Source organism: Microcebus murinus, chromosome 8 (assembly GCF_040939455.1).
Source record: "Microcebus murinus isolate Inina chromosome 8, M.murinus_Inina_mat1.0, whole genome shotgun sequence".
Taxonomy (NCBI): domain Eukaryota; kingdom Metazoa; phylum Chordata; class Mammalia; order Primates; family Cheirogaleidae; genus Microcebus; species Microcebus murinus.
The window spans coordinates 80,002,410-80,067,242 of record NC_134111.1 but is presented as its reverse complement, the minus strand read 5'-3'; the positions used below and the strand labels follow the sequence as shown (position 1 = coordinate 80,067,242).

Here is a 64,833-nt window from a genome sequence, read left to right as displayed (position 1 = left end):
TCAATAAATGCCCATTTCCCCCCCTCCCCCCAAAAGTCTGAGTCTCCATCATGACCATCCCCCAGATGGTGCACATCTCACTCAAAGAAACAAATTTTTAACCAATTCACAAAGATATATACCATTTTGCTATTATAATGGTCTCCAGAATTCTACCTCCTAATATGAAAAATAAAAAGCAAAGTGATTCTGTAATATTATTCATCCAATCTTACAAAAAACAAAAAAATGCTGCTATAAGTAGGTGGGAAACAGAGCCTAACACTTGGTGGAAAGCTGGATTTGTCAAGAAGTGACACTGTCACCAAATGGTTATTGGACAAATTAAACTTTCTCTGTTTCAGTTTCTCATTTCTCATTTGTAAAAACAAGATGAATTAAAAGATCTCTTCCAATTTTAAATCCTCTGATCCTAGGAACTGAAGCCATAAAAAGATGTATGTGCACACACACACACACACAATTATACAGGCCACATAATAAAATAGTATTTTTGGTAAAGGAAGTATTTCCTTTTGCTATATACTGATTCACATAGCAAAGACAGATTGAATAAGAATAGGTCACCTACCCTCTTTATCTTGGGCAAATACAGAGATATTATTATTTGTTTTATAATCATAAGAATGCAATACAACTTAAGATTATTAGCAGTGCCTTAAAAAAAATTGCTATATGACCAGACTATTATCCAATGAAGAATCTCTTTCCTGTGGTGGACACTCTTACTCATTATATTGCTCTGATCTTAACTGTTAATGTTATTAAATAGTTTAATAGTCCCTTTGCTTAATTTTCAAAGTAAAGCTGTTTTTCCTTTCTATCTTAGCTTCAAGAAATTTATCTAAGTTTCCAAATAATAAAGGGCTGCATCACTTTTATACCCTTTCCATAATTTTAATACTAGATATTAAAGTTTAAACATCCCAGCAAGTGTCTAATGAGTGCTTCCATGACATTTAAAAGAAAAGAATACATTCTGCAACAGTCAGGGGAGTGTTGGAATTCCAAAGAGGCATTAAGGATGAATATAACAGTATTGATAAATTTGGGGAAGAAGACCTTTTCTGATAAGAAAAACAGTATGAGCAAAGGCTTGAACTATGGGCCTTTAGACAAATGAGTGAGTCAGTGGCTGGTATCAGACTTTGTACATAAAGCAAGGAAAAAAGACAAATAACTCCTGGGGATAAAGCAATGAACAAAATAAAATTTTTTAAAAATTGCCTTTATACAGCTTACATTTTAGTGTGGCAAGTGAGGGGACAGAAAGTGAACAAGCAAAATATGTAAGTCAGATGGTGGGAAGTGTGTAGAAAAATAAAATTGGGAAGGATGTTAAAGGTATTTTCAGTATTATAAATGATGACCATTGAACTCTTACTAATAAAGTAGCATTTAAATTTACCTACTCAGCACCTGTGTGGAACTAGACTGAATCAGGGACAGATTCTGGCAGCACTATTTCCGTATCTATCTACCTATAGCAAATTAACAAAAATCTTCATCAAACCGCAAATTAAAGCTCATTAAGGAAAGCAAGTCTGTATCACCACTTTTGATAACAATCATTAAGCAAAAGGGAAGAATGCTATGTATCTGCACCCTGTTTTTTCCTAAAATATTTTGCCCTTTAAGAAGTGCCCGAGTTCTTATAATCTTTAACATTCTAGTTCAAGTTTATGAGAAACCTTCCTTACAACTTAGTTAACTTTTTAATCTCCTAAATCTATGACAAATATAATCCCATTTAGGATAAGAAATATTCAGAGAAAAGAACTGTGAATTTTAACTCTGAAGAAGAAATAATGCATTCATAACTAATGGAACACATGCTATGACTTCTTAAAAATAGAAATGCCCTCAATTAGAAATGAGAAAAAATACCTCCCCTGCACATTTAGCAAATGGGCAACTCCTGAACTCTTAGCAATGCAAAATTCCAGGGATTTAAGGAAATCAGAAATCACATAAACAGAACTGCAAAATCTTCTAGGGCAACCATAGTAAAAGGCATATTTGGGCACATGATTTTAAAACTAAATGACTATTTTGTTGTCACAAATATATTACTAAAAATATCCAAAGTAGCATACCTAGAAACACCTACATGTGATATATAATAGTTTCTACATAGTTACTTTATGCATGTACTTTAGTTTTTAGGGTAACTATTTGAAAGCCTTGATAACACATTCTTACACCTTTAACACATCTTGATTGACTTTCTAAAGTGTTACAATTAATTTACTATAAAAAGAGGCAAAATGTTTAGGAGCTACAGAACAGATTTTAACTTTCCAAGGGTCAATAACTATGTTATAGAACCTGTTTTCCTCTTTTTATCCTGTACAATTCTTTTTGGTTAACTTTGAAAAACTTGCCATTTATCTTTATCTTATGTTCAATCTAGTAGAACTGAGATGTATAAAATCAATACTGGAAATGTAGCAATGCTCCAGGTTTCTTTCTTTCTTTCTTTCTTTTTTTTTTTTTTTTGAGAAAGACTCTCACTCTGATGCCTGGGCTAGAGTGCCATGGCATCAGCCTAGCTCACAGCAACCTCAAACTCCTGGGCTCAGGTGATCCTCCTGCCTCAGCCTCCTGAGTAGCTGGGACTACAGGCATGAGCCACCATGCCCAGCTCATTTTTTCTATATATTTTTAGTTGGCCAATTAATGTCTTTCTATTTTTAGTAGAGACTGGGGTCTCGCTCTTGCTCAGGCTGGTTTCAAACTCCTGACCATGAGGGATCCGCCTTCCTAGGCCTCCCAGAGTGCTAGAATTACAGGCTTGAGCCGCCACGCCCAGCCAATGCTCCAGGTTTCTGATGCTAATAGTCTATCAGTGCTAAATACAGCATACTTTGAACTGAAACCAGATAGGAAGAAAGTATATTCAAATTATATGTATGTATGTATGTATATATGTTCATACACCCCTCAATTTAATACATACCAACCTCAATCGTATAAACTTTAGATTAGACTGATCGCACCTTAATAAAATGAGGTTATAAACATTCTAAGGGAATAAGTCCAAATAGGCAATGTAAAAAACTAAAATAAATTGGCATGTTTATTAAGATGAATAAATTCTGACATAGTTTTCAGAAACTGGTTCCTCTGTGCTCATATTAAAGTCTTTCTTCCTTAAATAGAACAAATCCATATTTCAGCCTCTAGTCCAGGGATTAGAAGGCAAGAAAGTTGTATATGAAATTAACTCTTTGATTCAAATCTGATGAGATTTAAATTACATAAGACAAAAATAAAAAGCTTGAAAATGTGTTTATATACTTTTATAAATTCTTTGTATTAGGAAGTATCAAAATAACCTCACCACCACCACCAAGAAAGAGGGTGGTATACAGCAAAAGAGAATTTTCCCAATATTATTTAATAAATTCCCTGATTTATTTATTGGATTTAACTCAGAGAAACTATTTAAGTTCCATTTATTTCATTATTTATTGTAGTTTTGTGATTACCAGGATATTTGAATGCCATCTTTAATAAGTAAATTTAATTTTAAAACATGTAGCACACCCTATGAAAAATATACTATCTTTAAGGGACATATTTAACAGAATTGAATTAGAAAAATGCCATTTGATTTATAGAAACATAATGCATGATTTATGACAGCCATCTCAAAATATATGACTAAGTCTACATATAGTATCTTTCAATAAGAAAGCTTTAGTGCTTTCTCAAATCAAAGTTGTTTGTGTTTTTTTTTTTTTTTGAGACAGAGTCTCACTTTGTTGCCCAGGCTAGCGTGAGTGCCATGGCATCAGCCTAGCTCACAGCAACCTCAAACTCCTGGGCTCAAGCGATCCTTCTGCCTCAGACTCCCAAGTAGCTGGGACTACAGTCATGTGCCACCATGTCCGGCTAATTTTTTCTATATATATTAGTTGGCCAATTAATTTCTTTCTACTTATAGTAGAGACGGGGTCTCGCTCAGGCTGGTTTCGAACTTCTAACCTTGAGCAATCCGCCCGCCTCGGCCTCCCAGAGTGTTAGGATTACAGGCGTGAGCCATGTGCTATTTTTTAATTGGCAAAATTTATTGGCTTGTATTCCTTCAGATAAGACTATACTCACACCTCTGAAACAAGTCTTCATGTATCTGGTCACCAAGAGATAGTACTGCTTAGCAAAGCAGCAACATGACTATGCATTATTGTAGATGATAACATTTTTATCCCATCTCTTCCCATTCCCCTTTCTTTCCAAACACTCACCTAATACCGTGTTCATAGCTTTCTAAACTTTGAGCCTTTCAAAGAAGTAATCCTACAGAAACTGCTGCATATGAAGTGGTACTAAATGGATTTTTAAGCTTTTTTAAAGAAAAAAAGATTATATAGCTCCTACAGTTAATCTTATAAAAACAATTTTTATGTTAACTAAAGTGTGAAGCTGTCTTCAAATTTTAAGTTCTGCTTTATAAAGTAGCTCAATGCTGAAACAGCAAGGACCTAAAAGTTACTGGGCCCTGAAGTTAAATATTTATAGTCTACTATTCCATTTACTTAACAAAACCTAAGTGACTATGTGAAAATCACTACATTCAAATGGGAAATGAATGTCCAAGTGTTTCCTAAATAAACTTATGAAGTAACATTTGTTATTTTGATAGTTCTGTTTTGAACGAAATTTTGAAATGCCATTCTTGATGAATTATTTACGAATTAGACACGAAGAGTGAAAATTCAGTTTTCCTGAAGTGAGACAGCACATGTTGTGGTAGGAGTCATAAGATAGGAATTCTGGTTTTAGCTGACTTCACAGACGGAGGACTAGACATATTAAGAGATTTGCAAGGAATTTACAAGACTTCAGGACTATACTGCATAGCCTCCAATATTACAAAAAGTGAAGAGTTCTTTGTATATCTGCGATTTAGTATAATGGATTACATGGACTATTATAAAATATGTTAATCACTTTAATTATATTTTGCTTACTAGTCAAGCAGAAAAGGAAAAAGCCCAAGAACTCCAAGGTACCAAGGATATACTAGACTATATTTATTAATAAAAATTGGCCATGACTAAACTATAAAGCTAATAAATGACACACAGACAACAGCACAGACTTTATGGACAGGGTGTTTTTTTTTTTTTTAACAATTAGGATTAACTCTTGGTGTTGTTATACATTTTATGGGTTTGGACCAGGCGTCCTCAAACTATGGCCCATGGGCCACATGCAGGCTTGCCTAGCACATTTATCCGGCCGTCAGGGTGTTTTTGCTGCCGCTGCCTGTCCTGCTTAGCAGCCGACTAGTCCTGGGCCCACAGTGCACACTTTCCAATGGTCTGAGCGACAGTGAACTGGCCCCCTGTTTAAAAAGTTTGAGGACCCCTGGTTTGGACAAGTGTATACTGGCGTACATCCACCATTACAGTATCATACAAAGTATTTTCCTTTATGTACAGTTTTGATAAAAGACTTGCTTCAAGTTCAGGTACCTTCATCTTTAATCTTGAAAGAATCAATACCAAATCCAACTTTTCAGGCAGATGTACTATTTTTTTTTTACCAACCTGTCAGTGATTTAGGGTAAGGTCATTTTGATTACCACAAACTCATGCCATTTATCATGTCTCAGAGGTGAGAAGTACTATAATTAGCAAACATAAGAGTTAATGAAAACTCAAAATAGAAAACCTTCCTTTAAAAGCTATAGAAAATGAATCTAATTTAATCAGTTTTAAAAAAATAAGTCTGTAATTTTAATAAGTTTTAACTGACTAAAACATGTATGTCTACTTCCTTTAATCTGTACAACTGTAAAGAGGAATTGTTTTTAACACTTCCTTTCAAATCTGTGACCCTTGCTAACAGGGAATTGCTCATTAAACAAATGTTCTTTGCCTACTATATAGTAAGTGTTCTGCTGAAAACTAAAGACTATAGTATAATGCACACAAGAACCTTTCTCTCAATAGCATACAACCTAATAAGAGATGAAATATGTATTATACACAAAAGAGCTAGACAGGTATAAACTAATCCTCATCACCAGTTTATCTATAAATGTCCCCCAAACATTTTTAAAAAGTAATTTAAAATCATAAACTTCTATTTGGAAATAAGAATACAATACATTATGGGAAAAAAGGGAAGCATAAGGTGGCTACTTATGGTACTCGGATACAGATTAATAACATAATGAAATCAATATATTTTTTCACAATCTTGGCTAGAATATTTCCTCCAAGTGAGCTATTTTATGAGTCTAAATGAATATTGCTTAGGAACAAAAATTAGTACCAATTAATAAGGCAAGAATCTTGAAAAATTTCTTTACAAACAGATAATGTTACAACAGTGATAGTTATTATGAGGTTCTTATACAGCAAGTACATCACCTAAATTCTCCTGGGCTTAGCTTAGTCATTTTATTTAAAAAATGACAGAATTACTACTCCCTTCATAGGTAAATGTTTTTAATTGTGAATTTTGCAAATACAGTAAAGTGTATGAGTAATATACAGATATCATAATAGATTCTCTAATAAATGATATATTCCTGAAACATAGCACAGTCAGCCCTCTGTATCCAGGGGTTCTACATCTACGGATTCAACAACTATGGAGCAAAAATATATAGAAAAAAAATCCCACAAGTTCCAAAAAGCAAAACTTGAATTTGTTGTGTACTAACTACTACACTGAATCCACAAAAATGAAATCATGTGAAGGCATTATATTAAGTATTATAAGTAATCTAGAGATGATTTCAAGTATAGAGGAGGATGCGTGTAGGCTATATGCAAATACTATACCATTTTACGTAAGGAACTCGAGCCTTCGTGGATTTTGGTATCTATGGTGGGGCTGGCAGTCCTAGAAGCAAATTCCTGTGGATACCAAGGGATGACTATACTTCAACTAAAAATGTTTCAAAGTTGACATTTCTGGGTTTTTACCTTTGCTTCCTTTCATCAGTCCCTCCAAACTAAGGGATATAGACACAGAATAAAGGGAAGATCAGAGGGAGGTGGATTATATCTCTAAATACGCATTAGTAGCTTTGGTTATTTTTCATTAAATAAGGGTATTCTGTTGGCCTGGGCTTTCACAGAGATATTTAGAAAATGTTTATAATAACTGAACAAGAATTTACGATGTATTATACAAAATATGACATCAAAACATAAGCAACAACAAAAATATTACAGAGGAACTGGAAATCATCAAATTTAAAAACTTTTATATCACAAAGGACACCATCAAGAAAGTGAAAAGACAACTCACAGAATGTGAGAAAATTTTTGTGAGTCATATCTGATAAGGGACTTGTACAGAGAACAATAAACTATTACAACAATAAAAAGACAACCCAATTTTAAAATACATTTAAAATTTTTCCAAAGAAAATGGCCAAATAAGTCATCTAAACTCATGAAAAAATACTTGATATATTTAGTTATCAGGGAAATACAAATCAAAACCATACTGAGCTACCTCTTGGCACTCACTAGGATGGCTATAATGAAAAAGATAATAACAAGGCCAGGCGCAGTGGCCTGTAATCCTAGCACTCTGGGAGGCCGAGGCAGGCATATCGCTCAAGGTCAGGAGTTCAAAACCAGCCTGAGCAAGAGCGAGAGGAGACACCATCTCTACTAAAAATAGAAAGAAATTAATTGGCCAACTAAAAATACACAGAAAAAATTAGCCAGGCATGGTGGCGCTACTTGGGAGGCTGAGGCAGAAGGATGGCTTGAGCCCAGGAATTTGAGGCTGTTGTGAGCTAGGCTGATGCCATAGCACTCTAGCCCAGGCAACAGAGTGAGAGTCTTTCGAAAAGAAAGAAAAGAAAAGAAAAGAAAAGAAAAGAAAAGAAAAGAAAAGAAAAGAAAAGAAAAGAAAAGAAAAGAAAAGAAAAGAAAAGAAAAGAAAAGAGGGGAGGGGAGGGGAGGGGAGGGGAGGGGAGGGGAGGGGAGGGGAGGGGAGGGGAGGGGAGGGGAGGGGAGGGGAGGGGAGGGGAGGGGAGGGGAGGGGAGGGGAGGGGAGGGGAGAGGAGAGGAGAGGAGAGGAGAGGAGAGGAGAGGAGAGGAGAGGAGAGGAGAGGAGAGGAGAGGAGAGGAGAGGAGAGAAAAGAAAGAGAAAAAGATAATAACAAGTGCTAGTGAGGATATAAAAAGGTGCAGTAGCTCTGGAAAAGTCTGGCAGTTCCTCAAATGGTTAAACAGCATATAACCTAGCAATTCCATTTCTAGGTGTGTACCCCAGAGAAACATGTCCACAATAGTGATTATGGCAGCATTATTTATAATAGTCAAAAAGTCCAAATGTCCATAGCTATGAATAAAATGTTGTGTATCTATCAAATGGGCTATTTGGCAATAAAAAATAAAACTGCTACATACTACAACATGGATAAACTTTATATTGTATAATTCACTTGTATGCAATTTCCAGAATATGTGAATTTATAGAAACAGAAACATTAATGTTGACTAGGGCAGGGGCCATGGGGACATTAAAGAAGTGATAGCTAAGAGATGCAGGGATTTCTTTTTGGGATAATGAAAATGTCCTAAAACTGACTGTGGTGACACATGCATAAATCTTGCAGACAAACTCAAGAATTGTGCACACCAAATAGGGTGGATTGTATGGCATGTGAATTGTATTTCAGTAAAGGTGTTAAAAAAAAAAACTATGATGTTTAATTTGTAGCTGTAATATACATGCAGTCAAGGGACACTCAAAAGGGATATGTTCTGAGAAATGTATTGTTAGTCAATTTCATCACTGTGCTGCAAACATCAGAGTGCACTTACACAAACCTAGATGGTGCAGCCTACTACACACCTAAGCTATACAGTATAGCCTATTGTTTATATGGTATAGCCAATAGGCTTATAGCCTATTGCTTCTAGGCCACACACCTGTATAGCATGTTACTGTGCTAAATGCTGTAGGCAACTGTAACACAATAGTAAGTATTTGTGGATCTAAACATATCTAAACATAGAAAAGGTATAGTAAAAGTATCACATAAAAGATTTTAAAAGGTACACCTAAATAGGTCACTTGCCATGGATGGAACTTGCAGGATTCCAAGTAGCTCTGGGTGAATTGACAAGTTTGAGTAGTGAAAGTGAATGTGAAGGCCTAGGAAGGCCTTACTGTATACTACTGTAGACTTTATAAAGACTAAATTTAGGCTACACTAAATTTATTTAAAAAAATTCTTCAATAATAAATTAACCTTAGCTTACTGTAACTTTATAAGCTTTTAAATTTTTTAAACTTTTGACTCTTGTAAAAACAGTGAAAAACACAAGCATTGCACAGCTGCATACAAATATTCTGTAAGTTTTTCTATATTTAACAAATATATTTATTTTTTTACTTTTTTACACTTTTTGTTAAAAACTAAGACATAACCACACACATTAACCTAGGTCTACAAAGGGTCAGGATCATCAATATCACTGTCTTCTATCTCTACATCTCGTCCCACTACAAAGTCTTCCCGGGCAATAACATGTAAGGAACTGTCATCTCCTATGATAACAATGTCTTCTGGAATCCCTCCTGAAGGATCTGCCAAGGGCTCTTCTTGAGGAATATGTTTGTTTACACCGCATCACCACAAATGTTAGTGATGCCTGTGCTATGACTTCAGGATGGCTATGGTCACTAGGTGATAGAATTTTTCAGCTCCATTATAATCTCAAGTGACCACCATTGTATCTGTGGTCTGTCATTCATCCAAAGGTCATTATGTGGCATATGACTATATACCTGTATCTACCACAGAAGAGGACTGGTGAGTCATGAAATCTACATTTCAGCCCAATTCATCATTTCATTTCTCTCTTTGTATCTTTCTTCCTCCTATATGAAATTTAAAGCTCCTTGCCTCACACTCAGGGTTCCTCACAATGCAGAACTACAGTTAATCTAATACTTTCTTTTTGTAAGCATATCAAGTTCATTCTGCTTCCATGTCTTCATTTTTCTTGTCCATCCCACTGCCTAGAAAATACTGTTTTATCTCTACTGAGTTCTTCAATGTTCAATTTAAATTTTACTTTTCCCACAAAACTTTTCCTCACTAAGCCCCTTCTCTTCTGAACTCTAATAGCCCTTCAAGACACTAGTGAAAACTGATATTCTGTCATGTATATATCATTCTTTCTTATACCATTTCATCATCTTCACCATACCATAAGTTCCTTAAGGGTAGGAGTCATATACTCAGGCTTTATTGTTTATAGCAACCGGAACAATCTTCATTTAACATCTAGGTATTATTTTTATAAATACTTAACTGAATTTTCTTGTGATTATTTCACCAACTATATTAGAATTGACAGTCAATAAATGGTCACTAATAAATGACTAGGTTGATAAATGGCAGTAAATAAAACCAAGGTATTACTATTATTGGTCACAGCAAATAAAGCTGCTGATAAAAAATGATACTCCTTTAAGAGTACTAATAGTTCAGAATAAGAAATAATTTTCACTTCAGTGATGAAAGACACTGTGTCTCCTAATGCCAACCACTTACACAGAAATAACAACCCTCAAAAGTAATAGTTATTCAGTCTTGCCTAAATTACAAACATTTTTACTTACATCTATGCTATCATATAATTTTAACTAGAAACTTACATGTAGATAACCAGATCATTAGAAACACATTTGAAATTGATTAAAAGAAATTTGTCTTCATTTCATAGAAGATTCAGTAATCTTTGGGAGAGATACTTTCTATTATCATTGGTATAAGTCAACTTTGAGACCTACCCTCCACTCCTACACCAAGGTCATTAACTTAGCTATTTTAACTTCCCATTTAACTCTCTTCTCCAACCTAATGTTATTTTTTCCTTCTCTCTTTTCAGAAAATACTTACCATCAGTCCCTCAGACCTCTTCCTTTCCAAATTTTGTTCCTTTTTAGATTAGAATCCAATAGCAAAAAGAAAACTGATAGGAGCGTTTATCTTTGTTCACGTAGCCCGTCTCATTTATAGTAAACTCTTTGATTACATTACTTCAACCCTAAGAAAAAGCACCTTAGGCATTCATAAGTTTATCAAAAACTTACTTTTTTAAAAAAAGTTGAAATTTCTATACCCTAGCCTCAAGAATATATAGTTTTAGATAATTTTTTTATCACTAGAGATGTATATGTATATAATACATGTATAAAATCGTAAGTATTCATTACTAGATATACTATCTTCTTATCTATTGGAATAAACACCAGAATATGAAATATTAAATAATCTCTTATTTTTTCTTTTTGGTAGTCTAGAAGACAAGTAAGCAAAAAAATCTGGGCATAATATAATACAGAGGGAGAACCCTTAATCTGAAAATCCAAAATACTCCAAAATTGAGCACTGATGAGGCCCCAAATGGAAAACTCCACCCCTGACTACATGTGATGGGTCACAGTCAAAACTTTGTTTCATGCATAAAATTATGTATTGTATAGAATTATCTTTAGGCTATTTGTGTAAGACATACATGAAGCATAAATGAATTTCATGTTTAGACTTGGGTTCCATCCCAAGATATCTCATTTGCAAATATTCTAAAACCTGAAAAAAATCCCAAACCCAAAATCCTTCTGGTCCCAAGCAATTCCAATAAGGGATACACAACCTGTAAAACATGTTCTTACAAGGCTTTGTCTGGCAGAGCTAAAAAATGAGAATAATACAGAACAATAAAAAACAGGAGGCGAGATAATAGTGTGCATATATTAAGGGGAGACATGCATTGTTAATAAGAAGAAAAATTAATGGCTATTTATTATCTAAGTTTCATCTCAAAGACCTACACATACAGGTTTGATAGTGTGAAATAAGTTTAAAACCACACTTTGTTCTTACAACTTGAGTAAGCTGACCAGAGTTAGGCCTTATACAATGGCTAAACTAGGATCTATATTAAATTGGCAGAGGAATAACAAACAACCATTTTCACATTATCAGTTTGTTGCTTTAATTCAATGATCTTCACCTTTACCCCAAGAAGCAATTCACGGATGATTCCACAACATTGTTAGAAATCATTTAATTCTCTGGTAGTCTTATAGACTTATAGAACATATAATCTTATATGTTCCAGAAGGAAAATTTTCTGCCTTTACAGATTTCAATTATCTACCCAACCGCACCCCACTCCCAAATCTGTCATAAGTGCTTTGTAAACATTTTAATCATTTAGCAGGTAAAAACAGCATATATTAATATTATATTTTATATCAAATAATAGTAGGACCTCAAAGTAACAGTAAAATAATATTCTTACATTTAAAACATTAGCATATAGGATCACAACACACAGCTGTCAACTTGCACATACAAAGAATGAAATATATCATGATCACTTTAATGATTTTTTTAAAAGATGTCTTGTGTTCCTTTTATATTATTAGTTATCACTTTCCGAGTTTAACAACTTAAACATATAGCCTGTGTAGTTTAAAGATAATTATAATAACAGCATGTATATTTAGAATGTACTATAGTTCAATGCTGCTTTGAAGAGCCAAGAAAAACAGAAAGAAAGGTACTGAAACTTGTTCTGTCCTGTAGTTGAAATACATGTTATTTGCTCCAATTGCTTGAGCAAGGGCTTCTACAGTAGAGGAAAAAAAAATCACCTGAAGCAGAAAGGCCTCAGCAGATAATCATACAGGTAAAGGTCACCATTTTTTTAAAAATTTAGGTACAAAATATAAAACTCACTGATCAAGAAATATTAGAAAATCATCAAGGTAAGTTAATGAGCATATAAAAATAAATAAATGCAGGAAGAAATCTAGTATACTAGTAAGTCTTACTGGGTAATAATGTCTCATGAGTTTCCTGCTTTTAAAAAAAGAGAGAGAAAAAAAAGTTTTGTCTATATAAAATGTTCCTTTTTAATTAAGAGAGAAAAATCACAAAAACTTTTTTGTCCAAAATAATAATTGAAGGAAGCAATCTATTCAGGACTGTAAGAACTTCAACAAAAGAAAGAGTTAAATTCAGACTAAATTCATTTTGTGAGTTAACTCTTACACAGCTTCCCTGTTTCCTCATATACATCTTGATCATTTTATTAAAACTTTTAAAAATGAGCTAAAGAGGAAATGAGGCACTTCAAATAACAATTTCCTGTTACCTGTTATAAGCTATTTGGTGTTTTTCATTTAAAGAAATAAAAACATAATAGCAGATACCATTAGTTTAAAAGACTATGTAAGACCAAAAATGAAATCAGCTCACTAACTGCTTAACAGACATGTCTATTATTATAATGAAATGCCTCAAAATTTATAAAAAGAATGAAGAAACTCTTCATGTACTAATAACAAACTGATGAGCCTCCATATTAAGTGGAGGGAGAAGTATGATATAGGATAGTGTGTGTATAGTATACTATCATTTGTATAAGGGGGGAGAGTACATACATATTTGCTTGTGTATGGATAAAGTACCTCTGAAAAGACAAAAAATTGGTAATACTTGGTGACAGAGTGAGAGAATGCAGGGCATTTTGCTATATTATTTTGTTTCAAATAATGGACATTCTGAATGAATTATTAAAAAAGCAAAATTGAAAATATCAAATATATACTCCTTTTTATTTCACCAAAGGTGATCTCTTTCTTTTGATTGCTTTCTATGACATATATTCTACATTATTAATCACTGTGTCCCCAACAGTTTCTTGGGGGCAGAGATAAGACAATTTAATTCACCTTTGGATTTGCTGTAGCTTCTAACCCGGTGTATTAAATATAGTAAGAATAATAATGTTAATTTAAAAAATAATAGGCAACACTTGTTAGGCACTTATAAAATGACCAGCATCTAATATGTATTAATTTATTTAATCCCCACAATTCTGAGGTAGCTATTGCACATTTATTAGCAAGGAAAGTGAGGTATGGAGAAGTTAAGAAACTTGCCCAAGGTCTCACAGGTAGGAAGTTAAAATAAAGCTTAAGATGAATTGCTACCCTTAGTTGAATCCCTGAGGTACTTTATATTTATCTTACAACCCCTTGAAGTAGGTGGTATTATTCTAATTTTACAGATAAGTAAGAAACTTCCCTTAGGTCACAAAATTCCTTGAGGGTAGACACAAGATAGTGGTGGCAATGCAAGGATACAAACCCAGGCCTGTGATTCCAAACCCCATTCTCTTTCAAATACAGTCTCTGTCACAGTAAGTCCTAAATAAATATTTGAATTACTATAAACTTCTGTTTCACGTGATACTGCAGTAGAAATTAGTTCACTCAAGTTAAAAAAAAAATTCCTGCATTTTTCCATTCCCTAACATCTACTACATCCTTAAATTCTAATTTGAGCTCTAACTAGTCAATAAAGAAGCCATCACTGAAAGTAACAGGGTACATCAAGAAACATATTTGCATAACTATGTCACAGGCTGGTTATAAACAAGTTTATGTAACTATATCTGATAAGTTATTTATGGAATAAATGAAATAAATTTCAATGATACACTGTTTACACATTAAGTTACAAATAATTTTCTCTATGTGAAAAAAAAAGAGAATTTGAAAAATGAGGTGGACACATACTTAGTTTTACTATAACGATTTTGTACCCAAACAAACAAAACCAAATGTCTGAGAATGAGAATCAAAATTTCTACTAATTAGATCTAATCAAGAATATGAGTTTCAGAAAGGAGAAAAAAAGGTGCCCTTTTTATGGATTAGGTTTCTAAGTTTCTTCAGGTTCTATGTGAAGAAAATTCATTCAAAACAGGTAACACTAAAGCTTTAAATTCCAAAAGAAGTGTTCTTTTAACATTCTTCAGGCAAATTCTGTCAAAGAACTATTACCTTTCTAAATGCAAGTGTTCATCTAAAAAGAAAACATTCAAGCAGATCCTGCTGTAATCTTTACTGATTCCTGGGAGGGTGCCGATGTACAATTTAGTACCATGTTCCAAGTGAATGTTCCAGTATTAATAATATAAAAGCCTGAAAAGTTTCCCTTGGAATCGCTAAGAATCACAAATTATGAATCTATATATAAAATAAAAATTTTAAAAATCTTTTGGATAAGACTGAAGAACATATCAGAAAACAATTTTCTTTTTTAAATAGAAAATCTCATAAAGAGTTCTTCCTCAGTGTTTAGAAATAAAATTATTTTCCCAATCCTTGCAGAAAAATTTCCTTTATTGCATCTGTTCAATTAAGTTTCTTGGCAATAATTGTTAATGTGGTATTTTAAAGACTAGCAATACGGTAAAGTATGTTTTGGGAAAGTGACTTGGATACAGAAAACAGTGCTTCTATTACCAATCAATATTTATTCCTAACCAGAAGCCTTGAATTCATCAATCACGATTCAGTCATACACTGAGTGGTATTTATTTTTAAAACAACCTGTTCATCTTCTGCACCACCTAACGTAACCGTTTTGGGTTTTACTTTTATATCAGGAAATGAGCAGTAAATGTAAAAGATTTCAGTAGGCAACGACTAAAAGGATCTCATGCTAAACCTTCAGAAGGCAGAGCAAGCTGAGGCTAGAATGAAATTCTTGAGAAAGTATTACAAACTTAAATAGGTCACACTGCAGGTCCTCTAAAAATTGTCTTATAATCTTTAATATGTCAATGACTTTTCTGCTGTCCCCTTTTGACAACACGCGAAGAAAAAATAAGGCTTGTAGTTTAAATTGTTGTCAATCTCAAGACTGAGTTTACCTACTGCATGCGAGACAAATAATGGATACTTTTAAAGCCTATTTTTAGAATTAATATTAAATCAATCTTTCACTGAAGTTTAGACAAAAATATGTGGGAAACACAGTGGGAGGGGCGGAGGGGTGAGGGGAGATACAAGTGACCCAAACGCGGTTGGCAAGGTTGCCCCCCTCTCCCCCGCAAAATGATGTAAAACAAAAGTACGTCGGCTAATATTCGTGTCAACGACGTGTTTCAGAATGATAGACCTCAAGTATTATTACCTTTGTGAAAAGGGTTAAAAACCGAAACTGTTTTAAAACACCAGCTTCCCTTTTACAAGATCCCAACAGTTTTCTTAAAAAGTTATTACAAATATGTTTTTTTTAGCACCCCCTTCCTCTCAAAAAGAATGCATTTCCATGACTACTGGCTTAAAAAAAAGAAAAAAGCAGAGGGGTGAGGGAAAGAGTCAATAATTCCCTAAAAAAGCACGAGTTCTCATCATCTCAACTAAGCAGCATAGGGCAGAAAACAGCATTTCCCCAACCATGAAGGAGCGGGAGGAAAGGGCACGAATAAAATACAGCACGAGAGGAAGCCTTGGGTTTCGAACTTTATTGCACAAAGAGAGTGGAGAGAAGAGTAGGTCAGACGTTGCAGCTCTTCCCCTCGCGAAGCGGGCACGGCGGACTCGGAGACTACCGGGAAGGCAGCAGGCACCTTCACCTCCTCTGCCCTCAACTGTCGCCTTCTTCCTCCTCCACCCCCCACCGGCACCCAGGCGGCGGCTGCCCCGGCGGACGGCCGGGCTCGGCCGGGCCGGGAGCAGGCGGGCGGCGGGGGCCGGGCGAGCGGGCGGGCGAGCGGCGCGGGGGGCAGCGCTGGGCCGAGCGGGCGGCCTCCCCCGGGGCGGCTCCCGGCTCCCGGCTCCGCGCCCGGCCCGGCGGCGGCGGCGGGAACGCGGGCGCCAGCTCGCCGCGGCCGGCCGCCCGCACACACCCCCGGCCGCCGGCTCCCACCCCGCCCGCCCGCCGCCCCCCGCCATGAGCGCCGCCGCTGGCTGCAGGCAGAGTCGCTGCCGCCCCGGCCGCCGCTGGCTCCAGTCCGCCGCCATTATTCTTTGTTCGCTGCGAGCGGCGGCGATGTTGTGGGGCTCGGGCGGAGGCTCCATCTTTACCGCGGCCCCTCCTGCTAGGGGAAGGCCCCGAGCGCGGGTGTCCGGCGCCTCCCCGTCCCCCCTCCGTCCCCCCGGCTCTCTCCGGCTCCTGCCTCCTCCTCCTGCTCCTCTTACCGGTGGTACAAGCTCCTCCGTCACTGCTTTCGTTCGCGGCCCGGATCTCGCTGGAGTTTTATTCTCTCCCCCACGTAACACACCGCGTCAAACTACACCTCCGCCGCGTCACTCACCAACACTCCGCTTCTCCCAGCCGCCCGGGCCACAGGCAGCAGCAGCCGCCGCCGACTGAGGAGCCGCAGCCAGGGAGCCAGCCAGCGCCGCCCAGTGCCGAGTGCGCAGCGGCCGCACACGGAAACAGCCGAGCTCCGCCCGGAGCAGCTCGAGCGGCCCCGCCCCGCGCTGGGGGCGGAACGTGCCGAAGGCCTTCGGGTACCTCCGGGCGAGGCGGAGGCATTCTGCCAGGAGAGTGAAGGTGAAGGTGGGCTGGGAGCCGGGCCGGGAGGAGGGGTGTAAGCCCCTTCGCTGCGTTCGGGTGGGTACAACCAGACAGCGGAAATTTGAAGGAGGAAGCGGGGTTTGTGTGTGGCCCCGCGGGGAATTCCCGAGGGGTGTCGGTGACTTGACGGAAACCCCCGCGCTGGCCTGCCCCTGTGGCGGTAAGCGGCGGGCTCTAGGGCGACTTCGGCGGGTCCCGGCTCAGCGGCAGAGCGCCACCGGCGCGGGAACTTTCAAACGCTGTGGGCATGTGGGAGGCGCGCCGCCCAGGCTGGACTGCGGGAGTCGTGCGGGCTGGGGAGGGAGGGCCGCTGCGCCTCTGCGAACGCGCCGGGCCGGGGCTGGCACGCGAGGCTGCGCCGCTGCTCCAGCGAGACCCCGGGGCGTAGTGCGCCGCGGGTGGGGACGGCTTTCCCGCCCCGCGAATCGGCGGAGAAACCTGGCGGCCGCCGCCGGCGAAGCAGCTTTTTTCGGGGGGCGGAGACTCTGCAACTTGTGGCACCTGTGGGGCCCAGCCCAGCAGCGCGGGCAGCCAGGCTGTGGGTCCCATCGACGGCCCTCGGAGGCCTCCGAGCCACGACCTGCCCTGACCGAGGTTGCTCTTCAGCACTCGAAATATGTCCCCATCCCACCTGCGCGCCTTTCTTCAGCAACATCCTGTGCCGCTTTCTTTTCTCAGCCTGTTTTCTGCAGCAGTGGTTTGCACCCGCTGCACACTTTTCTTCACCACCCACCCCCACCCTATACCAAACCGTGTGACTTCCGTGGCCTGGAAGCGACTGAAACTGCGCTCTCAAGAGGCCGCACCCCTGACTCTCCATTCACCTTTTTATTGAACTCCGTAGCCCTCTCGGAGACCTGGGCTTTCAAGTCTCGTAATTCTTTCTGTTCCTTAAAGCAGACATGTCTTTAGGAAGCAGACAGACAGGGTTCAAATCTGGACTCCTGTTTACTGACTTCGTTATGAAGAGTTGCCCTTCCTAGTACTATAGATCTCATCCCCTGCTGCTTTTTCCAGGACTTTGGATGTAGGAATATCCCCCTTCTGTTATTTTCGGCCTTTCCTTTTCTACCGGCTCTTTCCTATAAGCACTTAAACTTGCTCAAGTCTGTCAATTATTTACAAAGTATCCTCTTCCTAAATCCCTCTCCAACAACTCCAACTGTGTCTTACCCCATCCAGGGGTGGGGAACCTGCGACCTCAAGGCCACATGTGGCCCTCCAGATCCCCAAGTTTGGCCCCTTGACCAAATTTAAACTTTATTAAAAGGATTTGTTCTGTAAAATTTGGATTCAGTCAAAAGGCCACATGGATTTCCTCTCCAGTCTAAGTGGCTCCGATTTTCATGGACTTACAGCTTCATGTCTGTAAAACCAGTGGATGATTTTCAGTCCTCATTTTGTAAGACCTCATCCTAGTGTTTGACACTATCGACCACACTTTCTTCCAAATATACTCTTCCCTCTGCTCTTATGTCATAGTTTTCTTCCCTGCCTCTGTTTGCTCTAGAACAACCAGCTCCTCCTTCTTTATCCAGCTCTTATATTTGGAATCCTACTGAGTTGAATCCTGGCCCTCTTTTTGAGTCCCACCATATACACTTTTCTATGTGGTGTCTTGTCCTTTTCTAGTAGCTTCAAATACCCTCTGTCAGACTCTCCAATCCATAACTCAAGCGTACATCTTGCTCTTGAACTCTAGATTCATATTTTCAACTGCCATTGCTACACTTTCATGTGGATGACTGGGGCATTTCAAACTCAACCTATATGTCATAATCCTTTCAAAACTCTCATTCCCTATCCCCTGGTTCAGTTAAGGGTATCCTATCCATTTATTCAGTTTAAACCAGAAACCTAGCATACCTCCAACATACATCAGAATCACCTCGACCTCTCTGCTTCCTGAAAAATTGGATTTGTTCCCATGGCCATTTTTCCATTCCCATTCCAGTCTAAACTACCTTCACCTCTTGCTTGAATCCTACAATAACCACCATTGAGGTCCTCCAAGACTGCTCTTGCCTCATCCCAATACATTTGCTGCATTATCACCAGAGTAATTTTTTTTTTTTTTTTGAGACAGAGTCTCGCTTGTTGCCCAGGCTATAGTGAGTGCCGTGGCATCAGCGTAGCTCACAGCAGCCTCAAACTCCTGGGCTCAAGTAATCCTTCTGCCTCAACCTCCCGAGTAGCTGGGACTACAGGCATGAGCCACTATGCCTGGCTAATTTTTATATCTATATATATATATTAGTTGGCCAATTAATTTCTTTCTATTTATAGTAGAGACGGGGTCTCGCTCTTGCTCAGGCTGGTTTTGAACTCCTGACCTCGAGCAATCCGCCTGCCTTGGCCTCCCAGAGTGCTAGGATTATAGGCGTGAGCCACGGCCACCAGAGTAATTTTTTAAAAATACAAATCTGATCAAATCACTGACCTGCTTAAATTCCTTCAGTGGCTTCCCTTTGCTTACTGAACACTATTTAAGCTCCATTATCTAGGCTTGTCTTTCTCCTCCTCTCCAACTGTCCCCCCTAGCTCTCTGCACTCTAGCCATACATAGTAGTCTTTTGGAGGCTCAAGGCATTTACACATGCCATCCCACCACTAGAGTTCTTTTCTCTCACCCCCTCCTACCTAACTGTAATGTATCATTTTCTTTTTCAATTCATCATTCTAGTCATTATTTGTTTAGTGTCCATGTAATGTCTGTGTAGGTAGGGACCACATCTATCTTGTTTGCTACCAGCTTTTCCTCTTCCCTCCCATCTCTAGCAACCACACAATGTCTAGAATATAGTGGTGCTTGTTAAGTATTGAATAAGTAAGGAATTTTGGTGTGATCCTAGGTAAAGTTTCTTAACGTTTTTGGATGCAAATCCTGGCTCTCTTAGCAAGTTCAGACTGCCATAATGCCATAGACTGAATGGCTTATAAGCAATGGAAATTTATTTCTCACAATTCTGGAGGAACTGGAACTCTGAAACTGGGCTGGAACTCTGAAATTAGACTGCCAGCATGGTCAGGTTCTGGTGGGGGCCTCTTCAGGATTGCAGGTGGCTATTTTCTCTTTGTGTGTCTCACAATGCAGAAAGAGGGCAAGCGCTCTCTGGGGTTCTTTTTATAAGGCATTAGTCCCATTCACGAGGGCTCTACCATCATGTTCTAATTATCTCCCAAAGGCCCCATCTTCTAATACCAACACATTGGGAGTTAGGATTTCATCATATGAATTTGCAAAGGACAAGGCGAGCACACAAACATTCCGTTGCACTGGCTCAACCATTTGCTAGCTATTGACTTTGGACTAATTGTTCACTCCTGTACCTCAGTTTTCCCATCTGTAAAATAAAGACTGGTAGGACCTACATTATAGTGTTATTGTGGTGATTACATGACATAATACATGTAAAGTATACTTGGAACAATGTTTGGCATGTAATATGTTAATAAAAATGTTGCCTATTACTAGCTTTTACTTGGATAACTCAACATTTTCAAAATTGAGTTCATCTTCAATGGTGAACTCAAGGTAGGAAGTTCTTCTTCCTACCTGACCCTATACAAGATACCAAAATTTTGGAATTATCTATTCATGGCCTATATTTATCACCCACCAATATGGTGATTTTTTTATTTTAAAATTTTCTCATATTCATTCTTCCTTTATTCACACCAACCTTCATTTAGGCTCTATCTCATCACATCTCATTTACTTTGCTAACTTCTTAGGTGCTTTCTAACTGCAGGCCAGCTTCCTCTGTATACTTGTACCCTACTGTCAGACCAGTGGGCCTCAAACAGTTATTAAATCATGTATCCTCCTTGACTTATGCTCTAGCAGCCTCTGTTCCCACCTAACTTTGTTCAATCATCCATTCACTGAAGTACAAATTATGTTACAAAACATGCTGGGTATACTCCAGATTTCAAATCCAGTCTTTTAATTTCATATATTCTGTTCTAGCATCTCCATAAACCATAGACATGAACTGGGAAGGTTAAACTTTCAGCATCCAATTTTTGTCTTCGGTACTTTGAAGTCACTTCCATTTTTGTTGTTGTTAATATTATTTTTTAGAGACAGGGTCTGGCTGGCTATGTTACCCAGGCTGGAATGCAGTGACTATCCACAGGTGTGATCATAGCACACTGCAACCTTGAACTTCTGGGCTCAAGTGATCCTCCTGCCTTAGTCTCCTGAGTAGCTGGAACTATAGACAACTTCCATTTTTGACTCAGTTTCCCAATTAGAATATACGGTCAATATCAGGGAGATGAAAGTAGAAGAGAGCACGTGGATCTTGAAAGAGGTCCAGAGTAGGGGGAAGATCCTATGAGATGATTATAAAAGGCTTCAAGGAAAAAGTAGTATTTGAGAGCTTTTTTCTAGCCACAGCTTCCTTTTCCTGTTATTTTTCTTTTTTGCTTCTGCTGTCGAACCTAATTTTCACCCTCACTATGAACTCAAGTTCCATGAACCTTGCCTATCCTTGTACTTCATCACCTCTTGTCACTTGATATGCTTTCCTTCCTGACCCCAAGGCCATTGCGACCTACTTCATTTATTCTAAAAATATCTGTTGAGCACCTATGCTTTCCTCTAGAAACTGGGGAATAGCAGTGAACAAAACAGATTCTCTCTGCTCTCAAAGGTACTAAAATCTTCAACCTCTCTACTTTCTAACATTTCTCTTTTTGCTCACTGTTTAGTGTTCTCATCCAGGCTCACGATACTATGTCTGTGCTGATAACTCTCAAAAGTATATCTTCTCCCCAAATCACTCTCCCAAACCCAGACTTATTTAAACAGCTACTTGCTCACATTTCCACTTGAATGTTGTCTTAGCCTGTGTCTCCAAGAAAGCAGAAACTGAGGCAAAAGCTGTGCTATTATATTACTAGGGAGAACAATCCCAGGGAAATGATGGTAGGGAAAAGCAATGAATCAGGGGAGGAGGTCAAGATTCAGTCAAAGGGATGCTAACACTACCCTCCGCCCCACTACTCTGTTTTGTGTGGGCACCAGACAGACCTCCCGATAGGATGTATGGCCTGAGCAGGAGGCAAAATGCTGCCGGATGGTTACTGCCTGAGTTGGTTGGCCAGTGGTGATGGGGGCGGAATAAGGGGCCCAAGGGCCCCTAGGCAAGCGAGGCCAGGAGGATCTGAGGTGCTACAGATGTCTTCTAGACATCCCAAACTCAATGTGTCCAAAATGGAACTGACTGTCCCCCTTGCATCTGCACCTCCAGCCTTTCCCATCTTAATTACTGAGGTTAAAAATCTTGGCACAATTCTCAGTGCCTTCCTTTCTCCCCATGTATTCCATCAGGAAATTTTATTGACTATACCTTCAAAATATATCCCCAAACTAACTACTTACCACCATTGGAAGTGACCGGGTCTGTAATAGATCTAACTCTTGCCAGGATTGCTGCGATAGCTTAAGAACTTTCCCTACTTCCCTTGCCTCGTGCCAGCCACACTTGTGCCTTGGCACCTTGGGGCTGTTCCAGTGCTTAAAGTGCTCTTTTCCCAAATATCCAGAGCGCTAACTCCTGCACCTCTTTCAAATTTTTGCTGAAATGTTACCTCACTGAAAACTGTGACCACACCACTTAAAATTGCAACTCTTTTATACCCCACGTTCAATCTGTCATCAAATACTGTTGTCCTCACCTCATCTCCACTGATAGCAACTTTGTCCAAGCCACTATTCACCTTTGACTAGAATTTTATATCAGCTACCCTTAACCTTCATTCTGTTCTCAACACAGCAGCCAGAGTAATACTTTTAAACACATAAAGCAGTTCATACCGTGAATTTTGACTCTGTGCAAAACTTTCCCGAAGCTCCCCGTCTCAGAATAAAAGCCAAGATTCTTACAGTTAGTTCTACAAGATCTCACACCTCTCCAGTCGCACTTCCTGCTGTTCCCCTACCATTCTCTGTTCAGCCACACTGGCCTCCTTGCTGTTCCTCAAGCCCTGGGCGCACTCTCTCCTAAGGATCTTTGCACTCATCATCGTTCCCTCTGCTCAGGGTGCTCCTCCCAGTCATGCTCATGTCTTCCTCACCTCCTTGGTTCTTTGCTTAAATGCCCCCATTTCTGCGAGGCCTTCCCCTATGACCCTGATAAACATTGTTCACCTTACACTTCTCTGCTCTTTTGCTCTATATTTCCCTTGACTACTCAATTTTTCTCTATAGCACATATCACTTTCTGGTACATTATATATTAACTCATTTATTGTGGTTATTGTCTACCCCCTGCAGGGGAGAGACTTTTGTCTCTTTTTTTTTTACTGCTGTATCCTTAACATCTAGAAGAGTGCGTGGTACACAGTTGGTACTCAAATATTTGGATGAATGCAATCTGAATTTTGGATTTAATCTCCTGAGCATTTGGTTAGCATGAACAGGTCTTCCTCAGAGTGATCACCTCTGGATGCATCTATAAATATTGAGCTTCTGTATTGCAGCTTGCATCATGGTGGGGCTTGATTCTATGTGGCTACACTCTCTGCCGTTTCTATCTTGGTTCCATATGATCTGAAAGAGACGAAGACCTCTTTGAAGCTTTCTGGTCTTCCTACATCCCAGGGTCAGAACTGAAGGACTGATCAGCAAGATTCTGGGAACTTTTAATTACTATTTTGAGGACTAAATGGTAAGATACTAGCACTCCTGCATCTGTCTATCTTCTGGCTGAAAGCAACGCCATGTAAACAAAGTCAAATGGCCTCTTATCCTCTTAGAAATTGCAAAAAGACCACTGGCTGACAATTAAAACCAAGAACAGCAACAAGCAAAAGATTTATTGAGTACTTACTTTGTGCCAGGCACTGTTCTAAACACGTTTTAATGTGTTACCTAATTTAATCTTCATAACAACCCATTGAGGAAAATATTAATAGTAGAAACATTTTATAGATAAGCAAACTGAAGCCAGAGAAGAAATGTGTCTGAGGTCTTAGAGCCAGTAAGTGGCAGAGTCAGAATGTGAACCCAGACAGTCTGGCATTAAGGCCTGCACTCTTAACCACTGCGTTCCACAGCCTGTTTGTAGAATGAAAAGGAGGAAGGGATTTTGCTTTGAAAAAAAAAAAAAAAGCAATTATGACTCCATCAGTGTAATTCTATCATTCTGAAAGCACCTTAGTAACCCAAGCACTTTCTTCTGGCATCAACCCTGATGCCATTTTCATGCATGACACAAGATTCAGGCTGACTGGTTTCCAAGGTGCCAAGGTTACTCTTCCTAGGCAAAGGAGTGGGCTCCTTGAAACACTGCCAAACCCGTCCTCTCCATCTTTGCTTCACTAGCTTCTGCTCCTTAGCTGAGCTCTGAAGGATATATCATAAACTCTAAGAGCTCTATGTAGCTGCCTCCCCTCTCCCCCAACACCAACGCCCTGGTCTTGTTTAGGTGCCTGAACTCTGTATCCTTATTTCCATCAAAGCACCTATCACACTTGTCATTGTTTGTTTCTGTGTTTCTATGCCAGACTGTAACCTCTGATGGCAGAGATTGTCTCTGGCTTATTCATTTCTGTATCTTTAATGCCTAGCATTAGTGTTTGGTGTTTGACACATTAAAGGAGTTTGATAAAATTTTGAATGAGTAAAAGTGATATTTCTATGGAATATCTGCAATCATATCCATGCATTTAAGTGAGTTTTCTTGTGACCAGGCTAGTTCATTTTTTTTTTTAGAAAATGGAAAAGATGATTTTCTTTTAGTCTGCCTTCTAGCTGTTGGGTTTTCATGTTGTGATATTGCTGATACCATAATGCTAGTTTTCAGTTAGTGCCTCTTTCTGCTTCAGATTCAACCGACATTCAACTACTATGTAATAGATGTCTCACTGGGGTCTTTCACTTACATGTGCTAATTTAAATTGAGATAACCTCTCTGGGCTTCAAATTCTGCAGCTGTATAACCAAGGTACCTCATTGACTTGCACAAGATCGAACTGTACGTTTGAGAATTGGGGTCTGAATTTAGGACTTCTAAGTTTAGCTTTCTTTTTTTTCAAATATGATGTTTCCTTCCTGTTCTTATCTCTGATCCTTGTCTACTAGTCCATGGGTAGCACTCATATTACTAAGTGACATGCATATTCATAATCTTGCTATATGCCCCTCCATTAAAAAAATTTTCCTCCTCCCCTTTTTTTCTATTTTCTACTTTTATTCATTTCCTTCCCATTTCTACAGTGCCTGTTTCTTTCCTAAAGAACAGTGACAGGGTTTATGAAAACATTTCTGGGGGCTGTTCTAATTTCCTATCTGGATTGAAGGCTTTATTGTGATTTGGTTATTTCTAATATTATTTCTATTCTATTATTATATCTATATCAGAAATAGATGTGAGAAGAGTCCCAGAGATTGAAGTACATACTATTTGGGATCCTGATCAAACAAGGTGATTGAACTCATGCTTTTTGCTCTGCTCTTTCCTGATACCCCACAGTAATGGAATAAGAAAAGTATTAATATGAACCCTCATGTTAGAACAATTCCTTCTCCTCCCTAATATGGCCAGAATATGTCAAATATGGCAGAAGGGACTTTGCAAATGTGATTAAGTTAAGGAGTTTGAGATGGAGAAATTATGCTGGATTATTTGGGTGGCCCCAGTGTAATCACAAAAATCCTTGTAAGGAAAGAAGGAAGCAGGAGAGTTAGACTGGGATGGAGGGGATTGAATTTGCTCCACTGCTGGCTTTGAAGATGGAGCATGAGGCCCTGAGCCCAGGGATGCAGACAGCCTTTAGGAGCTAGAAAAGTCAAAGAAACAGATTTTTCCTCTAGAGTTTCCAGAAGAAATATAGCCCTACTGACGCCTTGATTTTAGCTTGCTGAGACTAATTTTGAACTTCGGCCCTTTAGAAGTATAAGCAATAAATTTATGTTGTTTTAAGCCATTAAGTTTGTGATAATTCATTACACAGGCAAGAAGAAATGAATACAACACTCCAAGGACAAAAAGAGCAAGAAAGGAGATAACAGCAGTTAAGAGAATTCATCACATGTTTGGAAGATGGGAAGTGGATGGAGGAAAGGTGACTGACTTGGCAGAGTAGAGGAAGCTGATACCTAAGTGCCTGTAGAAACAATTGGAGGCTACACCTCTTCATTCTTTTACGGAGGTTAGGAAAAGAGTACACAGGGAGGCCTACAGAATATTTAGCTAAATATTTAAAAGATATAGATCCAGCTAAAAAAAAACCACTGACTAAAGTATATTCTATCCTCCTGTCTTGAGAAATGCAGAGGAAGGACCTCCACCTGGGAGTATTCCAATGAAGACATCTACTCATGTATAAAGGCAACTCAATGGGATAAAAATATTTGAGAATTATTGTGCTAGAACAATCAGCAAATGACCAACACTACATTTTCTGACCATTCTTCCTCCTCTGCAATTACGTTCATGAGAATTTATGTAGAAACAGAAGCGTATCAAGGTCAGCACCTGGTCTTTCCCTAATTAAGTGGTTTGCAACACTCCCCCCTTCCTCCATATTGCCCCCTCAATAAAGCACTTGGAAAGAACCCAAAGAAAACTGGTATTTTTCCAAGAAGCCATGGGAAAACAGCATTAGTAACCCTGAGAAGGTGGAGACATTTAACTTTGCAAAGATAATAAGCTTACTTTTTTTATAGTCCTCTCCTAATTCTGTATTTTTTACTGTACTACTCTCATGGTAGTCTTAATAGTCAAATATCTGAAGCATTAATAGTAATAATGCAAAAAGATAAGAATTCTCTTGCCCTTTTACTGGCTCATTAGGTCTTGCTTCTGTCTCTTCAGGCTGTATGCCATACTATCCAATTGCTTACTAAAAGAAAGCAGAGAAAACGTCCATACTTAATGTCTTTTGGGGCTTAAAAACTGGTGCTTGATTGGGATAAAGTAAAATACAATTTATCATAGGATGTATTTCAGAAATACAAGAGAACAGTTCTTGTTATGAATAGTGACACTTCTTTCAATATATGAGTACAGATAATAAAACGGTCAGTAATTCTGCCAATCTTAAAGCTAACGTTCACGTGCATCTTGATAAAACTCTTCTGTTGTCTGTGTTAGTGTGGTTCCATCATGAACATTGTCTTGGAATTACTGGAAAAGAGAACACGGCAGACATATGCCCTAACAGGAATTGTTACTACCTAAACTCAGGTACAAGTTCAAACCACACCTAGGCAGCATCATCCCATCTCTGCATAGTAAAAGGCAATCACAGCATAGCTTATAAGGTAGGAGTTACTGTCTTTCCTAAAACTAACCTTATCAAAGAATCTGACTTGTGTGTTCAGATACTTAATGAGTGGTTCTCAAGTTTTCTGTCTTTTTCACACACAACATATTTCCATGATTAACATCCAAAGATGGAGTGAAAGAGGGGCTCTTTTTCCAAAAGCTCCTTCCACCAAGACTTTTATTCCTTCCCTGGCTTCTTTCCTTCTGCAAGGATTTAGAAACATTTCTTATCTCAGTGTGTACATATGATGGAGAAGGGGAGAAGAAATCTTTGTTTGTCTGTTGTTGTTTTCTTTTTTGCAACTTTAAATTTATTTCCTTTGACAATAAGGCTATAAAGCATTACATCTCTTTTCAGGATTTCCTCCCTGACTTTATTAAGGTATAATTGACAAATAAAAATCGTATATATTTACAGCATGCAATGTGTTGTTTTGACATATGTATACATTGTGAAATGATTAAATCAACCTAATTAATGTATTCATCACTTCACACACTTATTTTTTTTGTGGTGAGAACATTTAAGATCTACTCTTAGCAATTTTCAATTATACAATACATTAATAACTGTTGTCACTGTGCTGTACAATAGATCTCTAGAACTAAAAATAAATCTTTTCATCTCTACACCCCCCAGGCAGCAAATAAAAAGTTCAATGTCATGATTGCTAGTGTACTTTTTCTGTGCAGACCTTTATTAGGAAGGAATCTCATCCTATTAGCTAAATTCTTATAGTCTACTCTTTGACATACTTTTTTTTTTTTTAGAAAGATCTTGTCAAAAATGAGAATGATTCAGTATATATATTTGTTTATATTAGATTAACTATAGTCTCATTTCTTCCAGGAATATCTTCTTGCCAACAGAACTTAGAGGAAGACACCCATGCCTATGCCTTCCCTGCACAAGCAGATTTTGTGTCATTAGGGTTTTGCATTTGTAGATCAGAAAAAAAAACAAAACACCTTTATTGCATCTAATCCATGGGTTGGAGCTGATACATTTATAGTTCTAAGATCCTTTAAGATAAGAGGCTTCTTAGTACATATATTCTCAAACTATGAATGAGGGTTATAAACAGTGAAATGGAATTGAATTTGCTAGTAGTTGGTGTGCTTGCAGCCAAGGCTCTTGACAATATAGTTTCTTAATCGCAGTTCTGTCTCCCTAACTAGACTGTGATCTTCTTCCAGGATGGACTGCATCCTTTTTGTCCCTCTCTTCCCTCAGTACAATTACCCTGTGTAGATTCATGGACTGAATCTGCAAATGTTATTGCCTAATATGTTACTGTGTCATACTCTGTAAATGTTACTAATATCTATTCTGTCTCATGGTGATAAATAGTTTTTGTAGCTGTGGTTTTGAGCTGAACCAATAGAATACTTTTGTAATTATGTGTCAGAATTTCTTGTACCTTTTCCAGGAAGCTGGAACTGAATCATTTTCAGGACTATTATATAACCTAGTCTATTATCTTTAGTCCAAGATTAAACAAATACTCTTGTGGCCTACGTGATATAAGATGTGAAAGGATTATAACTGAAACACTCCTTAAGCGGCTTGCTGTAGCCAAGGAATGCTTACTGGAATTATCCATAAAATATATGATGTAGCCAAAGGAGTTTTAAAAACACCGCCTCTTTCTTTCCCTTAGGGCTTGTCCTGTCAGAGCTTGCTGCACACACAAAGGCAGGGCACTTGCCATGTGTTATAAATTATATTACTCATTCATAGATTTGTCTAACCCAGGGGTCCTCAAACTTTTTAAACAGGGGGCCAGTTCACTGTCCCTCAGACCATTGGAGGGCCGGACTATAGTTAAAAAAAAACTATGAACAAATTCCTATGCACACTGCACACATCTTATTTTGAAGTAAAAAATCAAACGGGCAAAAACACCTGCATGTGGCCCGTGGGCCGTAGTTTGAGGACGCCTGGACCCATTAGACTGAAAGTATCTCAAGGCCAAGGACAAAGTTTTACTTTATCCATTTAGCCCTCATACCTCCTTCCATGCCTGTTTATTGACTTTAACAGAGGGAACCAGAGTCAGCACTCAAAACATGAGACACAGGAGACTAGAATTAGAGGCCTACATGGGGCAGAGATACCAGCCACACTTGGGGTAGCATATAGAGTAGGCATGGAAGGCCCATGCCAAAGATTTTGTTCTTAAAATACTTAAAGGTGAGGAATTACTAAATAAGAGGCAGCTGACTTTTTTTCCAAGAAACAAATTACTATGTATGAAAATTGTATGGAACATATAGAAGACATAAGTTTTCTTCACTATTTTGAGCTTTCTCTAAAAAAGGGGAAAATAATGGTAAGTACTTCACAGGCTTGTGAGAGTGAAATGAAAAGATCCACATATACCGCTTAGCACTGTTCCTGGCACATTGTAAGGGGTTAGTAAGTATTGAATATTATTGAATACTATCATATTTCATTGAGTCCAATTAAAATGTCATTTTTTGCACCTACTAAGGAAAATTAATTGCCAATTAATCTATGATACTAATTTTTATCACCAAAATTATTTTATCTTTATTGAAAAAATTTTAGACTTAGACATATTTTAAAAATCATATTTCATTCTTGTGCCATATATAAAAAGGCAAATGTAAACAAATAATTTCAAGTATTTCTAGGACTTTTCATGGTCAGAGTCTAATTCTTTAAAATGATTTTTTGACTCAGAGACATTGTTTTTTAAATTTTTTCTTCAATTAAATTTTTTTTTTTAAGACAGGGTCTTTCTCTCTCTCTCTATTGCCCAGGCTGGAATGCAGTGGCACCATCATAGCTCACTGCAGCCTCAAACTTCTGGGCTCAAGCTATGCTCCTGTCTCAGCCTCCCGAGAAGCTGGGACTACCAATGCATGCCACCACGCTTAGCTATTTTATTTTTTTTAATTTTTTGTAGAGACAGAGTGTTGCTATGTTGCTCAGGCTGGTTTCAAACTCCTGGCCTCAGGCAATCCTTCTGCCTGTGCCTCTCAAAGTGCTGGGATTATAGGCATGAGCCACTAGGCCTGGCTGATTTCTATGATTTTCTCATAATGTTGTTGTCTGTGATATCAAGAGTATTGAAAATTAGAAATGCATCATTTATAAAATGTGCCCCTCTGCTGAATCCCAGATTTTCTTCCAAATTACTATTCCCACTCTCCTTATGTATGCTCTGTCTTATCCTTAGTATCAATGGAAGGGTTTCAGACAACAACCAGATTTATATTCTGTCCTGAATCCCTGCTCTTCACATCTCAACCTATTTCTTTATGATCTTACCTCCTTAGTTCATGAAAACTCAATTGTAGTAGTTGCTAAGATCAGAATCCCTGGAGTTATCCTTGGCTCCTCTTTGTCTCTTATACCCCACATCTAGTCCACCAAAGTTCTAAATCCAGAGTCTGCCCTCCTCTACTGCTGCTATTCTCGCCTGAGCCATCGTCATCTTTCACCTATAATTACCTCTTAACAGGTTTTTCGGCTTCTGTCTTGGCCCCACTACAATTCTATTCTGAACATAGTGGCCAGAGCAAATCTTACATAACTAAGTCAGATCATGGCTCTTCCCTACTAAAAACCCAGCTCCCCATGTTGCTTAGTAAAAGTCAAAGCCTTCATAATAGTGACAGGCCTGCAAGATCTATGCTCCCTGCTTTACATCTCTCCCCCTCTTATTTGCTGCTGGTAAACTTTCCTGTAAACTCGCTGGCCTCCTGGCTGTTTCCCAGTCTCTCCACGCATGCTCCCACTGGAGGGTCTTTGCTTTGGCACTTCCCTTTGCCTGGAATCCTCCAGGATCCATAGAGTTTACTCCCTCACCTCCTTCAAGATTTTGCTGAAATCTCATTTTCTCACTGAAGCCCACCTTGGCCATCCTATTTAATACTGCAACCTGAACATCATCTGTGCCTCAATCCACTCCATCCTCCTTAACCCACTCCACATTTCCTTTTTCCATAGCACTCATCAGTGTAACATACTATAAAATTTACGTATGTATTATAGTTTATTATTTGGTATCTGTCTTTCCTCAGAAGAGTATGCTTCTTTGATTTGTTCACTAGTCATTCCTAAGTGCCTAGAACAGTGCTGCATAGGCATTCCTTCAGTACTTGCTGAATTGTACTGAATTGTGGTAAATCCTATGACCAAGGTCAGCGCAAATTGCCATGGAAGTGTAGAGAAATGGCCCACACAGCAGATTAAGAAAGAATGTGAAGGAGCTGATGTTCAGCTGAACTCCTAAGGATAAGTAGAGTGAGGCAGGTGAAGGAACCAAGGGAAGCAATGAAATCATGAATATAAAGTATTCCCTTGGTGTTTTATTCAGTTAAGGCTGCTATAATAAAATACCAAAGATCGAGTAGGTTAAGCAACAAACATTTATTTCTCATAGTTCTGGGTGCTAGGAAGTCCAAAGTGAAGGCACCTGCAGATCTAGTTTTCAGATGGACATCTTCTCGTCCTTTTGTATCTTTACATGGTGGAGAGAGATCTAGAGAACTCTCTGGGGTCTCTTTGAAGGGTGCTAATATCATTCATGAGAACTCCACCCTCAAAGACCTAACCTCCCAAAGGCCCCACCTTGTACCATCACATTGGGGGTGAGGATTTCAACATTTGAATTTGGGGGGACACATTCAGTCCATTGCACTTGGGTACTGTTTCAGGTGGATAGTTGGATTGGCTACTACCTATTGATTACAGTTGAAAGTATGGAAGTCAAACCTTATGGCTAATATACCTTGCAGAATATTTTTTCAACAAAACTTCTTTCTTTATTAAATTTTTTTAGACGGGGTCTTGCTATGTTGTCTAGGCTGGTCTTAAACTTCTGGGCTCAAGTGATCCTCCTGCTTCAGTCTCCCAAGTAGCTGGAACTACAGGCACACACCGCCTCACCTGGCTGTAACAAAGCTTATTTCTGTCTGGATGTACTCCATTATCATGGTGAACACTCATTACATTTCATGGTTTTACATTGGCCAAGAATTTGACCAGCCAAAGTGCCAAATTGTTGTTTTGTTCAACAGAGTAGCCAGTAATGAAAAAGCTAAGACTCTACTAGACAAGATAGTAGTCTTGCCTTGTCTACTAGACAAGAAATTCATAGTGGATATCTTTAGAAAGGAATGCAATGACCTAGAGATTTTTCTCATGTGAGGTGTTCTGTTAGCATAGAGCAGGGATTGTGTCCAGAGATAGAGCCTTAACTAAAGACAAGACACAAACCCACTCTTGAATTAGCTTTGTAACTTATGATGTATGATTTGTGTGTTCTTAACAATATGTGCCATCTGGTGACTTCATATTTAAGTAATTATTCTCAATAATTAGATGGCAAGCTCAGTTGTTTCTAGCTATTGGAGGATTATATGTGCTGTCAGCCTGTAAATAGAACACATTTTAGAATTGTGCATTCTTGAAAATGTTTGCTTGTGCCATCTAAATTTCAGTGGGCTGGCGCAGAGCCCCTCTACACTTTCAATTTTGACTCTGCTTGCAGAATAATCTAAACTCAGTCCCTCACTGTTGCGTAGTAATCAGTGTACATTTTTAAATGATTGAATCAAATAAATTTTAATCCAGAGGAAATATATAGTGTAAACATCAAGAATTTGGGGTAACAGAACTTAATGTAATTTTTTGTATCTGTAAAATAGGGCTCATCTTCTTACCTATTTCAGCCTTTATGAGAATTAATATATGTAATATGAATTAATGTATGTAATAGTCTTAGGCACATTTCTTTTAAATATAGACTTTATTTAGACTCACAGAAAAAGTGAGCACATAGTACAGACAGTTCCTATTTCCCTCTCCTGATCCACGACCCCATGCACACTTTCCCCTATTATTAACATCTTACTTTAGTATGGCACATTGGTTATAGTTAATGAACCCATATTGACACATTATTAACTACAGTCCCCAGTTCATTGAGAGTTCCTTAGGTATCTAATGTCCTTGTCTGTTCCAGGATACCGTATTACATTTAGTTGTCATGTCTCCTTAGGCTGTGATAGTTTTTCAAACTTTCCTGTTTCTGATAACCTTGGTAGTTTGAGGAGCACTGGTCAGATAGTATTGTAGGATGTCCCTATATTGGAATTTGTCTTTGGCACATTTTAAGGCTTCTGAAAGTGTTGGTTACTGTTGCTTCATATTCAGATTAAAATGTGGAACAGTGGTAAGATGTAGACAGAGAATAGTTTTGTTGAACATTCATTATTTGAAAGAAAGACATTTTGAAGCTTGGTCAGTCTATCAGTGCTGAAAAGCTGTCTGAACAAAATTTGGTTTTGTTCGATTCAGTAAAATAAGTATTCACCAAGTCCCTACTATGACGGTAGTGTATATCGGATGCTGGGAATTCAATGATAAATAAAACAAAACGGCCCTCATGGAGCTCCCAGTCAAATAGGTAGACAGTTAATAACTCAAGAAATAAGAAATCTAAAACATAATTTGTGATAGTAAAGAAAATAAGATATTCTTATATTAAGAATATCTTAGTAGATGAGAGGAAAGGAAATGAATTTTATTAAGATCATGTATTATTTAGGATATAATCTTAACTGTGAGACAGAAAGCAAAATCACGGGGGCTTAAACAAGATAGAGATTTCTATGTTCAGGAAATTAGGGAGTCAGTCGAAAACTAATACGGCAACTACATAGTGTCAGGGTCCCCGGCCCCTTCCATCTTGTTGCTCTGCTGTGTGTGGATTCATTACTCAGAATCATCTTTGGTCTAAGATGGTTTCTGGGGCTCTAGACATCACAGCTAAATTCCAACCAGTATGAAGGTGAAAGGGACAGAGAAGAGAACTCCCCTTTTCCTATTTCTACTTGCTTTTTGCTGGCCAGAACTCAGTCAAGTGGTCTTGCCCAGTTGCTCTACCTAGTCTTTATCCAGGTGGCCATGTAACCAGCTAAACATCAGAGGTTTCATTGCTATAGAACAGTGGTTCTCAAATGATGGCATGCATCACAATCATCTGTAAGACTTGTTGAAATACAGATTAATGGGCTTCACCCTCAGAGTTTCTCATTCAGTAGGAGGCCAAGAATTTGCATTTCTAGCAAGTTCCCAAGTGTTGCTGATAATGCTAGTCCAGGACCACATTTTGAGACTCACTGCTATAAAAGAAGGGAGCGCAGATATTGGTGGAGCAGTCTCTGATTTGGACCATCATTTGGACTTTGATCATTTATATTTTTGTACTGAGACAGATTATGCTTTCTTAGATCAAGTATCTCATTTTTGATATATCCAGTGTGGGTAGCTTTACACTATTTAGTCATTTTTGGATAAATAGTTTAGTTATCTTACTGCCATGTAATAAATTACATTAAAACAGTAGCTTAAAGGAGTCATATGTTTACGATGCTGTGGATCTGCAATTTGAGCAGGACTCAGCGAAGAAGGCTTGCCTCTGCTCTACATGTTTTGACTGGCCTTGGTTGGGGCAGGAGGATCCAATATAGCCTCCCTCACATGTCTGGGGCTGGCTGTCAGCTAGGGCACCTCGGAGTTCCTCTAAAAAGACTCTCTCTCTAGCAGTATAGCCTGGACTTCCTCACATGGAGACTTGGGGCTCCTAGGAGGCGAAATAGAAGTTCTAAGGCTTCTTCAGGTCCAAGTCTAGCAATCATATTAAGTCCCTTCTGCCACATTCTGTTGGTCAAAGTGAGTCATGATGCCAGCCTAGATTCAAGGGGAGAGGAAGGAGATTTTATCTACTGATGAGAGGAGTGGCAAAGTCACATGGAGGAAGAACCTGCCATTGGGAGGGATTATCATAACTGTCTCTGCAATAGTCCACCACAGTCAGGAATGAGAATGCCAATAATACAGTAGGAATCCCATATAATTGTCATATAGAGAAAGGCCTGTCATTTATTGGATTTGATCCTTATTAGGACTAGAGTGTGATTTAGATAAAACACTTCTGAAATTTTTTGGTGACATAAGTTGGAAATAAATTCATAAATATCTTTCTTTCTGCTGGCCTTCTTTAGATACATGACTATTTTGATGGAAAGTTGGCGATCTCAAGTTTTGAAAGTCAGCATTTGGCCGGGCGCGGTGGCTCACGCCTGTAATCCTAGCACTCTGGGAGGCCGAGGTGAGCGAATTGCTCGAGGTCAGGAGTTTGAAACCAGCCTGAGTAGGAGTGAGACCCCATCTCTACTATAAATAGAAAGAAATTAATTGGCCAACTAATATATATAGAAAAAATTAGCCGGGCATGGTGGCGCATGCCTGTAGTCCCAGCTACTCGGGAGACTGAGGCAGCAGGATCGCTTGAGCCCAGGAGTTTGAGGTTGCTGTGAGCTAGGCTGAGGCCACAGCACTCGCTCTAGCCTGGGCAACAGAGTGAGACTCTGTCTCAAAAAAAAAAAAAAAAAAGAAAAGAAAAGAAAAAGAAAGTCAGCATTTAAAAATGACGTTTGCCCACCCATACAATGTGAATTGCCACTATAAAAGAGGTCAAAATTTTAGTATATTTTTATGTGTTATCATTTAGGGTGTCAGGGATAGACTCCTTTTCCCCTCGTCCACCCTATAAAATTTGTACAAGTGCCTGAAATTTTACCAGGAATGATTCATTATTTGTTTCAAGCTTTGCTCACTTTCACTGAATTCTAACATAGCAAATACTTCTGGGAAGGGAAAGACAGGAAGTAAGTTGCATCTAAGTATGAATAACTTAGAAGAACACTCTTCTTTGGGCTAATTCTCAGGGGTCAGAGCAACTTTAGAGGAAAGTGGTGCTAAAAGGCAAGGAGTAGGTGGGTCAGGGCTGGGAGGTTGAATAATGGTAGGATGGGAGCCTGGAGCCCAAATTTCTCTACCTCACACAGACTGCTGCTTAGGAGGCATGAATTAGGCTTATGTGATGTTAAAACAACCAACTCTGCGCCCACTTTTTATTTTGGTTAGAACGTTTTGTACCTATTATATAATATTCATGTTCTCTTTGTGTTTTTTCCCTTAACACTTCTCCACAAAGAGTATTTCTTTACCCTTAAAATTTTATCTCCAGTAATGTGCTTTGGGACTTTTTTTCCTATGATAACTTTTAACTTTTGTGATTTTCCTTTAGGATTAAATTTCTTCCAGCCCTTCCTTCTCACCCTATTTTCCAAGGTCTAAAAGACAGTCCTGGAGTTCTAGGGACCTCTGAAGCTGCCAGTCCACTGTGGGAAAATTCCAGCTTGGGCAGAGACTGTGTTGTTTGTCCACCAGGTGTTGAATAGACCGCAAAGTGGAGCTGCCTCCCAGCCTGTGTTTTCCTGGTTTGAATACCAAGCTTATTTACTTCATTGACTTTCTTAAGGGTACCCAGGCCCTCCTTTTAATTTATGCCTTTACCCAGTAAAAACTAAATCCAACTCAGAAACCCCAAATAGTTACATTCTAGGAAGTTGCTTTTGTTTGAGGAGCTAATATAGTACAGGACTGTGATTTTATTATTCCCACAGAAAGCAAAAGTCTGTTCTGTGGATCAGATGAAAAGCTCTGTGACTAACAGGATTCTTTCTTCCTTTCTTTCTTTTTTTGGGTTACATTTCTCTCATTAGCTGCCAGGTCGTTTCACGACAGTTCTCCCAGCTAAAGTGATTTATCACATAGAGTGAAGGAGAAGTGGGAACTGACTGGTTTCCTTTTACCCCCTGACAGCGGGGCTTCTCCTCCTGCTGTCAGGGCAGGCCAACAGCCCGTTGCTTTGGTGTGAGCTGAGGAAAGGAAACTTGACTCACAACTATTGCGGTTCTGGAGAAGTCCCCAGCATGCAGGGCAGTGAGCCAGTGGATGCAGTCTGCCTCCTGGTACTCCCTCTTAAAGCCAAGGGCTCTTGGATGATGAGACTTAGTTTTGCAGCCAAACTTGAGGTGGAGGTCCCTCTACAGTAGTCATGGTGATCTACTCAATATGGATTTTCAGTGAACCAGAGCCTGCCATGAAGTAAACTGAAACTAGGGCTGACCAGGCAGTTTGCCTCATTTAAGCCTCTGCCTGTGCTTTCTCCTCCACCCCCTGGCTGGTTGGCAGGATTCCCTGGGGAAACCGTAGGCTGTTGAAGCCTTCTCAGTGTTGGAGTGTCCCATCTTGCCCTCCTTAGTCACTCTTTTCTCCCTAGCCATTTCATATAGGCAAATATGTTTTTGAAAAGATGTGGCAGTTTGACAAATCCGATTACTAGCTTACTGTTATAGCAATAGCTGATGAACCAGGTGATAAAGCCATCTCTAATCTTGACATCTTTCAGAGGGCTCCCCGAAAAATAGGTGAGCCATAGACAATGAACGAATCCTAAGAAAAGTGCTAATTTGGTATCAGGATGGACCAACAAGATGTCAATAAGTGGAGAACAAATGTAAATATAATTCCTGGTCTTCTCATGGAGAAACCTCTGCTTATCAGTTTCCAGCCTCTATGCATGGGCTCCATCCACGCGCCTAGAATCACCCCAGTTTCTGAGCTGGTTGTGAGAAATAGGAAGTGTCTCAGTATACTAGAAGAATATAATAAGGAAAAGAGAAACCATGCTCAGTGTTTGAAACAGAGAGAATATGAAGGGAACTAGTAATACAGGAGATAGAAGAGGAACCAAACAATGGATTGTGAGAGAACCCACAGCAGAGCAACAGCAGGAAGCTACTGCTACTTCTAAACTGGAGGCAACAGGGAGGAGGTACTCTTTTACCAAAGAGCAGCCACTAGGGATATCTGGGGGGACTGTCTAGTGGGAGCTGGAGCCATAAAGAGATGCTGAGATACTGCCTGAGGCAGAGAGGGAGGAGGAGCTGTACCCTGGGAAACACAGCTTGCAAAGGTCAGTCTCCTGGGAGCCAGAGCAGAGCAGCAGAGTGTGAGGACTGGCCCAGGTGGGGAGCCCCATGTTGTGTGTGTGTCTGTGTGTGTGTGTGTAAGTTCGGAACCAGGTCTTGCTGGGGGTGGACCTTGTGTCTGTAGTTCTAGGGATGACTCCTGGGTGCTGTGAAGTCTTTCAGGACAGCACCTCCTGTCATCATGTGGTCTGGTAGAGTGCAGTGGTTGAGATGACTGTGTAGTTCTTGATAGAAATGTGAGTCCCATGGAGGTAAGCATTTATTCAAAACTTGTTGAACTATAATATTTAGATCATACCTCAATAAAATATGTGTTGAAATAAACACACAAACAGAGAATTAGGCTTGGAGTCCTATTGTCTGTGTTTGCTGCTTCTTAGCTATGATGGACTAAATTGTGTTTCCCTCCAGTTCATATGCTAAGGTCCCAATCCCCAGTGTGAATGTAGACTGTGTGTGGAGATAGAGCCTTTAAGGAGGTAATTATGGTTAATTGAGGTCAGGGGTGGGCCCTAATCTGATAGGACTGGTGTCTGTAGAAGAAGAGAAAGAGACACCAGAGATCTCTCTCCATGAACATATAAGGAAGAGGCCATGTTCAGACAACGCAGCAAGACAATGGCCATGTGCAAGCCAGGAAGAGAGCTCTCACCAGAAACTAACCTTGTCAGCACCTTGATCTAAGATTTTGAACCTCCAAAACTGTGAGAAGATACATTTCTGTTGTTTAGGCCACCTAGTCTGCGGTATTCTGTTATGGCAGCTGGAGCTGACTAATACATGAGCTACATGACTTTGAGCACATCACACATCTTCTGTCTGCTTTAGTTACTTTATCTGAAAAATGGAGATGACCAAAGTCCCCCCCCACTTGGGTTTTTGGGAAAATTAAGTGAAATATGAATTTAAAGCACTTGGTATGTAGTCATTCAGTATGCGCATGTAGTTCTTACTATTCATAACCCTGAATTTTGGCCTCTGTATCCCTGATTGAGGGGTTCCCTTATAACTGGAGCTGCTTCCCAGGTCCCCAGCCTCATGCAGGATCTTGCTAGTCTGTCCTTTTGGATTCTGCTCCTGGTACTGCTCAGCCATTATTCAGGTTCCTGCTGGCATCATTCAGAACTATCACCTGCTTTCTCTTTAGATATCTGAATTCCACTTGCCAAGCCATCTCCACCAGGAGCATGTCATGTCCTTATGATTATGTGTTTTGGTCCATTTACCAAGTGGCCCATGGCTGAGCCAGCATCTGTATCCATTCTCCATAGCCCCATCATCTCTGGTCCCAGCTCCATTCCATCAGCTTGTGTGTGTGGTGGATCTAGCATGCTTCCTACCTCCTTTAACATTTGGGCTTTTTACACACAGATTCATTGACCTGTGGCAGCTCTATATTTTTGCATCTAGAAATGCACTGGGCTGGAAAGTGGTATGTGGATGAGCTGGCTTTGAAGCTGTATTTGCAGAGCAAGGATGCTGTTTTAAGTTTTGTTTTTATACTTAAGTTGTAGGCTTATTTTGGTTGGATTTTGGGTGAAATTATCTGTGTATGTGGGGGCCATGGTCACAGGCCAATGTGACATAACTTCTTGGCATCTGTCCTTCACTCAGTATACTGTTACTGGAATCTGTGGTTGTCTATGTGAGGTTTGTGGCGTGGTTTGCAAGCAGTGGTTGTCAAGTTTGTAATGACTCCCTGTGTGTATTAGTTTTCCATTGCTATATACCTCAGACTTAAGAGCATAAACAACATACATTTATCATCTCAGAGTTTCTGCAGTTTGTAGTCTTTTAAAATTACAAAATGATACAAACTGGTTCTAACACGCTTAAACACTGATAAATTTATAAAGTACCAGTTATGCCTGGGTCCTGTCCATGGCCATACCACCCTGAACGTAGCTGATTTTATCTGGTCCTGGAAGCTAAGTTAGTGTTGGACCTGGTTAGTACTGGGATGAGAGATGCCCTGGGAATACTGGGTGCTATAGGCTTAAAAATGTCCTCCTAACCCCCCCTCTATTCTGACTCTCCCTAGAAATAAGTGCTGGTGACTGGTAAGTATATGCAGTCAGGCTTTTTCTATGCTTAGATGAACGCACATGCACTCACTTTTCCCCCCAGTTTTTAAAACAAGAATGGCTCATACTTAAATTAGGCAGGACTCTTACTTACAAGGGATAGAAGCTGTATGTGAAATGTCAGGTAAAAAGAGGAATTCAGAAGAATTTAAATCACAGGACACTCTTTTCTTTTGTCTCTGCTTCTCTCAGATCAGCTTTCTCCACAAGCTGGAACTATGGTCTCCAGAAGCTGCCTGGCTCACACAGGCTTCCTCACACAGAGGGATTATCCCTCTTCCTTCTCTTCCAAATAAAATACTCCCAAGAATCCCTTTGATTGGCCTTGTGTATCACTTAAAGTACTTTTGGCTGCAAGTAACATAAAACCAACCAAGAGTGACTTAAACAATAGGGGTTTATTCTTTTCCCAGAACAAGATGTCCCGAGGTAGGTAGTTGTTGCATGGCCCAGTGATGGCAGTGTTCTAGATTGGCTTTTCTGCAGTTCTCTAGGTCTTGCCCCCGTGCCTGCAATATGGATAAGGCAGCTCTAAACACTGTACCCTCACTTGACATTGTTTTTCTTAAGCTGGCTTCCCTCAAAGGTGAAGCCTGAGACAAAGGCTTGTACGCACTGACTTGGGGAGGCGATTGCAGGATGCAGGAGCCAGGATCCGGGGAGTGAAGCTAGGGAAAGGACATCTAGTAGAAGGGTGCCTTACCAAATTGGACAGTGCTGTGGGTAACTGGTGCTAGATACCAGTAACAATGTGCTGAGTGAAGGACTGATGCTCAGAAGTTGTATCCAATCAGCCTGTGACCATGGTCTCACATACACAGATAATTTCCCCCAAAATCCAACCCAAAGAAACCTATAATCTAAGTTTGATTGGAACTTATGAAACTTATCTCAGAAATGTCAGCCTGGAGGACCAAGGAGGGAAGCATTTTTCTATCAACACTCCCCCCAACTCCCAAATAAACAATAAAGAATAAACATAGTTTCCAGTCAGTGTATATAAATATACAGTATACACAGTTCATAGCTGCAGAGTAGTTAGTTATACAAATGAAACACACTGTGTCTATTATGTTAATGGACAGTTAGGTCACAGCCCTGATTTGTATCAAGTTACCATACACATTGAAAGGGGCCTGGCTTTGGTGAGGGGTTTGATTCTAAGACTGAAGACTCCTCTTTTATCTCATTTCAAGACTTTGACACATTAAAAATATAGCAATATTTCGTCTTGTCAAAACACAATTATCCCACACTAACCTATTCAGAGCAAAAATAGGAAAGAGGTAAAAAAAAAAATAGCTGCTAAGTAGTCAAAATGATGACAGACAGCCATGACTTCCAGATCCAATGGGCAGTCCTGTGCAATGTCACTCTGGTTTTGTCTTAAATCTCAGACACTTCTCTTGTAGGAGAGATCTTTATTAGGATCTTATTTAACCTCATTTTACTTGCAGTTCTAGCTGGATTGGTATCCTAGTTACTATTTCCACAGCAAATGAGAAGGGGAAGGAAGCTACTAAAGGAAGTCACATTGACAACACCAAAATCAAAAAGTGACCACTTGACAGCAACAGAAGAGGCAAGAAACCCCGAAAACAAAGCAACAACAAAAACATTTAAAAATGGCATAAACATGCAAAAGAAGATTGGTGTTCTATCTACTCTACAGAACAGTAAAAGAACTGAAGTTCACAGCCAGAAAGAATTGTTAAAATTACATTTAGAGTATTCTTTAAAAGGCAAGGAAATGAATAATTTATTTTATGCTATTATATCTTTTCATCCAGTACTGACTCAGTGTGGGTATTCTTTTTGTGTGATATATTTTAGAGAGATTTCCCAATAAGTAGGTTTAGAAAGATGAAAAAAAAAAGTTGATTCTGAAAGTTGTTGGGAACTGCACTCTCCAAACAACCATTTTCCATGGAGTTTTAGCCAAGAAATTTCCTCCAGCAGGACAGATGGGGAGCCATAGGGAATGGCTTCTTTGCCTCTCTGCACAAGGGGGCGATGACTGCCAGCCTTCTCCTCTAATGCAGGCCCACTGGGCTCAGTCTCAGTCTCAGGAGTGCACTTTTACAATCACCATCAGTCCTTGCATATGGACTGATATGGGAGGCAAATGTTGAGTCATCCACTCTCCTAGAAATTTTTGGAAACGTTAGAGGTTAGCTGGAATGGAAAGGGCAAGAAAAATAATCCTTTTCTAGGAAGAAAGGAATTTGGGGACTTTTTTTCAAAAGTTCTGATAATAACATGTGTGCTTCATTTCTTGTTTAGTTCGTTTTACTATAAGTAACCAGTAATATCCCAGTGGTGGCATCACCTAACCAGAATATTACTTTGTGTGTGTGAGTCTGTGTGTGTGTGTGTGTGTGTGTGTGTGCGTGTGCTTGTGTGCATGTGTTTGAATTTAGCTAATAGCATGGAATGGAGATTTTTTCACTTTGTTCCAGAATCTTGTAGTCCCATGCACCAATCTGTATGTATCTCTAGTCTTGTTACTGTTATTAATTCTACTACTCCATTGTGTCCATTCATTGTCATTTCTTTCTCTATCTGTCCTTCTTAGTTTCTGTCTTCCATGCTGTGTAAGGCACAATAATGATCACCAAAAGATGTCCATGCCGTAATCCTCAGAATTTACAGATGTGTTATGTTACATGGCAAGTGGAATTAAGGATACAGATGGAAATATAGTTGCTTATCAGCTAGCCTTAAAATAAGGAGATTATTCTGGGTCTTATATGCATAAGATGGAGGCAAAAGAGCTAGAAAGAGAGAAATAGCATTGTGAGAAAGAACTGCCAACTGACTTTGAAGATGGAAAGGGGGGGTTCCTAAGCCAGGAATGCAGTAGCCTCTAGAAGCTGGGAAAGGCAAGAAAACTGATTTTCCTCTAGAGCCTCTAGAAAGGAATGCAGCTCTGAGGACACCTTGAGTTTAGCCCAGTGAGACTCACTTCAAACTAATCTCCAGAACTATAAGATAATAAATTTGTTTTCTTCAAAGCCACTAAGTTTGTGGCATTTATTATACCAGCAATAGGAAACTAATACATATGCTCATAAACTGCATTTAAGAAGTATTTACTAAATGTTTACATGAGGAGAGAATATAAAAGTAATGTAAACATTGTAACACCTCACAAGCCATCGATATTTCAGAAGATGAAACAGGATTTTATTTGTTATGCAGACCATTAGCTGGCATTATGTGATGCTCATAGTTGCCTAGTAACTACTGATTCACCTAGTCATCCTCATTTTTTGACTTCCTTCTCTGTGCCAGGCACTGTGCATATACTGAGATACAAAGATGAACAAGGTATAGTTACTTAATGTGACAGAGGAAAATTCTTCATATCTACTACCACCCAGTCTTTTCCCAATCACCCAATTCCTCAAACTCCAAATCTACAAAATAGAGCTGGGGTTTTTAACAAACAGTGTATGTGAGTATCATCACTGTAGTGGGTGTGAAGGGGCAGGTAAAAATACAATGCCTGGACCTGGCCTTGGGGATTCTGACTCAATAGTCTGAAGAAACATTTGGCTATAAGTTTTTTCTTTTTTCTTTTTGTAAAAGCTCCCTAGGTAATTCTTTAGCATGCTTTAGAGAGTGAGATAAATGTAGTGAAAAACAGGCCACATAAGAAACCTCAACAACCTAAAAAAGGTTTGATTTCACATGGGTGGCACCATGTTGTTTGATTATAATGTAATACAATAATAAATTAACAGTAAAAGAGCTCTGCTAAAAATCTATACATGTGGAAATTAACGAAACATATCCCTAAACCATTCTCTGGATAAAGAGAGAGTCAAAGTAAAATGGTGGAATGTTCAGAATGAAACCACAATGAAGGTAATATTAATATATTAATATATCAAAACTGTAGAAGCAGCCAAAATGGCATTTGGAAGGAAATTTATAGCATTAATCTTTTATTAGAAAATGAGAAAGATTGAAAATGAAGTACTCAAGATAAATCCCAAAGAGTAGATGAATTTACAGCAGATTAAAGATAAAAGCAAAATTAATGAAGCAAAACAACCCTCACAGAATTGATTAATAACACTAAAAGTTTGTTCCTTGAAAAAGATGAAAAAAGCAAACAAACTTTGGTTGGGATAAATATACAGTATTAGTAGCGGTAGTAAAGAAACATGTATGTAATACTCCATGACACAGACATTTATTACCCAGCAGATATGTGTGTGCTTCCCTACATTTCCAGGCACTTTTGGCTGAGTTCGATGCTGGCCACTGAACTGTAAGAGGGGTGACATATGCCATTTCGGAACCAAAGCATTCAAGAGCCCTGGTGAAATCCTTCAGCTCCTCTCTTCTGCTGCAGCTGTGAAACCATTTGACAGAAGCAGCATGGATTATTGAGTCCCCAAGGGGAGGATAGATGCTGAGGAGTTGCCCAGTTGACAGAGCACTCTGTGAGCAAGGAATTAAACTCTGTTGTGTCAAGTCACTTACAGTTTAATGAAGCACAGCCTATCTTATCCTAATTCATGTTTTATAAAATGTGTCCTTTTGAGAGTACCTCTCGGTTATTAGATAAATACCTGTAAATTACCACCCTAATGCAAAAGTTAAAATGCAGGAAGAGAGTTATTTTTCCTGTTTGTTGCCAGACAGACATACCTAAAGTCCTAGTTACCAAGACCTAATAGCCCAGCTTATGCACATCCACAAATACACATATACCTCGAAGTCTGTAGAGCGATAAAGTTTCCAAGTACCTTCTTTATTGTTTTCTGTTTATAATATTTTTCTTAATTTGTTAATTGACTGTCACTGGAGGAAGATAGTAAGATTAAGCATCAGTTCTTTTTAGTTTCTTACTTCAACGGACTATTAATGTGATTAACCCACTACAGCATATTGCCATCAAAGTGAGAAAATGAAAATAAAACAAAAACCAGTGTTTCTGTGTTAAGTTACCTGTAACTGAATTTAACCTGATTTTGATGCTAATTCCCTTGTTCAGAATGCAATAGAACAAGCCATTTATTAACATTTATTGAAACGCTAGTTCTATGATATTCATGCAGGAGTGTTTTAAATTGCTAGTTATATCTCTGAAATGTACAGAATACTGAAGCATGCAGTCATTAAGTACATGAAGTCAACTTGTCTGAGTTTATATCCCAACTCCTTCACCTTACTAGCTGGTGACTTTGGGCACTATTTAACCTCCTTGAACCTCAGTTTCCTCTTCCATAAAATGAGATGAAGAATAGTTACAATCTCAAGGGGTTGTGGTGGGGATTACATGTTGGACTCTGTGTAAATTGCTCAATAAATATTATTGTGGCTATTGTTGGTAATTAGGATGCTGTATGAGATCGAACAGGTTTGCAAGTAGTCGCAGAGCTGTCACTGGTGAGCAGCTCTGCCTCTTACTGTCTGCGTGTCTTTGAGCAACTTACCCTCTCTCTTCTTCAGTCTTCTTGTGCATGAATGGGGATAATTATAGTTATCTTGTAGACTTCCCAGGAAGATTGAATCAAATAGAGAATTACAAAATAGTGCATAGTGCAGAGATGGGTACACAAAGCACTTGATAAATAGTAGCTATTATCATAAAAACCAAACATTTGAAAACTGTTTAATACTATTTAGTTCACCTACATGGCACAAATATCACCCAAAATAATATTCTCTTTTACTACACTCTCCCACACCTTTCTGTGGCCTTAAATTGCTATTAGTATTTTCTGAACTACAGGTAGAATTCTGATATCAAGAATTCCAATATGTTATCCAATATTTTTTGTGTTTACATTTTTTAATGTCTGGATTACAGGAGGTTTCATATCTGGAAACTGGAAAATCTTTCTGTTGTTGTTATACAGACTTTACCTGCCCATATTGGATTTAACTCAGAGTTCACATTTTTGCTTTTTCTCTTTTTCCTCTTTTCTTCCTGCTCTCCTGACTTCTTCCTTCTGATTCTCCTTCCTTTGTTTCCTTCCTCTGTTCCTTCTTTATAATTAGGTATGTCTCTAGACTGTTCCAGGACACTCTCCCTACCATTAAAGACTAGATCTATTTTGTGGAAGAGCAGCTTTGAGAATGTAGCATCAAAGCTTGCACTGGTCTTTTTTTGCTGTCCATATGCCCATCTAAGTGATCATCTACTCTGTCATACAGAGGCTACCATTGCTTCGATTATTGCTTTCACTCTTGTTTTTGCCTAAAATTCACCTTCTCCAAATGTACTGAACATTAATTTCAGCTTGCAATCATTTGAGCATTTTAAACCCATGCTTTGTTCTTCAATGCTACTGTAAACTTACTAGCTTCAGATTGTCTATTGCTTACTAATTTGAAATCCTTAAAGAAGATGCCAAACAATTAACATTGGATATGGCCCGGCAAAATACCATAATAATGCAAAATGATACTGCTTTATGGTCAAGTCCTGACCACACAGGGAAATTGTTCCAGGGAAAGCAAACAATTTCTTCTTTGACTCCTAAAACTATGTTCATTTGTTTGTTTCACACCAAACTGCAGGAGAAATTGAATGATCTAGATTGTCTCCAATAAGGAAGATTCTCACTTTCTGAAAGCACATGGACTCTTTCAAGACTTGAGTATATTATTAACATTTTATTTCTAAAGAAGAAAAATACCAATGACTATTCACAGTTGTTACATGAGGCATATTATTTCTCCCCTGAAAAGGGGAGGGTCATTGTGAGGTTTGGGGAGGTTAGGGTGGGAATCACTTCTTCAGACACATTGGATGAGGTTCTTGGAAGAACAATTGTGGGAGAGGGGAGAACCATGAGCCTGTGGCTGGGCCAGACTTGTGGGCAGCCTCCTTGGCTCTTCAGGGGAGTAGTACACAGTGTCGCAGATCCATGTTAAGAGAGCAGGTTGGCATGATGGCTAAGAGCACAGGTTTGGAGGCAAGAGCCAGCTCTATCATTTGCTAGTTGCTGGAGCTCGTATAAATTACTTCACTTCACCAAGCTTTGACTTCTTCATCTGTTAAATAGGGACAGTAATGGTACATTTCCCTGAGGGTTGTTGTGAGCACTGAGTGGAGAATGCCTGGAAGACATTGAGCACAGTGCCAGGCACATGGTAAACCCAGTAAATGTTTAGTACTGTTATGTTCTTTTAAGCAGTACTTTTATTTTATTATTATTGAATTCTATAATTTAATAATTTAATTTAGTTGAGAAATGAGAGTTTTTTTTCCTATTCCATTCAATCATGTGATCCGTGACTTCAATCTCTGGCTTTAAAATGGGAATGGCTTATTTCTTCTTATGTATTTTTATTTTTAACATTTGCTGGAATGCAAGGAAGATAAACCTTCCTCTTCACTCCTTTTATTGTCCATTTCAATGCGGTAAAACCCTCTGTCTAATGTAGGTCTCACTAGAAGCCATGTAGACATCAGAGGAAAGTGTTTGCTTTCTCCTGCCATTTGAAATATGGATTTGGACACAGTGGAGCCCTGTTGGATGAGAATAGTGTTCCAGAACTCTCAGGGGCTTGGCTGCTTGTATTTGAAGGACTCATTCTCACTAGAGGTGATTTCTCTTTTGGTGCCTGGGGGATTAATGGGGCTGCTTTTGGTTTGGTGTCTGGGGCACCCCTAGCCATCCGTGTGGCCTTCGGGGCAGCTCTTCCTCCTTGGTTAAGGAGGCTGCTGTATGTGAGAGGAGCATCTCGGTGCCTCCCTGGCCCTCATCAGCTGCATGGAAGCTGGGAGAAGTGCATCTCAGCCTCTGGCTGGAACTGAGAGGTGATGAGGGAACAGAAGTCTGCCAGCAGACACGGGCAAGGTCAGTACTGCAGCTGTAGGGCTGACATCAGAGTCTGTGCCCAGGATCTTTTTGGCTTAAATGATTTGTGATTGCTTCTGGCTTTAACTATGTTTGTAATTATATCTTTTACTCACTCACAAAGTGGTTTCACATATAACCAATGTACATGATCTTCACAACAACTCAGTCAAGGACAGCAGGGGAGGTGTCACTCCTATTTTATGGGGAAGAAAATGGTAGCAGTTCCCAATATGTTTTCCTAATAAGCAGCAATGCAGTGATGGGGACCCACTTCCTGACTCTTGATCCCGCTGTTCAGAGTATTTTTGGGCTGGGTCGAAATTATTCCTAGGTAAAGACTGTGGTATGGCTTGAGGCACTGTGCGACAATCTATAGGCACTGGATTACTTCTACTTTTCTGCATGCTTTTCTGAAATTTCATCATTTTGAATCAATCAGTCCTTTGATTTAGCCAGGAGCTCTCCAAACCCTCTCTTACAAATGCAAAGAATCCTGAGGAGGGGTGGGTAAATCATAAATGGTAAATCAGTTTGCTACATTAATTTCTCTCTTGACAGCCTGCTGAGATTGGAGCAGTTAGGGATGGAAATAATGATGGCAGATGGGGAGAGGGAACCTCTGGAGTTCGATACACTGAGAAGGGTGGGCTTAGGAAAGTTTTAATATATTGGTTTTCTATTGCTGTGTGACAAATTACCACAACCTTAGTAGCTTAAACCAATACCCATTTAGTTATTTCACAGTTTCTGTGGGTCAGGAGTCTGAGCATGGCTTAGCTGAGTAACCTGCTCAGTGTCTCATGGACTGAAATCAAAATGCTGGCTGGGCTGCATTTCTTTTGGAAACTTGGGATCCTCTTCCAAGCTCACATGGTTGTTGGCAGAATTCAGTTTCTTTTGGTGGTAGGACTGAAGCCCTCAGCTCCTAGGGGCCACCGGAAGTTCCCTGCTGTGTGGCCTTCTTTACCAGCAGTTCACAGCATAGCAACGTGATTCTTCAAGGCCACCGTAGGTTCTTTCTCTTCAGTCACTAGGATGTGATATTATATAGTTTGATGCAATCATGGGAGTGACATTTTGAGATTTCACCTGAATATCTCAATCTTTAGGCAAAGCTGGGCCCACATTTGCATGGGAAACAAATACTAGGAACAGAGTAGCGGATGCCGCCTTGGGAGGGAAAGGATTCTTTGTTTTCCAAAGTCTCTGCCTTCCACCGATGCTGTGTGTGCATTGTTTCCCAGCCTGCTTCAGCCCCTTACTGTGCACATGTGTCTGTTGTGGGCACTTGAGTTTGTGCCCTGGGATTACATTCTTGAAGGGAACTGAGGAAGTGTGTGACTCCAGGAAATGGGGTAAAGAGGCTCTGATTGAGGGAAGGTAGTGGGCTGAGGCGGACATGGCTCCATATCCTTCCATATGTCCAATTGTAACATAGAAGGAGGTGGGACTGAACAGATCTGAGTTCTATTCCTGGCTCTGCGCTCACATGTGTGGACTTGAGCCTGTACTACTTTAATCTGTCTGAGCCTCAGTTTCCTCATCTGGGAAGCCTCCCCTGCCCTAGAGTTTCTGATTCAAATAGTCTTGGGGTGGGGCTGAGGAATCTGTAATATGTACCAATGCCCAATGTGACACTTTAATGGCCAGGCAAGTTTGGATTAGAAAGTCCATTCCCAACTGGACATTAGCCAGCAGTTATGGGTTCAGGAAGTAAGAGCCAGATCTTGGTGAAAAGTGTTGACAATTGGAATTCATCTAAGCAGGCAAGGATTCAGGGAGGTGTTTCAATTCCAGTAGGAATATTCTCAGGGAAAAAATATTAAGTGGTTGACAGTCTGGGAAATTGAATCAGAAACCAAACTATATGGACTGGGCCATCACAGCAGGGGAGGGGAAGTATGTATGCGTACACTGGGTCCCCCTCCCAGCCACCAGCAGCTGCTTCCTGCTTTCATAGGCTCAGGCTAGTCAGGGCTGTTCAGGTCCTGAGCAGCTGCAGCTGCCTGCTGGGTCACTGCAGGGGCTGGCTGACAGCTTATGTCCTATCTCTCAAAATAGTTTGTAAGCTACTGATGGGGCAGGGCTACTCTGCCCAGTGAAATGTGGAGGCTCAGTAAATGTTGTTGAATAAGTTAATCAATAAAAAATGAGTGTTCAATCTCATAAACATTTGCTTGGGACTGGTGATTGGGGCCAGTCACTTTGATGCACGCTCTTGCTCTCAACCTCCCTGAAACATAGAAGTTCTCTTTTTTCCCTATATATACTCTTTCTACTGAACTGAGTGCAATTTATAGAGTGATTGTAGTTAATGAGGGGCCAAATTTATAGAAAATCTTTTATTTCTAGCCAAAAGCAAGTTGAGTACCTGTAACATCTTGGTTTGAAATAAAAAGCTATCATTTTTCATTGAAAAAAATAATTTGGGTTTCTGAATTTCAAATTCTGGAATATATTTTCCCAGCCAAGGGGAATTTTTAGTAACTTATAGGTGTGGAAATCCTCACTGTGGGCAAACTTGGATTTTAACATTACACTGTCATATTTGAAAATAAAAGAGAATTTTAAGTGGTCTAATAGAAATGCTGATTGTAATAAAGCTTTGTGGTTTCAAGAACATGAGATTTATCAAGTTGTATCCTTTAATACTGCATAGTCTATTGTCTGTCATCCATGCTTCAAGAAATCTGTAAAAGCAAAAGGATGTGAGGCACGGGACACACATGCTTTATGAAGACCTGCTTGGGGTAAGACTTTGCTTCTCCTATAAGGACAGCTGCTAACATATATTTAGGTCAATTAATTCACATATTTTTGGTCCTATCTCTTCATAATACACAACGTTGGTTTTGTTTAATAGCCCAGGAAAGCCTTTAAATATTTCACAGCCGATAGCCTGATGAAAACTTAACTCGTAGCAAAGTTGTTTTTTTTATTTATGGGCTTCTGGGGCATCCCTTGTGCACCACAAAGCATGAGAAAGACAAGTTTATGCTCTGGGCCTTCTGTGAGTGCTTAGCATTTAGATAGCAGTGACAGGTAGGAGCATGAGTGGCTCTGTGAGTTATTTGCAATGATAGCCTCTTGGTAGAAGTGACAGGCTGTCCTGCTTGAGGGAAGATGATTACAAGGATATGCTCACCAGTCAGTGCATTGAGAGTCACTTTTTCTGGAAGGGGCAATGAGCATTTAAGGGACGGGAGGATTGGGGAGGGTAGCAGGGGGACAAGAAGGCATTCAAAGTGAGGGAAACAGCATGACCAAGGCACAAAGGTGCTGTATCTGATGTGTTGATGGGACATATTTTGGGGACTAGAATTCAATGAGGCTGCATCTTAGGGTGGACCTGGAAGGTGAAGGATCTATAAAGGCAAGCTTGGAATTCTAGCAAGTGGAAATGGAAGGTTTTCTGTTGAAGGTTTCTGGGTAATGAATTTTTTGGGGAATGATTACCATACATATGTAATGCTATAAGTGCTTCTACGTTGACTTGGAGAAACCCTGTGATGTGAACACTATTTTTAGTATGCTGTTTTACAGGTGAGGAAATGGGGCACAGTGAAGTGGCTAAGGTAGGATTTGAACCCAGGCTATTTGGCCCTACAGCAAATGCACTTGCTTACCAGGCTGTCTAGTACTCCTCAACAGGATTAGTGGTATTCTAAAAGGGTTAATTTAGTGATGATACACAAGGTTGATTAGAAGGAAATAAAGCCTGGTGCTGGGAAATCCAGTTAGGAGTCTGTGGCAATAATTCTAGCTGTACCAGAAACCATTCTTCTCTCTGCTTCTGGCCTCTCCATCGCTTGAGTTCGCCTGTTCCCACTAGGCCTGAGCTAAATCAAGACTCCATCGTTTTCTGCATACTACCCTCTCCCCTCCACTGCCTTCTCCACTGTGCAGCCAGAGGGTCTTTGCAAAGAACAAATTTGATCATGTCACTCCTTTGATTAAACTCTGAGTGTGAAACCCATACTCTCGGGTCCAAGGTCCTTCACGAGCTGGCTCTCGTTTTCCTCTCCTGCCCCATGTCAAGGCACCCGGGTCCTTTCATGCCACTCTCTTGACCAGTGATCACCTCCTGGCTGCACATTAGGGTCACCTGATACCCAGATCCCACCCCTGGTGTCAGAACCAGAGGCAGGGCCAGGGCAGAGGAGGCTTTGGAAAAGAATCTCCCCGGCTGGTTCTAACATGCAGCGAGGGTTTGGTTCAGAGCCTTTGCTTTGTAGACAGGCTGAACGGCCTCCACTCTCTGGAGGAACCTGCTCTTTTTCCCTTCCTGGGCCTTTGCATGTGCTGTTCTTTCTGCCTAGAGCAGCTTTTCCCTCATCCTGTTTCACCTGCTTGACTCCTACACAGCCTTCAGATCTCATTTGTCACTATCTGCCCAGACCTAGAAGGGGGCACATAGTAGGCTCTCGATAAATATTTGTTGAATCATTGAATCAACCTGGGTTAGATGACTGAGTAACGGCCATCCAAGGATGTCCACATCCTAATCCCCAGAGCCTGTGAATATGTTACCTAACATGGCGAAGGGGACTTGTAGATGTGTCACAGTCAGGATCTTAAGATGGGGAGAAAAGCTTGGGTTGTCCCAACGGGCCCCTGTAATCACAAGGGCTCCTGTAGAAGGAGACTGCAGCATTGCAGTGAGGAAGGAGACGAAAGGACAGAAGCAGAGGCCAGAGAGGGATGCTGTGCTGCTGGCTCTGACGCTGGGGGAAGACGCCGTGGCTGAGGAAAGCAGGCAGTCTCTGGATGCTGGAAGAGCAGGACACAGACCGTCCTCTGGAGGCTCCAAAGGGAGGAGCATGGCCCTGGCAATAACCTTGATTCCGGCCCAGTGAAATCCATTTCAGACTTCTGATCTCCAGAACTATAATCTGTGATAGATCTGTTAACATTAAATACCATTTTAAAGTTTCTGGTAATTTGTTATATTAATAGCACCGATAGGAAACTAATACACATGTCATATCTGAAAAGCTTTTCTTGGCCACCTTCTCCCCCAGGAGCAAGTTAAGTGCCTCTCCTGTTCACTCCCGTACACTCTGGTGTCATTTTTTTGTGCTTCACTTTCACTGTGTGTAAGATGAGTACTTACCTCACTGGGTTCATATGAGGATTAAATGAATATATATATATATATATATTCATATGGTACTTAAAACAGTGCCTTTCATTTAGTAGGTGCCCAATTAATGTTAACTGTTATTATGACCTCATCACTGTCCACTTATCAGACCATGAATTTGTGAAAGAAGAAAGCAAGAAGGAATAGAGATTAAGAGATGGGCATGATTAATAGATGTCTGATTTTAAGTCTTCCTCCTCACCTTTGGGCCCAGTCTCAGAGGAAGGGGATATGCTTTTCCAGGGCCTTAACAATCATTCCTTCTAGAACCTGTCTAGCAAATATTTTGCCTCTTAGTTTTGCCCTTTTGCAGGGTCTGTTTCCTGGCTCCTTCTTGCATGCCCCACTTGGATCCTGGCTGTGTAGCCTGGAAGCCCGGGGCCTGCCCATGCCTACTGGCAGCTCCAGCTCCGGGTCTCAGAACCCTGGGCCCCTCTGCTGCTCTGGGAAGGGAATTCAGATCATTTCAAGGAAAACAGAGAGGGATGATTCAAAGATGAGTAGATGGTTTCAAGCCAGCTGACTCAGAGAATGACTAAGAGAAGAAAGCTGGAGGGGACGGGGAGGACGGTGGCTGTGATGAGGATGGTGGCTGTGATGGCATCCCTCACTGGTGTGCGACCCCAGCACTTTACCCAACTGTCCCAGGCCTCGGTTTATACTGTCCTGCGAGTGGGACTCATCACAGGACCTGATCACAAGAGCATCATGAGGATTAAAAGCAGAGTGACCCCCACACACTTAGCATGACACTTCATCCATGGCAGCACCCTCTTCTAAGTGTCAGCTGGCGTTGATTTGAGCAGGAATGACTATAAAGAGGTATGACCTGTTACAGTGATTTTCCAACTTTTTGGTCTCAGGAGGGCTCCCTTATACTTGCAAACATTATGGAGGACCCCAAAGTGCTTTTGTTTATATGTATGTTGTATCTAGTAATAGCTACCACATCAGAAATTAAAACTAAAATATTTATTAATTCATGTAAGAAAAATAATAAACCCATGATATGTTAGCATATTTTAAAAATGAAAAATAGTTAATTTTTCCAAAACAAAGATAATTTGAGTGGCATTGCTTTGCAGTTTTGTAAATCTCCTCAATGTCTGGCTTAACAGAAAATATCTGGATCCTCATCTCTGCTTCTGTATTCAGTCTGGTGCAGTTTCACGTGTCACATGTCAGGTGGCCTCTCGAAAACACTGTTTGTTGTACACTCATGAGAGAATGAGTGAAAAAGGCAAATAACATCTTGGCATTATTATGAAATAGTTTTGACCTCAGCGACTGCCTGAAGAGGTCTCGGGGGTCCCCAGCCCACACTTTGAGAACCACTGACCTATAAGATCTCTTTGAAAAAAACCTTTTCAATTTGTATATATAGATCATGATGAAAATTAGATTACATTATCACCTCCATCTCATGGGCCAAAATTGAAGAGTTGGACAACACCAAATGTTTCTGAGAATGTGAAACACTGGGAGCTCTCAACCTCTGCTAGCAGGATTATAAATTGGTTCAATTATTACATATTACCAAATTTCTTTTTAAAGTTAAAAATGCTCATACTCTACCATCCACCTATTCTATTCCTTAGGAGAATTATGATATAGTTACATAATTGATGACTACAGTTAAATACTATAATGAGTAGTAACAGTAATAGAATACCAATGAATAGTAATATATACATGTGTTGCTCTGGCCACTTAAATAAAACAAATAAAAATATATTTACATAATAGAATGCTACAGTTAAATATGAATGAACTAGAGCCATGCAAACATGCATAAATCTCAAAAACAGTGGTGAGCAAACAGAGTTACAAAGAGTCAAGTCCAGTGTGCCATTTATGTCAAGTTTGGAAATATGCAAAACAAAACTATATGGTGTTAATTGGCACATACATATGTAGTGAAAATATACAATCATGCACAGAAATGAGTAATACTATATTTAGGACAATTACTACTCCTGAAGAATGAGGACTGGTAATGAAATCAGGGAGGGGTCTTGGGAGGTTTTAACTATATCTGTATTGCTTTATTTACTATTTTTAAATTTGAATTAAAAAAACCTAGTTAGCTTCTGTTAAGCATTTATTTTTCTGGGAAAGAGAATATGAAAAGAAAACAAGGCCAAAAAAAAAAATGACCAAAAAAAAAAAAAATCAAAACTCTCTGCAAAAAGCCCTTGGACAATGACCCCTCGACCCCTTTGCTCTCATTGGCTGTACAGACAGTGTCCAGTCCCGAGGAGCTGGCTTCCAAACGTTCATTTCTAATCGATGGCTTGGTGCTTGCCGTGGGTTTTCTCTCCGAAAGAGTTAAGCTCATTTACTGAATGCCTAGACTAGGCGCAGCCCCCAGAAACCCATGAACTCTCAACCTGCCTAACAATGGGAAGAGATCAGAAGGATTGAGAGCAGCTCACTGAGAAAGTTCCTGCCTGGTTGCCCTGGCCTGACCGTCCCTCTGTTCCTTTCCATCCAGGTACTGGGAGAGGGCATTCTCACATCTCTGAGCCAATCGAGGTTGGCTGGGGTGGGATCCCTGTCTGCTAGGACAGTCTGGGGTTTGTGTCTCTGTGAGTGGATGGTTTGGGAACTTGGGGCCAGGAGATACTGGGGGGTGGCAAACCTGCCAGCCCAAATCTCCAAGTTGGAACAACTCTTGGTCCTCAGTCAACTTTAGAGTCATCCCTCATTGATTTTCTGCTAAAACTTTCATTTCCTCTTTGACTGCTGCACTGCTTCTGACCCGACTTATTCTCTGCTGTTCCACTGTGGGAAAAGGCCACTGTCCTCCCAGCCTCCCAGAGCCTGCCACACAGTGGACCCTCTGCCTCTGGTGACTCCATAATTCCCTTGTGGGTGGAGCTTAGGGGTGCTGATCTGGGTGGAAGGAGGGACTTGGAGATGTATTTACATACATTTCACACAAGGTGGAGGCAACATTAGTCCTCTCTATTAAATGGGGTGGGGGCTGATGGAGAGATGGAGGTCAAGGCTCCAACCCCCCACCTCCGGTTCCCCACCGAAATCAACAAGAGTTAATTCTCCTTTCCCTCTTCCAATCTTCTCACAGTCTGCAGTGAGCACTCAGCTCGGGGATTTGGCAGAAAAGGCAGGGACTAAAAATAAAAAGCAAAAGGAAAGTTAAGAATTTCAAGAATTCTCTAAGAGTCTCCAATATGTGTTGGTCGTGATATTCATTATAATATAGGTCCAGCTCATTAAAAGTACATTTTAATTACCTTACAAGTTTTTAAGAAAAATAACATGTTAAAAAAAAAAGACACTGTTCATTATTTTAACCCAAGTGCTCTTGTTTTTGGACTTTTCGGTCCTTATTATGGTGATATATTTGAACAGCTATAGATTATAAGGACATAACCTTTTTATCTTATTATTCTCATTAATTATATACATATTTCTCTATGCTGTTACTTAGTTGCCACACTTACTTTTTAATGCCTGGCAATGTCCTGTTGAGTGGATGTTAATGGAGTAGAGAAAGCATGTTCTGAGTTCTAATTTAGGGACAATATCAGGATCTCAGAGGGGTGATTCAAGAATTAAAGGTCACAATAGATGTAGCCTAATTACAATAGTATCTAGACAGAATAAAGGCTGACTAAATGCTGACTGTTATTACCTATAACCATACCTTCACTTTTGTTCTTTTAAAAAGCCCCAGTTGTTTAATGAAAGCCTGGGCTTCTCTAGTGACACCCACCTTGCAATCTTTTGTTTTTTTTCCATTTAGAGACAAAGGTACATATAGTTCATAACTCTGGATCTCAGACTAACAAAAGGACCTAAGCAACTTCATTTCAGTTTCAGAGAGCAGTTCAATTAATGGCATCTTCCTTCTTTACTGTATAAGAGTAACTTTTGGTGGAGAGAGAGAGTAGGGTGATGGTCAAAATAGACTCTATAAGATAAAACAACTGGAGAAGTGCCAGGGTCATTCATTAATACTACAACAGATATTTTTAAAACACCACTTTTTTTTTTTTTGAGCCAGTTTAGTGCCAGACACCAAGCAAGGCTGCTAGCCCTTGAAATTCCAGATGAATCACGTTTTCTGCTCTTGTTTGCTCACTGTGTAGTGAGGAAGATGTTAAAGGAGGAAAGAGTACATGGGAAGGATGCTCAGCCTGGCAGGTCAGGGTAGAGCTAAACCCACACTGGGCTGATGCTCAAGCTGAACTGGATAGGATCTCTCCTAGGAATTAGTGAACTTTTTAGGCAATGACATTTAGAAAACATACATAGGAGCAGGATTGTGAAGGGTGTTGTATGGTATAATAAAGAGGATCCCTGCCCCCCATTCCCAACAGGCAGTACAAGGGGTTGTAAGGCACAGAAGGGAAAGAAAAAGTGGGTAATGACAGTTAACTCTTTCTCCCTCTCTCACATTTTCCTTTGCGTCCTCCTCTACTGGCCCTGCAAATTTGTCCCTCAATAGCACAAGGGTCATAGTTGGGGAAGAGAAGGAGAGAGAAGGAGAGAGGAGAGACAGGGGAAAGAAATTTCAAATAAGAGGAGAAGAAAGGGAAGATTCTGGAACTACCTGGCTGGTGCAGTCATTTGTATTTAAGAGATGTATGTAATTTAGCCATTTGAAAGCCAGAGAATGTCCTAGAAATAAATTTCCCATGCTATGCAGCAATTCATCAGTACCAAACTCCATCTCCTGCTTATTTATGAGTCTGTATAACTTGAATAAATGCCAGTCAAGTTTTTCTAAGTTTGGTTCTTCATTTAGTTAGTTTATTTTGGAATATTTTTTTTTCCCATGACCAAGTTAAAAGTTAGATCCTCACACTAAAAGGTGAGACTATTGATGTTCAGGAGTAAATAAAAAAAGTCCTTCCAATAACTACCAATCCCAAACTAACTTTTCTTTTAATTAACCAAAGTGAGGTGGTGTTTTTGCTTGAGATAAATAAATTACTCTGACTGTAGATTTAGCAGATCACAATCGATGCACCAACTTTTCAGGTAGGTCTGTGAAGTTAAAAAATATGTAAAGTTCTAAAAAATGTTGAGGTTGACTTAAATATTTTTGTTTGTGCTAAATGAGTACAAGGCTAACCATGCAACTCTCTGTTTAAACGATGACTAGGATACTATTCAAACATCTGAAAGAATAAATTGATTTCTTTAGCAATTTGTTCAAGTAGTCATTGTAATAAACTCCTTAGAAGTTATATGAAGACTTTTTAGTGAAACAGCTATGTTATAGGAGTGATAAAGACTTCAACTCTAGGAATAAACTACATAATGTTTCAAATCCAATATTGTCTAGAAGATACTAGATGTCATGGTCGGGTTTAGTTTTGGAACAAGAAATAGTAATAAAAATTGACTAGACAATTCTAGTGGGAGATCATTCAAAAGCCTCATATAAGAGGAACTTTAGGAGGAAAATAACATGAACAGTGATTTCATCAAAATGAGGTGTAAAAAAATAGACAGATGGGGACCTCAAAGGGAAAAAATGTTATAACAAATCTACTGTTTTTCTTCCAAATAATTTCCAAAAATAATCAAACCTGTAAAAGTTACATAATGTGCAATTATTAATAGTAATGTTTTATTGTGTCTCCTTTAGTTTTTCTCCCCCCCTCCCCTTTTTTCATATCACTGCCTGTGGCTGCATATACAGAATTAGAAGACCTGTGTTTCTCAAAACCAGTAAGGGGAGAAGGACAGAACCAATAAATAGTCATCAGCAATTAAGATTATGTTCAGCTGCAGAGAAGAGAAACCTGGCTTCTCAAGCTTAAACGAGGAAGGTGGATGTTTTCCTCACGTGACGTGAATCTAGAGCAGGTGCCAGTGCCTAAGGACTGTCGGCGAGGGCCCGAGCTTCTTCCTACTCCTCCAGTCATCTTGGCTGGACAACCGGGCATTGTGTTTATGCTCTACGCAAGAAAAGTAGTAGGGTGAGAAGCAAAAGTGCAGAGAGGGGACCCTTAAAAAAGCTTTGCTAGAAGCTCCACTCTATGATTTTTGCTTACATTTAATCAGCCGGCACTGATTCCATGGCCTCTTCTAGCCATAAGGGAATCCGGGGGAGGGGAGGGTTTTTAACTGGTTACTTTGCCACTCCAGATGGATTCGAGCTGTCTTGGTAAGAAAGAAAGGAAGTATGCTTTTTTCTCCTTGATTTAAAAAGTATTTACCAAAAAAAAAAAAAAAAAAAAAAAGAAAGAAAGAAAAGGAAGAAAGGAAAAGAAAGTGTTTACTTTATTTACTTTATGCTGTTTGCCATTAAATGGGAGTTAGGATGAATCTCTATCTCATGACCTTTCATTTCCTACTGCATAATATAGTATATAATAGACATTCAACAAACATAGTTGATTAATTGAAGGACTCATTTTACCAGTAATTATCAAGCATACTGTATGTCAATATACTAGGATAGTTAAAAATGAAATATATATTCCTGTCCTTGAGGGATTTATAGTTGTGATTTCAGATGTTCATGTACATGAAATGATAAGAGAACAATCCAACTGATATAAAGGGTATAATTCTTCATTTGTGTTTTGCTGTTTTTATCATAATATTTATGTATGTGTTGAACTGGATTTGGTTACAGGGGTGTTTTCATCATATTATTTGGTTAAATGTGACCAGTGGTACAGAAAAACAATGGGAGCATTAGGCACCTGGGTTTTCATTGCATCACAGTTGTGGCATTGTCACATTGCCTTTCTGCTTCTCATTTTCTCTCTATGAAACGTGAGTCCTAGCAATGCACTGCATCCAGTGTAGGCAGTTGGATAGGGGAGAGGCTATGCAAGACAGTGAGGAGCATGCACAGGCTCTGAAACCGACTACTGGGTTCCTCTTCAGGTCTGTCATTTATTAGCTGTGTAACCAAGGGTGTGCATCCCAGTTTCCCTATCTGTCAAGTGGGGTGATGATTGTACAAGCTATAGGGGGCTGATGTGAAAATGGAGTTAATATATGAAAAGTGTTTAGAAAGAGCTTGGCATATAGCAATCACTCAATAGAAGTTAGCTACTAATACAGTAATTTCCAATTATTTAGAAGCAAAATAGGATCAATCTGGAAGCCCAGGCTTGTTTTCCTCCCAAATATGTTTTCATGGGTGCTCCCATCATCCTTATCTCCTTCTTCTCCTGCTCCTCCTTTAAAAACGTATTTTGCCTGGGCCTGGTGGCTCAGGCCTGTAATCCCAGTGCTTTGGGAGGCTAAGGTGGGAGGATGGAGTTTGAGACCAGCCTAGGCAATGTAGTGAGATCCTGTCTCTACAAAAAAATTAAAAAATTAGCCAGGTTGTTGGGTACACCTGTAGTCCCAGCTACTAGGGAGGCTGAGGCAGGAGGGATTGCTTGAGCCCAGGAATTCAAGGTTGCTGTGAGCTGTGATCACACCACTGCGATCCAGTCTGGGCAACAGAATGAGACCCTGTCTCTAAACACACGCACATGCACACACACTTTGCCTGTGTTGCTTGCTTTGCCATCCTTCACTAGGCCAGAGAAATAGCCCCTGAGGGCACAAGGGGAGCAGCTCAGATGGCTTTGGAGGCTGGAGAATAAGCCCAGCAGGCTGAATGACTCAAACCACTGTGATGGGCTCTTGTGCTGGGTGCCAATCAAACTAAAGCAATGGAGCCTGCTGGGAGAGATGTTAATTTCAGCTGTCACATATATCCCTTTTTGGTTTCTCCCCAGGACTCTTAACCCTACCCTGCAGTGGTTTGAAATGGTTTTTTATTAGGCTTTCATTACATCTTTATATCTATTCTACTCTTGGTATCTAAGCTGCATGAGAGCCAGTATAGTACTGTTTCCTGGGCCCCTATTCTGCCCAGCTGTCTCCTGAATGTCCAGCTCCCTCTCTCTGTTGCGCCAAGTCCAAAGAGGGAGGTCAGGGGGTCAGAGGCTCAGCTCAGCTTGTTCATCAACGGAGCAATGAGGCTATTTTGTGTTGTTCCCCTTCTTAAATTTCTTCCTGAAGCAGAATTATAAATAGGATGCTCTGTGACCCATGGACCAAAAGGAGAGCAATCAAGCAAATGATTTTTGATTATAATGTCTATTATGAACATAACATTAATAATGAATGTCAAGGATTTGGCTCAAAGACAATAAAGGCAAAGGCACCACATGCCTTCTCTCTCTCCCTTTTTCTAGTTCCTATTTCATAACTTATCTCTAGGTAGAGTGGGAATAGGATTTTTAAAAGTGAGGAAAAATGTTCATCCAAAAAAGTAACTTGTTAATTTTCATCTCTAATAATTCCTTGACTGATAAAACCCCATTTTGTCTAATACTATTTGCAAACAAAAAAGGAACGACAATTCACACTGATAAACACATCTGAGAATGCCTTTAAAACCCCTTTATTTGCCTAATTGGAGAAATTTTCTGGAGTGACTGTCAAAGGAAAACATTTACAGCATTTGTGTCTAAATATATCTTCTTGCTTTTGTTCTACTTCATCCTGAGTGTTTTAAAAATTCTTGTGTAAAGTTGATCTTCCTTTTTAAGGATACTACTTTTCAGAATATGTTTTTTAAAAAATTCTTTTTAAAAAATTATACTACCCTAAGATTCCACATTTCTTGTTGAGATTATTTTTCTCTCTGAATTTCAAGAGAGTGATGTTTTGTTGGCATGTTTGATATTGCAGATGTGAGTTTCATTTTGTTCCAGCAAAGTATTTAGCACATTCTTTTTCTCATCTTCTTGGGTAGAGAGAAACTGAGTTCTTCACGACTCTTCCTGATTTTTTTCTTGTGGCATCACCTTCCATAGAGTTCAAATGCATGGGATTTTAAGAAGAAATAATCCCATTTCAATAATCGTAACCTCTATTGCGACAAGGATTAGTACATATTTTGTGCAACACCAAATTATCAGATAGTTTAAATCTGTTAGCCTCCTCATTTCAATTGTTACGCACAAAGTTGATGACCTCCATCCCTGTGACTTCAGAAAGACCCTTATGACACTTACTATATGTGAACTTAGAGCCCTTTCATTTAAACTAGACTTCTCAACCTCAGCACTACTAATTCTTTGTTGCAGGGGTGGGGGCTGTCCTGTACATTAGAGGACATCGAGTAGCATCCTTGGCCTTCACTGACTAGATGCTAGTAGCACCCTTGCTCTAGTATGACAGCAAACCATGTGTTCAGACATGGCCAAAATGTTCCTGGGGGACAATATCGTCCTCAGTTGAGAACCACCACTTTACAGTAATCGTCAGCCCAGGAGTATATCGACAGTTTCTCTACAAAGAATAAAATTACTAGAGGATGTTAGGAATCAGAAAGCCCACATAGCTGCTGTGGCAACACAGGCACGGAAGTGCACACATGCTCGGTCTGTAATCAAAGGGGGAATCAGAGAGTTAAACTTCCCACAGAGTTGGGTCCGTCTGCCGAATCGATTCTGATCAGCTGAATGCTAGGAAGGGAAAGGCCTAAAACAGCTAATACAACTTTGCTTCGACTAGTCAAGGATACATGCTGGTGATATTTTAGAGGATATTTCCCAATGATTTTCAAATTTGTATGATATTTCCCAGTGATTTTCAAATTTCTAACTGTAGGGGAGGAAAAATATTTTTTCCTCTACTCATCTTAGGTGCATGGCCGAAGCCCCCATAGCAAAAGACAGATTAACAAGAGATAAGTAAACAAATTTATTTCATATAAGTTTTTTTTTTTTATTTTGGCATATTATGGGGGTACAGATTTTAAGGTTTCAATAAATGCCCATTTCCCCCCCTCCCCCCAAAAGTCTGAGTCTCCATCATGACCATCCCCCAGATGGTGCACACCTCACTCTATTTCATATAAGTTTTATGTGACATGGAAGCCTTCTTAAAGAAATGAAGAGCCCAAAGAAATGAGTAAACTTGAGTATTTTTATGCTAGATTTGATGAGGAGTGACAAGTTGTGGAGAAATATGAGGGGGCAAAAAGGGTGTGATCTAATTGTAAGAAATGGGAAATTTAACAAGGCCTGTTTGTTCAGATTCTTCTCTGTGACCTCTGTCTTCAGAGATAGGACGTTTATTTCTCTAGGTATAGGGAGGGCACCTCTCACATGAGGCTTTTATGACTTGCACTAGAGCAAGGTCAGAAAACCCTTCCCAAATTTTATGGTCTACTTCAAGGAGATGGGTAGAAAGAAGATGGGAGTGGCCTTCCTGCTTCTCTCATTTTGCTCAATTTCTTCCAGCTTAAAATATTCCAGGGTGGTCTGTCCTGAACACCATATAAGACATATATTAAGTATAAAAAAAGAAATTTTAGAAATGGTTGCAATGGCAATCAGTGATTATTCAAGTCAATTAAAGTTGAAAATATAATTTCCTTTCTCTCAACCTATGCCTTTTAAAAAATTTCTCCCAGCCTATGCCTTTTAAAAATTGTTTGTTATATTTTTAATTATACAGTTAACACATGTTCACTATAAAGTAAAAAATAGGTATAAGCCAAAGGAGAAGGAAGAAATCATCCTGAATCCTACTATCTAAACATAACTATTACTAACATTTTGATATATATTCTCCAAGCATATGATTATATAGCAGCAGCTTTCTTTTTCATAAGGTCCACTTTAAATAACACTTTAATATTTACTTGCATCTGATGCTACATCATGGTTATGCTATCTTGGTCTTTATAGGATACATTTATTTTATAGACTCTGAATACTGAACAGATGTCTTCTGATTTATGGTTATTTTTCAAAATCCTGGTGAGGTAGGAGGAATGAGTCTTATTATTTCTTGTTTATGGAGTATTAAAAGGTAAGGAGGGTTTAAGTGGATTATTTAATGCCCCAGAGTTATCAAGGGAAAATGTTCAAATAAGATCTCAGGTTTTCTACTTCCTAATTCAATGTGCTTTCCATTAACCTGTTTTAATTATTTTTAAATATAGATTTATATAAAAAACTTTCTTTCTTTACCAAAACTTTAGGTACTTTAGAGATAACCTATAATTCAAATAAGGCCTAAAACACTTACGGAAAGTTGTAACGATGAAGGGAGAAAGTGGAGGAAAAGTGTAAGGGAAATGAAAAAGGATAAGTCAGAATTAGTGCTTATAAACTTTGCCCCCTGCCTGAGGGCTATTTAAATGTGCTGAGCTTTGTGGCTTCTAAGGAATAAACACATGTGCCACAATGCTCAGAGATAGAGCAAAAAGGGATAT

At 39.6% G+C, this 64,833-nt stretch overlaps 1 long non-coding RNA gene across 1 annotated transcript; it reads left to right on the top strand.

The window, feature by feature from the left end:
- Positions 1-17,218: 17,218 nt before the first annotated feature.
- LOC105864306 (uncharacterized) lies at positions 17,219-29,403 on the top strand. Its single transcript, XR_012920613.1, has 4 exons — positions 17,219-17,368; positions 25,764-25,827; positions 26,357-27,668; positions 28,523-29,403. It is a non-coding gene; the product is annotated as an uncharacterized LOC105864306 (long non-coding RNA).
- The last annotated feature ends 35,430 nt before the right edge of the window (positions 29,404-64,833 follow it).